General features: G+C 44.3%; 2 protein-coding genes and 1 pseudogene across 2 annotated transcripts; 2 read left to right on the top strand and 1 right to left on the bottom strand.

The window, feature by feature from the left end:
- Positions 1 to 10,461: 10,461 nt before the first annotated feature.
- On the top strand, positions 10,462 to 18,838 carry LOC123724092 (olfactory receptor 11A1-like). The gene is made up of 2 exons (XM_045687013.1): positions 10,462 to 11,392; positions 18,678 to 18,838. Exons 1-2 carry the CDS (start codon positions 10,462 to 10,464, stop codon positions 18,836 to 18,838), a joined length of 1,092 nt encoding a protein of 363 aa, XP_045542969.1.
- A 2,337-nt stretch (positions 18,839 to 21,175) lies between these two features.
- LOC123724091 (olfactory receptor 49-like) lies at positions 21,176 to 36,459 on the top strand (annotated as a pseudogene).
- Positions 36,460 to 57,756: 21,297 nt separating this feature from the next.
- LOC106612925 (olfactory receptor 52K2) lies at positions 57,757 to 59,185 on the bottom strand. Its single transcript, XM_014214592.2, has one exon. It carries the CDS (start codon positions 58,996 to 58,998, stop codon positions 57,979 to 57,981), a length of 1,020 nt encoding a protein of 339 aa, XP_014070067.2. The 5' UTR covers positions 58,999 to 59,185; the 3' UTR covers positions 57,757 to 57,978.
- Between the last annotated feature and the right edge of the window lie 9,745 nt (positions 59,186 to 68,930).

Genomic DNA, 68,930 nt, shown 5'->3' with positions numbered 1-68,930 from the left:
ATGTTTCCCAACGTCCTATTCATCATTTCACAGGACCCATTGCCCATCAGATGGTATGGCGTGGTGTGGGACTTCTGTACGCCTGCAACACTCAATAGCTCGGCGATTAGAGTATTCTCCAAGTTGTCTCCCTGATCTGAGTGTATACGACGAGGTAACCTGTAGACACAGAAGTAGTTGTTACACAACTGATGAGCCACAGACTTAGCAGACTGGTTTGGACACAAGAAGACATGAGCCAATTTGGTGAAGTGGTCAGTAACAACGAGCACATCCAGGGACTTGTTTGTGGAATCTTCTGCAAACCAAAAGTCTATGCACAATAGTTTGAGAGGCTCAGTTGTGATTATACTCTCCAGTGGAGCTTTGGCCACCGGATCAGGAGTCTTCTTCATGACGCATCTCCTGCAGCACCACACATACTCCTTGACATCCCTCTCCAGACCATGTCTTGTCAGGTACATCGTCCTCTGTTGTCCCTGGTGGCCAGCTTCATCATGAACACGCTTTAACACTATGTCTCTCATGGCGACTGGGACCACATACAGGTATGTTTTCCTCTTTGTAACCATGTTTTTTGAAACGCGATACAATACACCCATCTTTTTGGTCAACTTGTCCCAACTTCTGTGAAGACGCAGAATCTCGACAAACACGTGAGGACGCTCTCTCCGTGACGGTCTTCGTCCCCGCTCCAGAAAGAAGATCACTCTGTTCATCACGTCATCGTCACGCTGCTTACTCATCAGTTAGTCTTGTGGCAGGACATCGACATCGGATTGCTCTGATCGTATCACAGCCTGTGGAAGCTGTGGCAACAGCAGTGCATGGGAACACACATCCCCACCCAGCGCCTGTTTGAGTGAAGAACAGCAGCAACTACCTGTCTTTATAAAGCACCAGATGGGGTGGCAACAGCAGACTGGCAGCTAATGACTAACTCATTGGTGTTAGAGGCTTTGTCAAAGGGATGAGTGGACCAGCGAAACACATCTTGCACTCGGTCTGTGCGCACAGCATTAGCTTCGGCTAGTAATGTCTCGTACGGAAACCTCGTCAGGCGGTGGAGTGCACTGGGTCGTATGAAGTGCTCTCTGCTCAGGGCATCTGCAACGACATTTTTGGGACCAGCGATGTACTTGATGTCAAACTCGTACGGTGCCAGCCTGGCAACCCATCTCTCAAATCAAATCAAATCAAATGTATTTATATAGCCCTTCGTACATCAGCTGATATCTCAAAGTGCTGTACAGAAACCCAGCCTAAAACCCCAAACAGCAAGCAATGCATGTGAAAGAAGCACGGTGGCTAGGAAAAACTCCCTAGGAAAAACTCCCTAGAAAGGCCAAAAACCTAGGAAGAAATCTAGAGAGGAACCAGGCTATGAGGGGTGGCCAGTCCTCTTCTCGCTGTGCAGGGTGGATATTATAACAGAACATGGTCAAGATGTTAAAATGTTCATAAATGACCAGCATGGTCAAATAATAATAATCATAGTAGTTGTCGAGGGTGCAACAAGCACGTCCGGTGAACAGGTCAGGGTTCCATAGCCGCAGGCAGAACAGTTGAAACTGGAGCAGCAGCACGGCCAGGTGGACTGGGGACAGCAAGGAGTCATCATACCAGGTAGTCCTGAGGCATGGTCCTAGGGCTCAGGTCCTCCGAGAGAAAGACAGAAAGAGAGAAAGAGAGAATTAGAGAGAGCATATTTAAATTCACACAGGACACCGGATAAGACAAGAGAAATACTCCAGATGTAACAGACTGACCCTAGCCCCCGACACATAAACTACTGCAGCATAAATACTGGAGGCTGAGACAGGAGGGATCAGAAGACACTGTGGCCCCATCCGATGATACCCCGGACAGGGCCAAACAGGCAGGATATAACCCCACCCACTTTGCCAAAGCACAGCCCCCACACCACTAGAGGGATGTCTCCAACCACCAACTTACCGTCCTAAGACAAGGCCGAGTATAGCCCACAACGATCTCCGCCATGGCACAACCCAAGGGGGGCGCCAACCCAGACAGCAAGACCACGTCAGTGACTCAACACACTCAAGTGACGCACCCCTCCCATGGACGGCATGGAAGAACACCAGTAAGCCAGTGACTCAGCCCCTGCAAAAGGGTTAGAGGCAGAGAATCCCAGTGGAAAGAGGGGAACCGGCAAGGCAGAGACAGCAAGGGCGGTTCGTTGCTCCAGCCTTTCCGTTCACCTTCACACTCCTGGGCCAGACTATACTTAATCATAGGACCTACTGAAGAGATAAGTCTTCAGTAAAGACTTAAAGGTTGAGACTGAGTCTGCGTCTCTCACATTGGTAGGCAGACCATTCCATAAAAATGGAGCTCTATAGGAGAAAGCCCTACCTCCAGCCGTTTGCTTAGAAATTCTAGGGACAATTAGGAGGCCTGCGTCTTGTGACCGTAGCGTACGTGTAGGTATGTACGGCAGGACCAAATCGGAAAGATAGGTAGGAGCAAGCCCATGTAATGCTTTGTAGGTTAGCAGTAAAACCTTGAAATCAGCCCTTGCCTTAACAGGAAGCCAGTGTAGGGAGGCTAGCACTGGAGTAATATGATCAAATTTTTTGGTTCTAGTCAGGATTCTAGCAGCCCTATTTAGCACTAACTGAAGTTTGTTTAGTGCTTTATCCGGGTAGCCGGAAAGTAGAGCATTGCAGTAGTCCAGCCTAGAAGTAACAAAAGCATGGATTAATTTTTCTGCGTCATTTTTGGACAGAAAGTTTCTGATTTTGCAATGTTACGTAGATGGAAAAAAGCTGTCCTTGAAACAGTCTTGATATGTTCTTCAAAAGAGAGATCAGGGTCCAGAGTAACGCCGAGGTCCTTCACAGTTTTATTTGAGACGACTGTACAACCATCCAGATTAATTGTCAGATTCAACAGAAGATCTCTTTGTTTCTTGGGACCTAGAACAAGCATCTCTGTTTTGTCCGAGTTTAAAAGTAGAAAGTTTGCAGCCATCCACTTCTTTATGTCTGAAACACAGGCTTCTAGCGAGGGCAATTTTGGGGCTTCACCATCTTTCATTGAAATGTACAGCTGTGTGTCGTCCGCATAGCAGTGAAATTTATCATTATGTTTTCGAATGACATCCCCAAGAGGTAAAATATATACTGAAAACAATAGTGGTCCTAAAACGGAACCTTGAGGAACACCGAAATGTACAATTGATTTGTCAGAGGACAAACCATTCACAGAGACAAACTGATATCTTTCCGACAGATAAGATCTAAACCAGGCCAGAACTTGTCCATGTAGACCAATTTGGGTTTCCAATCTCTCCAAAAGAATGTGGTGATCGATGGTATCAAAAGCGGCACTAAGATCTAGGAGCACGAGGACAGATGCAGAGCCTCGGTCTGACGTCATTAAAAGGTCATTTACCACCTTCACAAGTGCAGTCTCAGTGCTATGATGGGGTCTAAAACCAGACTGAAGCGTTTCGTATACATTGTTTGTCTTCAGGAAGGCAGTGAGTTGCTGTGCAACAGCTTTTTCTAACATTTTTGAGAGGAATGGAAGATTCGATATAGGCCGATAGTTTTTTATAATTTCTGGGTCAAGATTCTGCTTTTTTACTGCCACTTTTAGTGAGCTTGGTACACATCCGGTGGATAGAGAGACGCTTATTATGTTCAACATAGGAGGGCCAAGCACAGGAAGCAGCTCTTTCAGTAGTTTAGTTGGAATAGGGTCCAGTATGCAGCTTGAGGGTTTGGAGGCCATGATTATTTTCATCATTGTGTCAAGAGATATAGTACTAAAACACTTTAGTATCTCCCTTGATCCTAGGTCCTGGCAGAGTTGTGTAGACTCAGGACAATGGAGCTTTGGAGGAATACCCAGATTTAAAGAGGAGTCCGTAATTTGCTTTCTAATGATCATGATCTTTTCCTCAAAGAAGTTCATAAATGTATTACTGCTGAAGTGAAAGCCATCCTCCATTTGCGAAGGCTGCTTTTTAGTTAGCTTTGCGACAGTATCAAAAAGAAATTTCGGATTGTTCTTATTTTCCTCAATTAAGTTGGAAAAATAGGATGATCGAGCAGCAGTGAGGGCTCTTCGATACTGCACGGTACTGTCTTTCCAAGCTAGTCGGAAGACTTCCAGTTTGGTGTGGCGCCATTTCCGTTCCAATTTTCTGGAAGCTTGCTTCAGAGCTCGTGTATTTTCTGTATACCAGGGAGCTAGTTTCTTATGACAGATGTTTTTCATTTTTAGGGGTGCAACTGCATCTAGGGTATTGCGCACGGTTAAATTGAGTTCCTCGGTTAGGTGGTTAACTGATTTTTGTCCTCTGACGTCCTTGGGTAGGCAGAGGGAGTCTGGAAGGGCATCAAGGAATCTTTGGGTTGTCTGAGAATTTATAGCACGACTTTTAATGCTCCTTGGTTGGGGTCTGAGCAGATTATTTGTTGCGATTGCAAACGCAATGAAATGGTGGTCCGATAATCCAGGATTTTGAGAAGAAACATTAAGATCCACAACATTTATTCCATGGGACAAAACTAGGTCCAGAGTATGACTGTGGCAGTGAGTAGGTCCAGAGACATGTTGGACAAAACCCACTGAGTCGATGATGGCTCCGAAAGCCTTTTGGAGTGGGTCTGTGGACTTTTCCATGTGAATGTTAAAGTCACCAAAAATTAGAATATTATCTGCTATGACTACAAGATCCGATAGGAATTCAGGGAACTCAGTGAGGAACACTGCATATGGCCCAGGAGGCCTGTAAACAGTAGCTATAAAAAGTGAGTGAGTAGGCTGCATAGATTTCATGACTAGAAGCTCAAAAGATGAAAACGTCATTGTTTTTTTTTTTGGAAATTGAAATTTGCCATCGTAAATGTTAGCAACACCTCCGCCTTTGCCGGATGCACGGGGGGTATGGTCACTAGTGTAACCAGGGGGTGAGGCCTCATTTAACACAGTAAATTCATCAGGCATAAGCCATGTTTCAGTCAGGCCAATCACATCAAGATTATGATCAGTGATTAGTTAATTGACTATAACTGCCTTGGAAGTGAGGGATCTAACATTAAGTAACCCAATTTTGAGATGTGAGGTATCACAATCTCTTTCAATAATGGCAGGAATGGAGGAGGTCTTTATACTAGTGAGATTGCTAAAGCAAACACCGCCATTTTTAATTTTGCCCAACCTAGATCGAGGCACAGACACGGTCTCAATGGGGAAAGCTGAGCTGACAGTCAGCGTAGACTGTGCTAGTGGCAGACTCCACTAAGCTGGCAGGCTGGCTAACAGCCTGCTGCCTGGCCTGCACCCTATTTCATTGTGGAGCTAGAGGAGTTAGAGCCCTGTCTATGTTCGTAGATAAGATGAGAGCACCCCTCCAGCTAGGATGGAGTCCGTCACTCCTCAACAGGCCAGGCTTGGTCCTGTTTGTGGGTGAGTCCCAGAAAGAGGGCCAGTTATCTACAAATTCTATCTTTTGGGAGGGTCAGAAAACAGTTTTCAACCAGCGATTGAGTTGTGAGACTCTGCTGTAGAGCTCATCACTCCCCCTAACTGGGAGGGGGCCAGAGACAATTAATCGATGCCGACACATCTTTCTAGCTGATTTACACGCTGAAGCTATGTTGCGCTTGGTGACCTCTGACTGTTTCATCCTAACATCGTTGGTGCCGACGTGGATAACAATATCTCTATACTCGCCAGTTTTAGCTTTAGCCAGCACCGTCTTTAGATTAGCCTTAACGTCGGTAGCCCTGCCCCCTGGTAAACAGTGTATGATCGCTGGATGCTTACAAGCAATGAGCTTTGCTTTTGTCAGGATGTGCAGTGCATTCGGAAAGTATTCAGACCCCTTCACTTTTTTTAAATGTTGTTTTGTTACAGCTTTATTCTAAAATTGATAAGATTGTTTTTTCTCCCTCATCAATCTACACATAACAACCCATATTGACAAAGCAAAAAAAGTTTTGGGGAAATTTTAGCACATTTATAAAATATTTCAGATTTTATTTATCACATTTTCATAAATTGAAGCACCTTTGGCAGCAATTAGATCATGAAGTCTTCTTGGGTATGACACTACAAGCTTGGCACACCTGTATTTGGGGAGTTTCTCCCTCCAACTCTCCCTCACTCACTATGCTTCTTTGCCTCCCACATACCGGGCTTACCTGTAGCTGGATCACCCGAATTAAGGAAACGGTGGTGAAGAGGAAGGAAAAGGGATATCCAAGCTGGACTGAAAAGTGCTTTCTGATAAACATTCGATACTGCAGCGATACGAAAGTAATCACAAGCTCCTGCTCACCCGATCTTGAGTTTATGATGCTGAATTGCCGGCCCCACTATCTGCCGAGAGAATTCACATCTGTTTTCATGACTGCTGTGTACATACCGCCGACACCACGTCAGCACTCAGTGAACTGTACGAGACCATTAGCCAACTTATTTGTATCAGTTGAAGCAGCAGACTCAAAAATTGAAAAACAATTGACCTTGTGAACAAAACAATGTAAATAGCCAATAAACACAAAGACAAAGTCCCTCTTTGTAGACTTTCGAGTAAATTAGATAAACTTTTATGCCTGTGAGCAGTGCAGTGCACAAAGCTTCCCAGCCAGGCTGTGTTGCTGCACGAGATATAGATTCGTATTTCTTTTTGCGATTAGCAGCTATAAAACAAAACGGCAAAAATACTTTGAAAACAGCTACTGCAACATTTTCCTGCTATAAATCACAACTCGAACATATGCTCATACTTCACCTTTTTTCTTCTTGCAAATGTAATGCTAGCACTGTAGAGGCCTGCAAATTGACCACCCACCTACGTGGCTGGTGAAATAAACAGTCTTACCCGCCAATACCTAAATTGACCCGCATTTGGCAGGTGGCGGGTGTTAATTTTATGCCCTGTACGAGACAACGGAACATGCTGGACCATGCTTACACAAACATCCGGGACGTTTAGAGAGCCATCCCCCGCCCCCATTTCGGGCCAGTCAGATCACGTCTCCCTGTTTCTACTCCTCGAAGAAAGAATAGTGTGACGCTGTGAGCGGATTCAATACTCCAGGACTGTTTTGAGAATACGTTCAAGGACTAATCTACACATGAATCATCCGCTAACATTGTGGAATACATTTGACATTTTACAAACACTCTTATAATAACACTCTTATTATATTATTGGAATCAAAATATGACAGCTCAGACACACAACGCATGTGGCAAGGACAACAGGCCATCCCGGACTACAAAGGCAAATCCAGCTGTGAGATGCCCACTGAGTCCTCCCTCCCAGACAAGCTCAACATATTCTATGGTCGCTTTGAGGCCACCAACACCGAGCAATCCAAGAGGTCTCTCTCTGCTCCGGACAACCAGGTGCTTCTGCACTCCGAGGCTGACCTGAGGAAAACGCTTTGTGAGTGAATACTCACAAAGCCTCCGACCCAGATGACATCCCTGGCCACGTCCTCAGAAGCTGGTCATGGCCCACATCAAGGCCAGTAGCCAGACACACTGGACCCATTCCAATTTACCTACCATGACAACAGATCCACGTAAGATGCCATCTCCGTTGCTATTCACCCGGCCTTATCACACCTGGACAAGTGGAACACCTATTTAAGAATGCTGTTCATTGACTATAATTACATTAGATTACATTTTAATCATTTATCAGACGCTCGTTCAGCTTTCAACACCATTGTTCCCTCCAAGCTTGTCACAAAGCTTAGGGCCCTGGGTCTCAAAACCACCCTCTGCAACTGGATCCTGGACTTCCCACAGTTTGTGAGGATTGGCAACAACACCTCGTTCACTCTGACTCTCAATACGGGACCTCCAGGGATGTGTCTTCAGCCCACTGCTGTAGTCCTTGTTCGCCCATGAATGCATGGCGGAGCACAACACCAGCTCCATCATCAAGTTTGCTGACGACAACCCTGTACAACCAGATCTCATAGTTTCACTTCGGAATATGCAGTAATTGGATGAATGTGTAATTAATGAGTAAAAAAATAGACGTGGTTACATGATTAAAACAGAAACAACGCAAAGGGTTAAGTTTAGGTATTCATTCACAGTTGTTAAGGTTAAAGCTATGGTTTGGGGAAAGCCTTAAATAAAAATGGCCATTTCCATTTAGTCATCTTGTAATCTCCCTGCTTGCTAGGGAATTGTGAACTGTTGTGGCATAGTGGTCTTACCAGAATACTCTGGTTCTGGGCTTTGTGAGTTCAATCCCAGTGTTGTACCATTGTTTTGTTGGTGTGCCCCGAGGAAGGCATATATCGACGTCCTCAGGACCTTTTCAAATGTCCAAAATCAAGGTCTGTTTCTAGTGACCAGCCTGAGTAGAAGGCCCGATCACTGACAATGATGAGTCAGCCTAAAGGGAGGATGTCAGAGTTCTGGCAGTGTGGTACCAAAACAACAACCTCTCCTTCAACGTCAGGAAAACTAATTGATTTGATTGTCGACTTTAGGGAGGACACACCCTGATCCACATCGACAGGACTGCAGTGGAAAAAGTCAGCAGCTTCAGGTTCCTCAGCGTCCACATCACTGAGAACCTCACATGGACCGACAACACCACCGCCCTGGTCAAGAAGATGCAACAGCACCTCTACTTTCTCAGGTGGCTGAAGAATTTAGGCATTCCCCCTCGGGTCCTCTCCAAATTCTATTGCAGCACCATCGAGAGCGTCCTGACCCGCTGCATCCCGGCCTGTTATGGAAATTGCTCCGTTTACGACCTCAAAGCCCTTCAGCGGGTACCGGACCTCCAGGCTCATAGACAGTTTTTACCCACAAGCCATCAGACTACTGAACTCTTGAACCGGGACTGATCCCTGGCACAACAACAGTTTTTTCCACTGACTCCCTGTACCTTAACACACACACACACACACACACTCACTCACTCATACAAAGGCTCGAACACACACACACACACACACACACACACACACACACACACACACACACACACACACACACACACACACACACACTCTCCATGACTGCATGACTGCTGCTACTGTACTCCTACTGTATTTATAATACTGCACATTGTCTATTTGCACAATTCCTGTACACATGTGTAAATATCCTACTTTATTTAAATTGAGTGACTTTTTGTAGATATTTTAGCAAAGTGAAAAACCAACTTTTTAAATTGAGCATTTATTTTTTTGGACTCTTTTATTCAGTTAATAACTACTTTCCTATTGTTGTTGCATTGTCGAGAGGTAAACCTGCAAGTAAGCATTTCGTTGTACAGTGTACTCCACGTACATCATGTGTATATACTAAACAAACTTGAACATGAACAGATCTAATGAAAATGGGGATCGACCGTGATTGCATTGTGCATGCCACCGATTCAGGGGGGGGGGGGGGGGATTCTAGCCTTTTTGGGGGGATTTGGTGGTGGAGAGAAATGCTCAGCTTTAAATGTAATATTCTGCAATTCTACACATTTTGTCATGGGGCCTAGAGAAAATATTACAGTTTAAAAGCACATTTTCTGCAATTCTTTACATTTTTTGTCATGACGGCAGAGAGAACGTTTAGCAGCCACTTATGCACTTATTGCCTGAGCACTAACCTAACCACCCACAGGAGGCTGAGCCACACCATGACACTTTTATTCTGGGTGTCATTAGAGTTTGAGTAAACAAACTGCTGTATACTGTTATTTATTTATTTAAAAGGTATAAAAGAACAGTGATGTGACAGTAGTTTATGTGGAATAGCCCACTGAAACAGACCATACCGTATGCCTATGTCTACACCACGGCAGTCTGGAGAAAGATACCTGGTGATCTGGACTTACATCCTTTTTTAGACTTAAATCCTGTTTTTGTTGTTTTAGGTGTTTTTTGAAAAACTTTTTAGATTCAGACAGTAAGGACATCAGAGGGGGAGACAGGCAAGTGGGAGAAAGAGGGAGATAAGTGGACACAGGGATTGATCCATGGTCTCTGGTGGGGAGATGTATATATATGACTTATCCCAGGGAGTTTTACCACTGTATGGGTCTGCACAACAAGCCTTCTGTTTGATTCACACACTATGATTGGAGTGTTTGTAACAGTAAAGTAAAGACTGGTAGCTGAGACATTGCGTCAGTTGTATTTGTTATTCAATATATTCATATTATTTAACTACACTAGGGATTAATTAAGTTTGCTGTATAGACTACTCAATGTCCATTGCAGCCACAGGTAACAATGTTTTTCCATGGGGATGCCTATGGGATTAAACACTTAAAAGAGTAAAATTGTGGCAATAATGCAAAGAGTCTTGGTAATCGATGCAAATCTAAGAATGAAGGATTTATGAGACATCAATAAGAGATTGATAGTTTCACCTGATAGACACTGTTTATCCTTGTCTTGTGAACCAAAAATATCTACAAATATTTCTACAGGTACTATTAGGAAAATGGAGAACTCAACGCAATTCACGTCATTTATGCTAGCTGGATATAGTGACAGTGGACACTTAAAGTACTTCTATTTCATTGTATTAACTGTGTTATACATCTCCATAGTTTTTACGAACACAGTGCTTATTGTGGTTATATGCATGGAGAGAAGCCTTCATGAACCCATGTATCTGTTTCTGTGCAGTTTGTTTGTGAATGAGTTGTATGGTAGCACTGCTTTGTTTCCTGCTCTTATGATTAATTTGGTTTCAGATGCCCATTCAGTTTCCACTGTGTACTGTTACCTCCAGATGTTTTGTTTATACACATATGGATCTATTGAATTCACCAATTTAGCGGTCATGTCCTATGACAGGTACCTTGCTATATGTTATCCACTACAGTATAATGTTGTCATGACACCTAACAGGGTGTGTATTTTAGTTTGTGTAATATGGTTGTACTCTTTTGTAAAATTCATCATAACACTGTCTTTAACTATTCGTTTGAAATTGTGTGGGAACATTATAGACAAAGTGTACTGTGACAACTACCTGGTAGTGAAACTTGCTTGTTTAACTTCAGACACAACAGTTAATAACATCTATGGACTCTACGGTGTTGTTTTGTCTGTCGCCGTCCCTTTAATTACTATTTTGTTTTCTTATATTAAGATTCTGACTGTTTGTTTGAAATCTTCCATTGAGACCAGACAGAAAGCTTTCAGCACCTGTACTCCTCACCTGGCCTCGCTGCTCAACTTCTCTTTCGGCTGTTTCTTAAATCTGCTCCAGAGTAGATTTGATAGGCCTATGAGAAATGTTCCAACTGTACTTCACACTATGTTGTCAGTGTACTTTGCGATGTGCCAGCCACTTTTGAACCCTATTGTGTATGGAGTTAGGATGGCTAAAATCAGACAGGCTTGTAAAAACATACTACCTGTAGGTCTGTACCCTAAAACATAAGGTAAACCTTAGTGTGACCTTTTCTGTCCTGATTGTTAGATTTTTGTGATGTTGACTTGTGTGTTTTGTTACTTATAGTTACAATAATTAATGGGGGTGAGGATGGTGAAAATCAGACATGTAAAACACTTGCTAATTTGTGAAATATTGTCATTTACCTTTTATTCACTTTCTAAATAAATGGAATCGGACTCGTCTGCCTGTCAGGCCTACTGTCCCCCTATGAACCTCCATTAAGTTAAAGCCACGCCAAACAGCTCCATGCCACCAGGACCTGGATACACACAACGGAGGGCCGTTTCTTTTGATCCCAAGCATCATGCCTTTGGGACTCCCTTCCTGACAATCTCAGGGCTGCTCAGAATGTTGGGGCCTTCAAAGTTGGCCTTAAGACTCATCTCTATGAGCATTCCCTTCCTTCTAGATTTTGATTGTTGCTTTCATGGTTTGGTTATATATATATATTTTGTACACTTTTTTTGTTTATCTTTTATTTTATGCACTTTGAGATTATTCTTGTATAATGAAAAGCACTTAAAAAATGTAATACATTATTATTATTACATAAACAAAAAAAACAGAAGTTCATTACTTTGAATTCCTTACTTAAATTAACAGCTGTATCTAAATATGTAACAGTGGATAAACTTAGGAACAGTAAATGTGGAAAAGGTAAACCCACCTTATAGCCCACCTGGCAACATTACATCCATCCTAATAGAAAATAGGCCCTGTACAGTACATACAAGCTTGGGGATTGTTTGGCATTTTGAGAGAGAAATTAAGGGAAATACTGTAACATGAAAACCAACTGTATTCTGTCTGAGATCTGGATGCATGTCATGTTTTCTGAGGGCCAACTGTTCAATGTAACATGATATATGTGTGCCAGCTATCTGACAGATGACTAGCTTTGGTATTCCTCAGAAATGTTGAGTCATACCAGAAAGGCAACTACCTGGGACACAAGAGTAACATGTTGCCTAATTTGAATAGCTTATTCTGTCCTCACAAAATCCAATCATTCATTCATTTTAACAAATATACTGAATATACTGTATTTTGTTTTATTTATAAATCGGAGGACCAGATTTACATTTATGTCATTTAGCAGACGTTTGTGTCCACAGCGACTTACAGTTAGTGCATTCACCTTAACACCGCTAGGTGGGACAACCACATACCCATCTTGTTTTTCCAGGTTCACTGTGAGATATGTTTGACCCACAGAATAAAATAATACAGCAAGGGTAATGATGATGGATTGCATGTATAAAACACATTTGTCATGTACTCTATCCATCCTGTAAAAAGCTGTAAAAAGTTTTGGAGTTCTGTCAATGAAAATGATGTGTGAAACACCAGTAATTTGTTTTACTCCATGCATACTTCACTATGGGGAAAGCAGAAGCCAATAACAAGAGCATAATAAAACATGTTTATTGAGTCATTAGGTACCAGGTCATTAGTCCACTGTATCACCTCGTTCCCTAGGAACCAATTAATGCAGCTATTAACCTGTAGAGACCTGAGGGGCTCCAGGAGAGGCACGGCTGGTTTTGATTGCATCCCAAATTGTACCCTATTCCCTATATATATTCCCTATTCCCTATATTGATCAGAGGCCTCTGGTCAAAGGTAGTGCACTATATAGGGAATAGAGTGCCATTTGGGACACACGACTTCTGTCATCGCCTCTGGGTTGATAGGCTGTGAAAGTGTACTGTAGGCCTAAGGAAGCCCAGAGTGTCAATAACGGTCTCATTTTAACCTGAGCAGGAAAGGCTCTGGGCCTAGTTCTTAGACCATAGCTAGGACTCAGGGTCCTGAGTTATTCCCTGTTTTCCCTGCTTAGATCATCAAATCAAATCAAATGTATTTTTATATAGCCCTTCGTACATCAGCTGATATCTCAAAGTGCTGTACAGAAACCCAGCCTAAAACCCCAAACAGCAAGCAAAGCATGTGAAAGAAGCACGGTGGCTAGGAAAAACTCCCTAGGAAAAACTCCCTAGAATGGCCAAAAACCTAGGAAGAAACCTAGAGAGGAACCAGGCTATGAGGGGTGGCCAGTCCTCTTCTGGCTGTGCAGGGTGGATATTATAACAGAACATGGTCAAGATGTTAAAATGTTCATAAATGACCAGCATGGTCAAATAATAATAATCATAGTAGTTGTCGAGGGTGCAACAAGCACGTCCGGTGAACAGGTCAGGGTTCCATAGCCGCAGGCAGAACAGTTGAAACTGGAGCAGCAGCACGGCCAGGTGGACTGGGGACAGCAAGGAGTCATCATACCAGGTAGTCCTGAGGCATGGTCCTAGGGCTCAGGTCCTCCGAGAGAAAGACAGAAAGAGAGAAAGAGAGAATTAGAGAGAGCATATTTAAATTCACACAGGACACCGGATAAGACAAGAGAAATACTCCAGATGTAACAGACTGACCCTAGCCCCCCGACACATAAACTACTGCAGCATAAATACTGGAGGCTGAGACAGGAGGGATCAGAAGACACTGTGGCCCCATCCGATGATACCCCGGACAGGGCCAAACAGGCAGGATATAACCCCACCCACTTTGCCAAAGCACAGCCCCCACACCACTAGAGGGATGTCTCCAACCACCAACTTACCGTCCTAAGACAAGGCCGAGTATAGCCCACAACGATCTCCGCCATGGCACAACCCAAGGGGGGCGCCAACCCAGACAGGAAGACCACGTCAGTGACTCAACCCACTCAAGTGACGCACCCCTCCCATGGACGGCATGGAAGAACACCAGTAAGCCAGTGACTCAGCCCCTGTAAAAGGGTTAGAGGCAGAGAATCCCAGTGGAAAGAGGGGAACCGGCAAGGCAGAGACAGCAAGGGCGGTTCGTTGCTCCAGCTTTTCCGTTCACCTTCACACTCCTGGGCCAGACTATACTTAATCATAGGACCTACTGAAGAGATAAGTCTTCAGTAAAGACTTAAAGGTTGAGACTGAGTCTGCGTCTCTCACATTGGTAGGCAGACCATTCCATAAAAATGGAGCTCTATAGGAGAAAGCCCTACCTCCAGCCGTTTGCTTAGAAATTCTAGGGACAATTAGGAGGCCTGCATCTTGTGACCGTAGCGTACGTGTAGGTATGTACGGCAGGACCAAATCGGAAAGATAGGTAGGAGCAAGCCCATGTAATGCTTTGTAGGTTAGCAGTAAAACCTTGAAATCAGCCCTTGCCTTAACAGGAAGCCAGTGTAGGGAGGCTAGCACTGGAGTAATATGATCAAATTTTTTGGTTCTAGTCAGGATTCTAGCAGCCGTATTTAGCACTAACTGAAGTTTGTTTAGTGCTTTATCCGGGTAGCCGGAAAGTAGAGCATTGCAGTAGTCCAGCCTAGAAGTAACAAAAGCATGGATTAATTTTTCTGCGTCATTTTTGGACAGAAAGTTTCTGATTTTTTTTTGCAATGTTACGTAGATGGAAAAAAGCTGTCCTTGAAACAGTCTTGATATGTTCTTCAAAAGAGAGATCAGGGTCCAGAGTAACGCCGAGGTCCTTCACAGTTTTATTTGAGACGACTGTACAACCATCCAGATTAATTGTCAGATTCAACAGAAGATCTCTTTGTTTCTTGGGACCTAGAACAAGCATCTCTGTTTTGTCCGAGTTTAAAAGTAGAACGTTTGCAGCCATCCACTTCCTAATGTCTGAAACACAGGCTTCTAGCGAGGGCAATTTTGGGGCTTCACCATCTTTCATTGAAATGTACAGCTGTGTGTCGTCCGCATAGCAGTGAAATTTAACATTATGTTTTCGAATGACATCCCCAAGAGGTAAAATATATACTGAAAACAATAGTGGTCCTAAAACGGAACCTTGAGGAACACCGAAATTTACAATTGATTTGTCAGAGGACAAACCATTCACAGAGACAAACTGATATCTTTCCGACAGATAAGATCTAAACCAGGCCAGAACTTGTCCATGTAGACCAATTTGGGTTTCCAATCTCTCCAAAAGAATGTGGTGATCGATGGTATCAAAAGCGGCACTAAGATCTAGGAGCACGAGGACAGATGCAGAGCCTCGGTCTGACGTCATTAAAAGGTCATTTACCACCTTCACAAGTGCAGTCTCAGTGCTATGATGGGGTCTAAAACCAGACTGAAGCGTTTCGTATACATTGTTTGTCTTCAGGAAGGCAGTGAGTTGCTGTGCAACAGCTTTTTCTAAAATTTTTGAGAGGAATGGAAGATTCGATATAGGCCGAAAGTTTTTTATAATTTCTGGATCAAGATTCGGCTTTTTCAAGAGAGGCTTTATTACTGCCACTTTTAGTGAGCTTGGTACACATCCGGTGGATAGAGAGACGTTTATTATGTTCAACATAGGAGGGCCAAGCACAGGAAGCAGCTCTTTCAGTAGTTTAGTTGGAATAGGGTCCAGTATGCAGCTTGAGGGTTTGGAGGCCATGATTATTTTCATCATTGTGTCAAGAGATATAGTACTAAAACACTTTAGTATCTCCCTTGATCCTAGGTCCTGGCAGAGTTGTGTAGACTCAGGACAATGGAGCTTTGGAGGAATACCCAGATTTAAAGAGGAGTCTGTAATTTGCTTTCTAATGATCATGATCTTTTCCTCAAAGAAGTTCATAAATTTATTACTGCTGAAGTGAAAGCCATCCTCCATTTGCGAAGGCTGCTTTTTAGTTAGCTTTGCGACAGTATTAAAAATAAATTTCGGATTGTTCTTATTTTCCTCAATTAAGTTGGAAAAATAGGATGATCGAGCAGCAGTGAGGGCTCTTCGATACTGCACGGTACTGTCTTTCCAAGCTAGTCGGAAGACTTCCAGTTTGGTGTGGCGCCATTTCCGTTCCAATTTTCTGGAAGCTTGCTTCAGAGCTCGTGTATTTTCTGTATACCAGGGAGCTAGTTTCTTATGACAGATGTTTTAAATTTTTAGTGGTGCAACCGCATCTAGGGTATTGCGCAAGGTTAAATTGAGTTCCTCGGTTAGGTGGTTAACTGATTTTTGTCCTCTGACGTCCTTGGGTAGGCAGAGGGAGTCTGGAAGGGCATCAAGGAATCTTTGGGTTGTCTGAGAATTTATAGCACGACTTTTAATGCTCCTTGGTTGGGGTCTGAGCAGATTATTTGTTGCGATTGCAAACGCAATAAAATGGTGGTCCGATAATCCAGGATTTTGAGGAAAAACATTAAGATCCACAACATTTATTCCATGGGACAAAACTAGGTCCAGAGTATGACTGTGGCAGTAAGTAGGTCCAGAGACATGTTGGACAAAACCCACTGAGTCGATGATGGCTCTGAAAGCCTTTTGGAGTGGGTCTGTGGACTTTTCCATGTGAATGTTAAAGTCACCAAAAATTTGAATATTATCTGCTATGACTACAAGATCCGATAGGAATTCAGGGAACTCAGTGAGGAACACTGCATATGGCCCAGGAGGCCAGTAAACAGTAGCTATAAAAAGTGAGTGAGTAGGCTGCATAGATTTCATGACTAGAAGCTCAAAAGACGAAAACGTCATTGTTTTTTTTTTTTGTAAATTGAAATTTGCCATCGTAAATGTTAGCAACACCTCCGCCTTTGCCGGATGCACGAGGGGTATGGTCACTAGTGTAACCAGGGGGTGAGGCCTCATTTAACACAGTAAATTCATCAGGCTTAAGCCATGTTTCAGTCAGGTCAATCACATCAAGATTATTATCAGTGATTAGTTCATTGACTATAACTGCCTTGGAAGTGAGGGATCTAACATTAAGTAACCCAATTTTGAGATGTGAGGTATCACAATCTCTTTCAATAATGGCAGGAATGGAGGAGGTCTTTATACTAGTGAGACTGCTAAAGCGAACACCGCCATTTTTAATTTTGCCCAACCTAGATCGAGGCACAGGCACGGTCTCAATGGGGAAAGCTGAGCTGACTACGCTGACTGTGCTAGTGGCAGACTCCACTAAGCTGGCAGGCTGGCTAACAGCCTGCTGCCTGGCCTGCACCCTATTTCATTGTGGAGCTAGAGGAGTTAGAGCCCTGTCTATGTTTGTAGATAAGATGAGAGCACCCCTCCAGCTAGGATGGAGTCCGTCACTCCTCAACAGGCCAGGCTTGGTCCTGTTTGTGGGTGAGTCCCACAAACATATGGTCAACGTGTCAATAACAGTCCTCATTTTTACCTGAGCAGGAAAGGCTCTGGGTCTAGTTCTTAGACCATAGCTAGGACTCAGGGTCCTGAGTTATTCCGTTTTCCCTGGTTAGATCATATGGTCAGGAAAACTATAGTGCCCTAATACGTATATAGCCTGGGTACCGGTCTGTTTGTGCTAACATTCCACCCCTTGTCATTCCATACATGACAAGGAGTTGGAATGATAGCACAAATAGATCTGGGGCCAGGCTACCAACGATGACATCCCCTCAGACTGTTGTGTTGCCTCCCTCATTCTAACTGAAGCTAACAAGGTAGTCCCTCAACAATACCAAGATACCTGCCAGTGGTTGGGAACAAGAATACGTGACGGATTTTCCATGAAAGTGTATTTTAGTCCAGGACTAAACTTAATCTGGGTCCAGGAAACCGTCCATTTGTCAGAGGCTTTGGATTGGTTTCAATTAACTTTTTCTTTACTTTACATGGTGCACAATACATGGCACCCAAACGTCTGCTTAACAGATAATGAGAGAGCTGATAGCATTGCTTGCCCAGCCAAATGGTGATGTTACATACTTCTTCTACATTGTAGAGTACCAGACTAGAGGGTCCCCACACATACATTGTTTTAACAGGATCTTAGACCACTAACACAGCCTGTTCATAACATTAAGGATGTGTATTCTTCTGATGTGCTGTACTACCCTACCAAACTACTATTTTTCTTTAGGAATGTCACTCTGGCTATGTGTAATAGTGTTGCTTCCGTGCTTCAACCTGGGCTTTAACCATGGAGTATCTGAACACATCGTCAACCGAAATGGACTGTCCTGGGTGTATTCTTTAGTCATCAACTCCATCATTATCTCCCTGAGTTTACGACTGCAATTTTATGGTAACGTTCCAGACAGATTGTATTGTGACAACTACTTGCCTGTTCAAATATTACACAAAAATATAATATGGGGTCTTGTAACTGTGCTTTCTTTGGCTATTTCCTCGAAATATGTTAAGTATTTTACAGAAAGCATTTACCACCTGTACACCACATATAGCCTCTATGCTGAACTTCTTCTTTGGCTGGTTATTTGTGACTCTACAAGGCAGATATGATACTGCACATCTTCCACCTATACTTCACACTATTTTATTTGTTTATTTTCTGATATGTCCACCACTTTTCAATCCTATTATGTACGGCATTAGGATCGTTAAAATCAGGCAGGCTTGTAAAAAGGTACGAGGCCTTAACCCTATAACATAACATGATTGTTTATTTTTGTAATATTGAATGATGTGTTTTTTAAGTTGTTATAATTGACTATACAAATATGTGGCCCAAAGATAATTCTAAAAAAGCATGAAGTTTGTAATGTATTGTCACTGAGAATGTTTTATGTCATATTAGGTATCTGATCTTTATAATTCGCCAATTAAGTATGATGTTCCTCCTTGCCTAGGCCTTCAGAAGGTGGGTGGCAGGTGGTCTAGAGGTTAAGAGCGTTGGGCCGGTAACCAAAAGGTCGCTGATTCGAGCCGGTAGGGTGGAAAGTTGTGCAACTGACTTGGTATCCCCTTTCCCTGCCATTCAACTGTATTAGAGCAGGATTGTGGAATGAACCAACATAATTTTGATCTGCAGTGGGTGGAACCGTATATAAAAAAACAAGTAACGTGTTTAGGCACAGTACTGAGAGAGCAAGAGCAAATAATCAGTGGCAAGTGCAAGCTGTAATCTTACCATGCTAGTTGCTAGTGTGTGTTGTAGTAGTGTGACATTGGCAACGACGGCTGCTGCAGCAGGTCTTTCCATTTTCGCTATTTTTATTAACTTTTGAAATATACAATCCACCTGCAGAGAAGCTGCTCAACATTTGCATTACATTTTAGTCATCTAGCAGATGCTCCCATCCAGAGCGACCACGGTCAAGCGCCCAGCTCAGGGGAACATCGACAGATCCCCCTGCCAGCTAACTCAGGGAACTGAACCAGCAACCTCATGGCCACTGGTTCAGTGCCCTTCCCTCCCAACCACCAACCTTCCTTTTTAGTGTCTTTTTTTATTTTTATATTTTTACCGTCACTTCACTCATCTCCAGTTCCAGATTCCAACTCTCGGTTTCCTTCATCCCATCCCACCTATCTCTGCTGGCCATCCCCTTCAGATTTCAACGCATTAAGTGATGCTATGTTGTCTGTTCATTTCTAGATTTTTTAAGTTTGATTCAACGTAGGCTATTGAAAGATTTTTGTTCCCTCTGAAGGCCTTGGTTCGATCATCACAGTTCAAACTAAGATTTTATGACATTGTGTCATGGTTCCTCTGGATGTTTTGTCTCGTTCCCGTTTTTTCCCGGGGACTTCACTTGATGGTAGCAAAGAAATGTTATCCATGTATACCCAGGGCATGTATATCCTAGTTTCATTACAGACCACTTGTTACTGTTGCCAAGCCCATCAAGTCCCTGATTTGTAAACCCCTGGTCCAGTCACAGCCCTTTGTCTTTTGACAATGTTAGGGACATCCCCCCCATACACAGTGCATACACAGTTCTTTTACCATACACTGTTTTCATCTCACATATTTGACATAGATGATTACATTGATTACATTGTGCATGTTCGTTTATACAGTAATTATTATTCAAGCATGTCCTCACCTGGGATTTGAACTCACAACATTCCGATTATCATGCTATGCCACCTTGTCTATGTCAATGATTGATTTCACTTGTATTCCTACACTTTGCACTTCAAAGTAAATGTTAGGTCTGTTAAAAATACACTCAAGAAAGACTATTATACTTATCGTAGTGATTCAGGAGTACGACTAAAACAGACAACTATACTGAAAAGCCAAACTCAAATAGTTGAAATAAGTAAATTAACTCAATGATGAGAGAATAGTCAGATTAACTGATAACTAAAATAACAGTGCAGATGGCACTATTTTGCTAAGTGCAGAGATGTATTATAGGTAATGAACATGTATGGGACTTCAGAAATTCTACATATTGTGGTGCGGCAAAAAAAACAACAATATACCCCCAAATCCAGAGGTTGTGAGTTCATATCCCAGGTATGAAATAATGACATTTCAGTTCGAAGTGATCATGTCAAATGTGATCATATTGTCGCTGAACAGCGTACCACTTACCTTAAAACCTCCATACCATTTAATTATTTAGTTACCTTGGGACACCTGGGACCATCTTGTGACAAAAACCTCCAGGGGACCATGACACAACATCTTGACCTCTTTAGATGACCATTTTGTGACATTCTGGGGACGTTCAAAAGACTCATGTTTGTTTGCAGGGACGTTCCCTTGAGACCATCCTGCAACGTCCTAATGACTAGTAAAATGAAAGTCTTGAGAACGTCCTAAAAAAAAAAATACGGAGAATGAAAAGCCATCTATATTGGTGAGTACAGCTATGGGAAATGTATCACTGTAACATGAACAGGTCATGGTTATCAATTTAGGTTGTCTGTTCTTTGTGATTTCATTGTTTTAAGTTATATTGAAGTTACAGTACTATAGAGGCTTTGCTCTTCTTCTTCAAACATTGACAGCACATCTTTACCAACTCCCAGGACCATGGAAAACTCTACTCACTACGAGGTCTTCAGGCTTGCTGCATACGGTGATATCGGACGATTGAAGTATTTCTACTTTGCTCTAGTAACTGTAATATATTTTGTCATCATTCTTGCCAATGCCTTGCTTATTGGAGTTATCTGCATTGAAAGAAGCCTTCATGAAACCATGTATCTGTTTCTATGTGCTTTGTTTGTTAATCAGTTGTATGGGAGCACTGCTTTGTTTCCTGCTCTCATGTTTTACTTACTCTCTGACACATGATATTTCCCTTTTTTATTGTTATCTCCAGATTGATGTGTTGTACACATATGGTTTAACAGAATATAGTAATTTAGCAGTTATGTCCTATAACAGGTACATGTCTATTTGTTATCCTCTACAGTATAACAATATTATGACACCTAAAATAATCTGTGGCTTAATTATACTGCCCCAAGTATATTCTTTTTTCATCAACTCCATCATTATCCCCCTGAGTTTGTGACTGCAATTTTGTGGTAACGTTCTAGACAGAGTGTATTGTGACAACTACTCAGTTGTCAAGCTTGCCTGTTCAAATACTATGCTGAATAACATATGGGGTCTCGTTGTCACTGCGCTCTCTTTTTCTTGTACTTTATTTCCTACCATATACTCATATGTAAGAATTCTACAAATATGTTTGAAGTCTTCTAAAGAGACGAAACAGAAAGCATTTAACACCAGTATGTCACGCTTGTCGTCGTAGAGATAAAGAGACCAATGCGCAGCGGGTTTCGTGCTCAACATATTTATTTATAAAATAATGTGAACACCACGGAAGAAAACAATAAACAAACTAGCGACATGAAACAGTGAAAGCAGGCTCAACAAAAAGCAGTGCTCTCAAACAACTACCCACGAAAAACAAAGACAAACACACCCTACTATATAGGACTCCCAATCAAAGGCAACTCAACACACCTGCCTTCAATTGAGAGTCCAACCCCAATCAACTAGACATAGAAACACAGACATAGACCAGTGACAAACCCCATAATACATACATCAACTACCCTCTGCCACGTCCTGACCAAACTACAATAACCAAATATACTCTATACTGGTCAGGACGTGACAGTACCCCCCCCCCAAAGGTGCAGACCCCGGAATGCACCTACACAAAACACAGAAAACCCCCAAAACAACCAGAAAAATCCCCTAAACAAAAAGGGAGGGAAGCGAGGGTGGCTGCCGTCAACGACGGCACAGTGCTACACCCACCCTCCCCAACCCACCTATATGGGAGGCGGCTCAGGTGCGGGACGTGGACTCCGCTCCATCCCTGACGTAGTCCACTTAAGTGGCGCCCCTGACCTCGCCGGGCGGGCGATTCTTGCCGCGACCGGCTGGCGGGTGTCTCTGGCTGCGCCCGGCTGGTGGGTGACCCTTGCTGCGCCCGGCTGGCTGATGACCCTTGCTGCGCCCGGCTGGCGGGCGGCGATGGCTGCGCCCGGCTGGCGGGCCACTCTGGCAGATCCGGCACGGTGGGCCACTCTGGCAGATCCGGCACGGCGGGCCACTCTGGCAGATCCGGCACGGCGGGCCACTCTGGCAGATCCGGCACGGCGGGCCACTCTGGCAGATCCGGCACGGCGGGCCACTCTGGCAGATCCGGCACGGCGGGCCACTCTGGCAGATCCGGCACGGCGGGCCACTCTGGCAGATCCGGCACGGCGGGCCACTCTGGCAGCTCCGGACAGACGGGCCACTCCGGCAGCTCCGGGCAGTGATCAAGACAAAGGAGATGAATGTGGACTACAAGAATAGGAGGACAGAGCATGCCCCCATTCTCATCGACAGGGCTTATCAGTTATGTCCTATGACAGGTACATTTGTATTTGTTATCCTCTACAGTATAACAATATTATGACACCTAAAAGAGTTTGTGGCTTAATTCAGCTGTCCTGGTTGTATTCTTTTTTCCTCAATGCCATCGTTATCTCTCTGAGTTTGCGACTGCAATTTTGTGGTAATGTTCTAGACAGACTGTATTGTGACAACTACTTGATAGTCAAGCTTGCCTGTTCAAATACTATGCTGAATAACATATGGGGTCTTGGTTCCACTGTGCTTTCTTTTTCTTGTTCTATATGTCCTACCATATAAATAAAATTCTACAAATTCGTTTAGTCTTCAAAAGAGACAAAACAGAAAGCATTTAACACCTGTATGCCACATATAGCCTCTTTGCTGAACTTCTCCTCTGGCTGCTTATTTGTGATTCTGCAAGGCAGATATGATACTGCACATCTTCCACCTATACTTCGCACTATTTTATTAGGTTATTTTCTAATATGTCCACCACTTTTCAATACTATTATGTATGCATTAGGATGGCTAAAATCAGGCAGGCTTGTAAAAAGGTATTGAGGCTTTAACCTAAAACATAACCTGATTGTTATTTTTTTGGTAATAATTAATTGTGTGTTGCTGCTTCTTTTTGCTTATTTTGACTGTACAAATACGTTGTATTTTTGGCATAATTATTTAAGAAATCGTATCTTTTATCATTTATTTTTACTGAGAGTGTTGCTATTTTAGGTATCTGATCTTTAATAATTAACCAATTAAATAAGGCGACCCCCAAGCCTCTGTTCTAAAACCTTCCTGGTTTTCTACAGATGTTTGGGTTTGTTAATAAATAGACTGAGTGAATAGAATAAAATGAGTTGCTACTTGCTCGTTTATCAAATCAACTCAAATTTGATTTGTCACATACACGTGTTTAGCAGATGTTATTTTGTGTGTAGTGAAATGCTTGTGCTTCTAGTTCCGACAGTGCAGTAATATCTAACAAGTAACATCTAACAATTTCACAACAAATACCTAATACACACAAATGTAAGTAAAGTATTGGAATTAAGAATATATAAATATATGGACGAGCAATGTCAGAGCGGCATAGACTGAGATACAGTAGATAGTACACAATACAGTATATACATATGAGATGAGTAATGCAAGATATGTAAACATTATTAAAGTGACATTATTAAAGTGACTAATGTTCCATTTAATAAAGTGGCCAATGATTTCAAGTCTGTGTATGTAGGCTGCAGCCTCTCTGTGCTAGTGACGGCTATTTAACTGTCTGATGTCCTTGAGATTGAAAAACAGATTCTGTCTCTCGGTCCCAGCTATGAAGCACCTGTACTGACTTCGCCTTCTTGATGATAGCTGGGTGAACAGGCAGTGGCTTGGGTGGTTGTTCTTCTTGATTATCTTTTTGGCATTCCTGTGACATTGGGTGCTGTAGATGTCCTGGAGGGCAGGCAGTTTGCCCCTGGTTGTACGTTGAGCAGACCGCACCACCCTCTGGAGAGCCCTGCGGTTGTGGGCGGTGCAGTTGCCGATCCAGGCGGTGATGCAGCCCAACAAGATGCTCTTAATTGTGCATCTATAAAAGTTTGTGAGGGTTTTAGGTGACAGTCCAAATTTCTTCAGCCTTCTTCGCCAAACTGTGTGTGGGTGGACCATTTCAGTTTGTCGGTGGAACTTAAAACGTTCCACCTTCTCCACTGGTGTCCCGTCGATGTGGATCGGGGGGTGCTCCCTCTGCTGTTTCCTGAAGTCCACGACCATCTCCTTTGTTTTGTTGATGTTGAGTGAGAGGTTATTTTCCTGACACTACACTCCCAGAGGCCTCACCTCCTCGCTGTAGGCTGTCTCATCGTTGTTGGTAATCAAGCCTACTACTGTTGTGTCGTCTGCAAACTTGATTGAGTTAGAGGCATGCACCCTTGTGGGGCCCCAGTGTTGAGGATCAGCAAAGTGGAGGTGTTGTTTCCTTTCTTCACCACCTGGGGGCGGTCCGTCAGGAAGTCGAGGACCCAATTGCACAGGGCAGGGTTCAGACCCAGGGCTGATTAGCTTGGAGTGTACTATGGTGTTGAATGCTGAGCTATAGTCAATGAACAGCATTCTTACATATGTAGGTATTCCTCTTGTCCAGATGGGATAGGGCAGTATGCAGGGGTGGTAAGCAAATTGGAGTGGGTCTAGGCTGACAGGTAAGGTGGAGGTGATATGATCCTTGACTAGTCTCTCAAAGCACTTCATGATGACAGAAGTGAGTGATACGGGGCGATAATCATTTAGTTCAGTTACCTTTACATTTTTAGGAACAGGGACAATGGTGGCCATCTTGAAGCATGTGGGGAGAGCAGACTGCGATAGGGAGAGAGCACCCTTAAACAGTTTTCACATTTTGCTGCCCTTAAATTTCAATCGGAAAAAAAAGGTTTCAATTGAGATTTTTGCACACTTATCTACACAACCTAATCCACATTTTCAAAGTGAAAAAAATGATACTTTTTCTGAAATTAATAAAAAACAGAAAACAAAGAAGTCTTGATTGCAAAGGTCTTCACACCTCTTGTAAGTTCAGGAGCAAATACTAAGTTTGAGTCAGCCTTATTTCCATTATGATCACTTTAGTGCATGGAGCAAAAACATGATATAGATACAGATATATTACATAGATACACATTACATACACTACCAGTCAAAGGTTTGGACACACCTACTCATTCAAGGGTTTTTCTTTATTTTCACTATTTTCTACATTGTAGAATAATAGTGAAGACAACAACACTTTGAAATAACACATATGGAATAATGTAGTAACCAAAAAAGTGTTAACTTCTTTGGGATAGGGGGCAGTATTTTCACGGCCGGATAAAAAACGTACCCAATTTAATCTGGTTACTACTCCTGCCCAGAAACTAGAATATGCATATAATTAGTAGATTTGGATAGAAAACACTAACGTTTCTAAAACTGTTTGAATGGTGTCTGTAAGTATAACAGAACTCATATGGCAGGCCAAAACCTGAGAAGATTCCATACAGGAAGTGACCTGTCTGACAATTTGTTCTCCTTCTGTTGCATCTCTATCGAAAATACAGCATCTGTGCTGTAACGTGACATTTTCTAAGGCTTCCATTGACCCTCTAAAGCCACCAGAAAGTGGAATGGGGTGTCTCCTGTCTCTGGGCAAAGAACAGCAGCAGAATTTGTAAGTGGTCAGCCTGGGGACAGTGAGACTGAGATGCGCATTCACGAGACTACTACATTTTTTTCTTTCAGCCTTTGAATGAATACAACGTTGCCCGGTTGGAATATTATCGCTATTTTACGAGAAAAATAGCATAAAAATTTATTTTAAACAGCGTTTGACATGCTTCTAAGTACGGTAATGGAATATTTTGAATTTTTTTGTCACGCGTCACCCTTCGGATACTGACCTGAACGCACGAACAAAACGGAGCTATTTGAATATAACTATGGATTATTTGGAACCAAAACAACATTTGTTGTTGAAGTAGAAGTCCTGGGAGTGCATTCTGACGAAGAACAGCAAAGGTAATCCAATTTTTCTAATAGTAATTCTGAGTTTAGTGAGCCCCAATCTTGGTGTGTGTCAAAATAGCTAGCCGTGATGGCCGAGCTATCTACTCAGAATATTGCAAAATGGGCTTTCGCCGAAAGCTATTTTAAAATCTGACACCGCGATTGCATAAAGGAGTTCTATATCTATAATTCTTAAAATAATTGTTATGTATTTTGTGACTGTTTATCATGAGTAATTTAATAAATTCACCGGAAGTTTTGCGGTGGGTATGCTAGTTCTGAACATCACATGCTAAGGTAAAAAGCTGTTTTTTGATATAACTATGAACTTGATTGAACAAAACATGCATGTATTGTATAACACAATGTCCTAGGAGTGTCATCTGATGAAGATCATCAAAGGTTAGTGCTGCATTTAGCTGTGGTTTTGGATTTTGTGACATATATGCTTGCTTTGAAAATGGCTGTGTGATTATTTTTGGCAGGGTACTCTCCTAACAATCTAATGTTTTGCTTTCGCTGTAAAGCCTTTTTGAAATCGGACAATGTGGTTAGAGTAATGAGAGTCTTATCTTTAAAATGGTGTAAAATAGTTGATTGTTTGAGAAAATTGAATTGTGGTATTTTAGTTGGTTTTGTATTTCGTGCCGTGCGATGCCATTGTCTGTTGGCTAGGGGTTCCGCAGGCGGAATGGGATTCCGCTAGCGGAACGTCTGTCCTCAACAGGTTAAACAAATGAAAATGTATTTTATATTTGAGATTCTTCAAAGTAGCCACCCTTTGCCTTGATGACAGCTTTGCACACACTTCGCATTCTCTCAACCAGCTTCATGAGTTAGTCACCTTTTCCATGATGCAGGGAAAGTTGGTTATCTGAAAGCCATTTACTGATATTGGATAACTCTGCACTAAGGATCTCTTCCACTGAGGCTTTGTTCTTATGGGACACCAGTAGAGCAGAATCATCAGCATACAAAAACTATTTACATTTGTTGAATGAGGTCCTTATGCTTGCAAAAATAGTGGTTCTCATGATTTAAAAATAACTCCCCGTATCTGTCAGATCCCTCAGTTGGATAGTACATTTCAAACAATGATTAAACCTCAGAACCAGCAATGAACCAGCTTTATGAGCATGTCTGGGACACAATTTTAGATAGACATAAACTGAACAAAAATATAAACGCAACATGCAATAATTTTAAAGATTTTACTGAGTTACAGTTCATGTAAGCTTACAGTTCAGTCAATTGAAGTTCAGTCAATTGAAATAAATTCATTTGATCCTCATCTATGGATTTCACATGACTGGGAATACAGATATGCATCTGTTAGTCAAAGATACCTTAAGAAAGGGTAGGGGCATGAATCAGAATGCCAGTCAGTATCTGGTGTGACCACCATTTGCATCATGCAGTGTGACACATCTCCTTTGTATAGAGTTGATCAGGCTGTGGAATGCTGTCCCACTCATCTTCAATGGCTGTGTGAATTTGCTGGATATTGGCATGAACTGGAACATGCTGTCATACATGTCGATCAAGAGCACCCCAAGCATGCTCAATGGCTGACATGTCTGGTGAGTATGCATGCCATGGAAGAACTGGGACATTTTCAGCACCCAGGACTTGTACAGTGCATTTAGAAAGTACTCAGACATCTTGACCTTTTCCACATTTTGTTACATTACAGCCTTATGCATGGGGCCATGCATTATCATGCTGAAACAGGTGATGTCGGCGGATGAATGGCACAACAATGGGCTTCAGGATTTTGTCACGGTATCTCTATGCATTCAAATTGCCATCGATAAAATGCAGTTGTGTACATTGTCCATAGCTTATGCCTGCCCATACGCACTGCACAACACGTCACTTCCTGTTGAACATGGAATGAGGGAGAGCTCAGTTTGTTGTTTTGGAAAGTTTTGAAAGTCTATTGAAAAAGTTTAGTTACTAGATAGTTACCATTTGAGTTTGGATCCTACGACGCGGTTGGCATCAGTTGCTGGGACCTCTACTATCTGTCTTGGTGTAGCAGCTAGCCTATCTGCTATCTAGCTGCCTATCAAGCTAGAGTGGTTTTGTTGAGGGCTTGAACACAGCCCGCGACGCAGTTAGATATTGTGGCAGGGACCGCAGATTGTCCCTGGCTTGTGGCTGTCTAGATCCCTGTGTTTGTTATTGTTGTTTCCAATCTTTCCTACATAAGGGACGCCGTTGGCATTACCCATATGGTTGATGAGGATCTCCATATTGCAAATGTATGGCCCCTTACTAGACGTCCGCGAGTGTTATTAAAATAGGCCGACGGCCTCAAGTCGTGCCCCAAGGCCAGATCTTCCGGGAAGTCATCAAATAAAGTCTTTCTGACATTTGGTTTCTGTTTTATAAAATGTGACATTTCTGGAAAATTATTACAAATGGACAAAACATCACCAAACAGACATGGCCGTCTCTCCTAAACGGAAAATACTTCGAAGGCGAAACTTGGTGAGCACAGGTTTGGCCAAATGGGCTTTTAGACCCACAAACAAGATGGCGTCGAGGCCTCAAGGCGTTTTGAGTTAACCTGTTAGGGCTAGGGGGCAGTATTGACACGGCTGGATAAAAAACGTACCCGATTTAATCTGGTTACTACTCCTGCCCAGTAACTAGAATATGCATATAATTATTGGCTTTGGATAGAAAACACTCCAAAGTTTCTAAAACTGTTTGAATGGTGTCTGTGAGTATAACAGAACTCAAATGGAAGGTCAAAACCTGAGAGATTCCTTTACAGGAAGTGGCCTGTCTGACCATTTATTGTCTTTCTTTGACATCTCATTGAATTACAAAGGATCTCTGCGGTAACGTGACACTTCCCACGGCTCCAATAGGCTCTCAGAGCCCGGGAAAAACCTGAATGTCGTCATTCCAGCCCCAGGCTGAAACACATTATCGCCTTTCTCAAGTGGCCGATCATGGGACTGTGGGCTTAGGCGCGTGCACTGGCCGCCCCCGTCTTTGTGTTTTTTCCTCTGTTTACCGAAAAGGAGATTCCCGGTCGGAATATTATCGCTTTTTTACGAGATAAATTGCATAAAAATTGATTTTAAACAGCGGTTGACATGCTTCGAAGTACGGTAATGGAATATTTAGAATTTTTTTGTCACGAATTGCGCCATGCGCACGACCCTGATTTACCATTTCGGATAGTTTCTGGACGCATTCGAACAAAACGCCGCTATTTGGATATAACGATGGATTATTTGGGACCAAACCAACATTTGTTATTGAAGTAGAAGTCCTGGGAGTGCATTCTGACGAAGACAACAAAGGTAATAACATTTCTGTTATAGTAAATCTGATTTTGGTGAAGGCTAAACTTGCCGGGTGTCTAAATAGCTAGCCCGTGATGGCTGGGCTATGTACTTAGAATATTGCAAAATGTGCTTTCACCAAAAAGCTATTTTAAAATCGGACATATCGAGTGCATAGAGGAGTTCTGTATCTATAATTCTTAAAATAATTGTTATGCTTTTTGTGAACGTTTATCGTGAGTAATTTAGTAAATTGTTAGTAAATTCCCCAGAAGTTTGCGGGGGGTATGCTAGTTCTGAACGTCACATTCTAATGTAAAAAGCTGTTTTTTGATATAAATATGAACTTGATTGAACAAAACATGCATGTATTGTATAACATAATGTCCTAGGGTTGTCATCTGATGAAGATCATCAAAGGTTAGTGCTGCATTTAGCTGTCTTCTGGGTTTTTGTGACATTATATGCTAGCTTGAAAAATGGGTGTCTGATTATTTCTGGCTGGGTACTCTGCTGACATAATCTAATGTTTTGCTTTCGTTGTAAAGCCTTTTTGAAATCGGACAGTGTGGTTAGATTAACGAGAGTCTTGTCTTTAAATAGCTGTAAAATAGTCATATGTTTGAGAAATTGAAGTAATAGGATTTTTAAGGTATTTGAAAATCGCGCCACTGGATTACACTGGCTGTTACGTAGGTGGGACGATTACGTCCCGCCTAGCCCATAGAGTTTAAGGCCCATTTTCTGGGATTAAAGGTCAAAAACGGTAATATAGCGCTAATTTGTCCACTTCACGTCAAAGTACATAAACCTACGGTGTAAGGAAAAAAAGAACCAGCCATTTATCTATCGTACTTTAAGAGAAATATTTCACTGTCTTATTGGTGATGAAAAAAACCCCACATTTCTTTAACCAAAAATTTTATAGATCCAGTTGTGGCGTGTTCAGACGAATCCGTTAATGCAACCGCTGTGTCAGATTTAAAAAAAGCTTTACAGCGAAAGCACACCATGCGATAATCTGAGTACAGCTCTCAGCCACCAAAACAAGCCATACAGATACCTGCCATGTTGTGGAGTCAACAAAAGTCAGAAATAGCGTTATAAATATTCACTTACCTTTGAGGATCTTCATTGGAATGCACTCCCAGGAATCCCAGTTCCACAATAAATGTTTGTTTTGTCCAAATACCTCCTTTTTCTTTGCACGTTTAGTTCACTAATCCAAATGCACAAAGCGCAGGCACTAAGTCCAGACAAAAAGTCAAAAATGTTCCATTAAAGTTCATAGAAACATGTCAAACGATGTATATAATCAATCTTTAGGATGTTTTATCATAAATCTTCAATAATTTTCCAACCGGACAATTCCGTTCTCATTAGAAAGGAAAGGGAACAGAGCTCGCGCTCACGGCCGCGCGCGATAAACAACTAAAGGAACGATTTGTCTAGTGCAGTGTTAGCTAGCTAGCTACTTAGTTGTCTTTGTCATAGCTTGATAATTGTGTAGTCTAGTAATTACCGAGGTAAGCTAGCCAGCTATTTCCGTCCCCCGCGACGCCATTTTTCCTAACCCAGCCAACTATTACCGACGAGCAGCATTGTAGAAACGAAATACATTACAAGGAACGTCTTGATTAGTGTTATGTTAGCTAGCTAGCTACAAAGTTGCTTTGTATCATGACAAGGTGTAGTACTGAAACTATCGAGGATACCTAGCCAGCTACACGTTCAAAGTCAACAACGCAGCCACTGCTAGCTAGCCTACTCCACCAGCCAGCAGTACTGTATCATTTTAGTCAATAAGATTTTTGCAACGTAAGCTTAACTTTCTGAACATTCGAGACGTGTAGTCCACTTGTCATTCCAATCTCCTTTGCATTAGCGTAGCCTCTTCTGTAGCTTGTCTACTATGTGTCTGTCTATCCCTGTTCTCTCCCCTCTGCACAGGCCATACAAACGCTCCACACCGCGTGGCCGCTGCCACTCTAACCTGGTGGTCCCAGCGCGCACGACCCACGTGGAGTTCCAGGTCTCCGGCAGCCTCTGGAACTGCCGGTCTGCGGCCAACAAGGCTGAGTTCATCTCAGCCTATGCTACCCTCCAGTCCCTAGACTTCCTGGCGCTGACAGAAACATGGATTACCACAAATAACACTGCTACTCCTACTGCTCTCTCCTCGTCTGACTACGTGTTCTCGCATACCCCTAGAGCATCGAGCCAGCGGGGTGGTGGCACTGGAATCCTCATCTCTCCCAAGTGGACATTCTCTCTTTCTCCCCTGACCCATCTGTCTATCTCCTCATTTGAATTCCATGCTGTCACAGTTACCAGCCCTTTCAAGCTTAACATCCTTATCATTTATCGCCCTCCAGGTTCCCTTGGAGAGTTCATCAATGAGCTTGACGCCTTGATAAGTTCCTTTCCTGAGGATGACTCACCTCTCACAGTTCTGGGTGACTTTAACCTCCCCACGTCTACCTTTGACTCATTCCTCTCTGCCTCCTTCTTTCCACTCCTCTCCTCTTTCGACCTCACCCTCTCACCTTCCCCCCCTACTCACAAGGCTTGACCTCATCTTTACTAGATGCTGTTCTTCCACTAATCTCATTGCAACTCCCCTCCAAGTCTCCGACCACTACCTTGTATCCTTTTCCCTCTCGCTCTCATCCAACACTTCTCACTCTGCCACCAACTCGGATGGTATTGCGCCGTCCCAACCTTCGCTCTCTCTCTCCCGCTACTCTCTCAAATCAAATCAAATTTATTTTTATATAGCCCTTCGTACATCAGCTGATATTCTCAAAGTGCTGTACAGAAACCCAGCCTAAAACCCCAAACAGCAAGCAAAGCATGTGAAAGAAGCACGGTGGCTAGGAAAAACTCCCTAGGAAAAACTCCCTAGAAAGGCCAAAAACCTAGGAAGAAACCTAGAGAGGAACCAGGCTATGAGGGGTGGCCAGTCCTCTTCTGGCTGTGCAGGGTGGATATTAAAACAGAACATGGTCAAAATGTTAAAATGTTAAAATGTTCATAAATGACCAGCATGGTCAAATAATAATAATCATAGTAGTTGTCGAGGGTGCAACAAGCACGTCCGGTGAACAGGTCAGGGTTCCATAGCCGCAGGCAGAACAGTTGAAACTGGAGCAGCAGCACGGCCAGGTGGACTGGGGACAGCAAGGAGTCATCATACCAGGTAGTCCTGAGGCATGGTCCTCCTCTTCCATCCTATCATCTCTTCCCTCTGCTCAAACCTTCTCCAACCTATCTCCTGATTCTGCCTCCTCAACCCTCCTCTCCTCCCTCTCTGCATCCTTTCATTTCCTCTGTCCCCTATCCTCCAGGCCGGCTCGGTCCTCCCCTCCTGCTCCGTGGCTCGACGACTCACTGCGAGCTCACAGAACAGGGCTCCGGGCAGCCGAGCGGAAATGGAGGAAAACTCGCCTCCCCTGCGGACCTGGCATCCTTTCACTCCCTCCTCTCTACATTTTCCTCTTCTGTCTCTGCTGCTAAAGCCACTTTCTACCACTCTAAACTCCAAGCATCTGCCTCTAACCCTAGGAAGCTCTTTGCTACCTTCTCCTCCCTCCTGAATCCTCCCCCCCTCCTCCCTCTCTGCTGATGACTTCGTCAACCATTTTGAAAAGAAGGTTGACGACATCCGATCCTCGTTTGCTAAGTCAAACAACACCGCTGGTCCTGCTCACACTGCCCTACCCTGTGCTTTGACCTCTTTCTCCCCTCTCTCTCCAGATGAAATCTCGCGTCTTGTGACGGCCGGCCGCCCAACAACCTGCCCACTTGACCCTATCCCCTCCTCTCTTCTCCAGACCATTTCCGGAGACCTTCTCCCCTACCTCACCTCGCTCATCAACTCATCGTTGACCGCTGGCTACGTCCCTTCCGTCTTCAAGAGAGCGAGAGTTGCACCCCTTCTGAAAAAACCTACACTCGATCACTCCGATGTCAACAACTACAGACCAGTATCCCTTCTCTCCTTTCTCTCCAAAACTCTTGAACGTGCCGTCCTTGGCCAGCTCTCTTGCTATCTCTCTCAGAATGACCTTCTTGATCCTAATCAGTCAGGTTTCAAGACTGGGCATTCAACTGAGACTGCTCTTCTCTGTGTCACGGAGGCTCTCCGCACTGCTAAAGCTAACTCTCTCTCCTCTGCTCTCATCCTTCTAGACCTATCTGCTGCCTTTGATACCGTGAACCATCAGATCCTCCTCTCCACCCTCTCCGAGCTGGGCATCTCCGGCGCGGCCCACGCTTGGATTGCGTCCTACCTGACAGGTCGCTCCTATCAGGTGGCGTGGCGAGAATCTGTCTCCGCACCACGTGCTCTCACCACTGGTGTCCCCCAGGGCTCTGTTCTAGGCCCACTCCTATTCTCGCTATACACCAAGTCACTTGGCTCTGTCATATCCTCACATGGTCTCTCATATCATTGCTATGCAGATGACACACAATTAATCTTCTCCTTTCCCCCTTCTGACAACCAGGTGGCGAATCGCATCTCTGCATGTCTGGCAGACATATCAGTGTGGATGACGGATCACCACCTCAAGCTGAACCTCGGCAAGACGGAGCTGCTCTTCCTCCCGGGGAAGGACTGCCCGTTCCATGATCTCGCCATCACGGTTGACAACTCCCTTGTGTCCTCCTCCCAGAGTGCTAAGAGCCTCGGCGTGACCCTGGACAACACCCTGTCGTTCTCCACTAACATCAAGGCGATGACCCGATCCTGTAGGTTCATGCTCTACAACATTCGCAGAGTACGACCCTGCCTCACACAGGAAGCGGCGCAGGTCCTAATCCAGGTACTTGTCATCTCCCGTCTAGATTACTGCAACTCGTTGTTGGCTGGGCTCCCTGCCTGTGCCATTAAACCCCTACAACTCATCCAGAACGCCGCAGCCCGTCTGGTGTTCAACCTTCCCAAGTTCTCTCACGTCACCCCGCTCCTCCGCTCTGTCCACTGGCTTCCAGTCGAAGCTCGCATCCGCTACAAGACCATGGTGCTTGCCTACGGAGCTGTGAGGGGAACGGCACCTCCGTACCTTCAGGCTCTGATCAGGCCCTACACCCAAACAAGGGCACTGCGTTCATCCACCTCTGGCCTGCTCGCCTCCCTACCTCTGAGGAAGCACAGTTCCCGCTCAGCCCAGTCAAAAGTGTTCGCTGCTCTGGCACCCCAATGGTGGAACAAGCTCCCTCACGACGCCAGGACAGCGGAGTCAATCACCACCTTCCGGAGACACCTGAAACCCCACCTCTTTAAGGAATACCTGGGATAGGATAAAGTAATCCTTCTAACCCCCCCGTAAAATATTTAGATGCACTATTGTAAAGTGGTTGTTCCACTGGATATTATAAGGTGAATGCACCAATTTGTAAGTCGCTCTGGATAAGAGCGTCTGCTAAATGACTTAAATGAAAATGTTAAATGGAAAGGCTTTCAGCTGAGCCACTTACTGTGAGTGGTCTTATTCTCTCCCCTTTCACAATAGAAGCCTGAAACAACTTTCTAAAGACTATTGACATCTAGTGGAAGCCTTAGGAAGTGCAATCTGACCCCATTTACACTGGATATTGGATAGGCAATCACTTGAAAATCTACAAACCTCAGATTTCCCACTTCCTGGTTGGATTTTTCTCAGGTTTTCGCCTGCCATATGAGTTCTGTTATACTCACAGGCATCATTCAAACAGAAATAGAAACGTCAGAGTGTTTTCTATCCAAATCTACTAATTATATGCATATCCTAGCTGGGCCTAAGTAACAGGCAATTTACTCCGGGCACGCTTTCATCCAAACTTCCCAATGTTGCCCCCTATCCCAATGAAGTTAAACGGCATGATCATTACACAGATGCACCTTGTGATGGGGACAATAAAGGCCACTCTAAAATGTGATGTTTTGTCACACAACACCATGCCACAGATGTCTAAAGCTGAGGGAGTATGCAGTTTACGTGCTGACTGCAGGAATGTCCACCAGGGATTTTGTGTTCATTTATATGCATATCCTAGCTTCTGGGCCCGAGTAGCAGGCAGTTTACTCTGGGCGTGCTTTTCATCCGGACGTGAAAATACTGTCCCCTAGCCCAAAGAGGTTTTAACATAATAGTTCTCTTAATGTAAATAAAGGAACTTTCCAGATTAACCTTTTCTGAACTAGGGAAAGAGCGTAGACTGCCTCAGTTCCCAGACTTAACCCTGGGGTTTGTTCTGCCCCAATGTCAGAGGTTAATCTCTAAACTAAATGTTTAACCTTTCAGGGGGTCGTCTTTCTCTTGCAGAGTAATGACGACATACAGGTGAGTCTACATTCACATTGTCTCTGAGTCTGATGGTGTATTCCCAGACTGAGGTGCAACAGCACCGAGAGTAGGCACTCTGACTGGTTCAGTTGAGTCTGGAGTCTTTTCCAAATGTGTAGGTTGCTGCAGTGGATGATCAGGTGATGGCTCGTAATCATGGTAGGTCTCCAGTAGCTGATCTGGGTTTGTCACTTGACATGAGTCATCTTGGAGGTTGGTTCCTGGCAACAATTGATCCACTTGTCTCCTCTCCGGTGTGTGAACTGTGTAGGACTAAGGGCCTGTTTGTGCGACCACTGTTACTGGTATCCACTTTGGACCTTTGCAGTAGTTCCGAATAAGAACTCTCTCAGAAGCTTCTGTCTTTTGATTTGCCCCGTCTCTCCACCTGGGCTCTCTGTTGTGTCTGTACAACCTGTTTAGTCTTTGGAGGTCTCAAGAGATCGAGTCGCGTCAAAGCTTTCTTTTCATCATGGCTGATGCGGGTGCCACTTTGGTTGTGGCATGGGGGGTTGGGTTCTGTAGGTCCCTTGTGATGATTATAAAGCTTGCGTCATCTTTCATCAAGGCTGTTTGTTGCCGGGTGATACGGTGCTGACCCGATCTGAATTCAATTTGCTTCAACTCTTCAAACACCAGTTGGGGGCCATTATCGCTAACAAGTTGCGTTTGCAATCCGAAACGACTGAAGATTGAACGTGGCTCTTCGATGGTTCTCTCCACTGAGGTGCTCTTCATCACTGTGACCTCAGGCCATTTGCCGTGTGTGTCAACTACGACTAAGAACATACGATCCTCCAGTGGGCCAGCATAGTCTTTGTGGACTCGCTGCCAAGGCTTCTCTCGGAGGTCCTATGGGTGTAGTGGCACTAGCTGAGGCATGTTACTCATCTTTTGACATGCAGAACATGACTTGGCCTGGTCTTCAATAGCTGTATCCAAACCTGGCCACCAAAAAGTAGCTGTGTGCAATCTCCTTCATTTGTACCATACCACAGTGCACCTGCCTTCTCAGTGGTGGCGTTATGATGACTCGAAAGCCCCATAGTAAGCATCCAGAATGAACTGTTAACTCGTTTCTCCTCGCCAGGTAAGGCTGTCCGACAGCTCTCCTCCTTTCCCACAAGTGACAATGTCCACTGGATCAGTGTGGGTGAACTTTTTCACTTGGCCTGACGTAACTGGGGCGTTGTTAACTTTGTTGAAGTAGAAGATTTCAGCCTGGGAGCACTCAGTGTGTACGACAGGTAAGGGAAGCCTTGAGAGGCCGTCTGCTATGCAGTGCTGCTCAGACCTTCTGTACTTGATGTCGTACTAGTTAGCAGATAACAGTAAGGCACATCGCTGCATGACGGAACGTCGGTGTGGGGACAAAAGATGGAGGAGAGGGGTCCATAGTCCGTCAGCAGTATGAATCGTTATCCAAACAGAAACTGATGGAATTTCTTAACTCCGAACACGATGGCGAGTGCTTCACGCACGATCTGTGCATAATTGCGGCTTTACTTAAGGTCCGTGATGCGAAAGCAATTTGCCTTTCTTCACCTGATGGCATGATGTGTGAGCACCAGCACCAGCACCATAAGGCAATGCGTGACATTCCAACTGTGATGGCAAGTTGGGGTTGAAGGGGGTCAAGGCCTCTGACTGAGCTAAGGCTGTTTTCACTTTCTTGAAGGCCTCCTCATATCTGTCTATACACTTCCACTGTTTGATTTTGTTCAGAAGTTCATGCAGTAGCTTTCACATGTTAGCTTGGTTCGGCTCAAACTTTGCGTAGTACATCAGTAAGATGTAAGAATGATCTAACAATGATCTCAGCTGACTCACGTTCTGTGGGTGAGGAGCTTCCGCAACGGCCATCACCTTTGATGGTGTCTTGTGGAGCCCGAACTGTCGATGTCATAGCCCAGGTACTCAGTCCTTCCGGACTCTCAGACCGTACACCTCCAGTCTCTGTAGTGTAGCGTCCAGGTTTCTTAGGTGCTCCTGCTCATCTTTGCTGTTGATGAGTAGATCTTTGAGGTAACATTGGATCCTGGTGAGCCCGCTCAGTGTCTGGTCCATAGCAGGTATATCTCACTGGTCATCCCCAAAGCCAACACCTCATTTGGCCGCCTTTCCTTCCAGTTTTCTGCTGCCAGTGACTGGAACGAATTGCAAAAATTGCTGAAGCTGGAGACTTACATTTCCCTCACTAACCTTAAACATCAGCTATCTGAGCAGCTAACCAATCGCTGCAGCTGTACATAGCCCATCTGTAAATAGCCCACCCAATCTATCTACCTCATCCCTCATATTGTTTTTATTTACTTTGCTGCTCTTTTGCACACCAGTATCATCATCATCTGCTCCTCTATCACTCTAGTGTTAATCTGCTAAATTGTAATTACTTTGCTACTATGGCCTATTTATTGCCGTACCTTCTAATGCCATTTGCACGCACTGTATATAGACGTTCTTTTTCTCTATTTTGTTATTGACTGTACGCTTGTTTATTCCATGTAACTCTGTGTTGTTGTTTCTGTTGCACTGCTTTGCTTTATCTTGGCCAGGTCGCAGTTGTAAATGAGAACTTGTTCTCAACTAGCTTACCTGGTTAAACAAAGGTGAAATAAAAAAATAAATAAATAGCTCTCTGAAACAAGGCCGGAGACGAGGTGATTCTAAAAGGAATCTTCCGTTACCTGTACAGTCCTTTGTGAGTCACTATGTTCAACGGTTCTTGTGACTCTTTGACAACATGCATCTGTAAATAGGCCTGACATACTGTAATTCTATCTTACAGAATTTCTGTCCTCCAGCTAAACCAGAAAAGAGGTCCTCAATGAGGGGTAGTGAAACTTTTTCAGCAGTCAAGACGGGGTTAACGTGACTTTGAAATCGCTGAGTGATCCATATTTTTTCATGACTGGAACGACAGGTGTAGCCCATTCACTAACATTCACTGGATCCAATACTCCACTCTCTACTAGTCTGTTTAGCTCAGTTTTATCTTTTTGGTTTAATAGCCGTATGGGACAGGTCTAGCTTTGAAGCATTTTGGCTTGCTGTCTGGTTTCACAGTCAATTGAACTGTTTTGTCCTTCATACTGCCAAGTTCTCCATTGAACACATCCACGTGTTTCCTCAATATCCCTTGTAGGTTTGAGTCCTCTTTTTCAATCATGTGAACTTCCTGACAGTTTAGTTTGATATTTTCCAGCCATGTGCGTCCTAGACAAGCTGGATGGTTGCCTTTCATTTTTATTTATTTATTTCACCTTTATTTAACTAGGTAGGCAAGATGAGAACAAGTTCTCATTTACAACTGCCAGCCAAGATAAAGAAAAGCAGTTCGACACCTATAACAACACAGAGTTACACATGGAGTAAAACAAACATACAGTAGAAAAATAAGTCTATATACAATGTGAGCAAATGAGGTGAGATAAGGGAGGTAAAGGCAATAAATAGGCCATGGTGGCAAAGTAAATACAATATAGCAATTAAAACACTGGAATGGTAGATTTGACAGTAGATGAGTGTGCAAAGTAGAAATACAGGGGTGCAAAGGAGCAAAATAAATAAATACAGTAGGGGAAGGGGTAGTTGTTTGGGCTATTTATAGATGGGCTATGTACAGGTGCAGTGATCTGTGAGATGCTCTGACAGCTGGTGCTTAAAGCTAGTGAGGGAGATAAGTGTTTCCAGTTTCAGAGATTTTTGTAGTTCGTTCCAGTCATTGGCAGCAGAGAACTGGAAGGAGAGGCGGCCAAAGGAGGAATTGGCTTTGGGGGTGACACGTGAGATATACCTGCTGGAACGCGTGCTACGGGTGGTAGATGTTGTAGAGTGGTAGCTTTACCTTCTGTTTGTTGAACTCCAATGTAACAATCACACTCCCCTCACTGGAACAGTCTCACCAGTGTATGTTTTCAATGTCATCTTTGTAGGCTGTGGTGTGAGGTGATATAGTTTCTCCTTGTATACAGCCTCAGACAGAAAAGATATGGGTGCTCCAGTGTCCACTTGCATCCATATTGCTTTTCATCCAGTAGCGGTGTCACCCAGTATCTGTGTTCATTGTCTGAAATGGACGAAACATGCAAAGATTCTTCCCCTTCAGACAGGGTATCACTTTGTTCATCCTCTGTGTGCTCCATTTTATGCACTTTATTTTTGCACTTCCCGAAGTCGCTTTTCCTTTGTTGTGTTTTTTACGTTCGATGTGACCCTTTTTCCCACAACTTCTGCAGTCTAAGTCTTTGCACCAACACTCCTCTGCTGACCTGGTTTCCCACAGCGATAGCATGACTTGCCACCTACTGACTTGTTTTTTTAAATCCGTAGACACCTTATATAAGGACGCACTTAGCTGCTGTGCATCTTTATTTGCCATGTCCATTGACATACTAACTTCTATTGCGTTCTGCAGTGTTAAATTTCTCTCAGTCAAAAGGCGTTTCTGAATTGCCTCGCTGCGCATGACACACACTAACCTATCACATATAATGTCACTCAGTGATCGCCCAAATTCACATTGTTCAGAGAACTGTTTCAATACAGCCACAAACTCTGAAACTGTGAGATTGACCCCCCCCTCTTGATTTCTCTTGTGAAACCTGAATCTCTCTGTGATGATCAGTGGTTTGGGAGAATAATATTATTTTTAAGTCCTTTTAAGGTAGCCACAATTTCATCATATGATTTATCACCAGGTTTTTCAGGCATTACTAGGCTGCGCAGTAGATTTAATGTTTTTCCTCCCATAACAGTCAAAAATGTTGGCACAGCTACTTCTGCTTTAATTCCATTTGCCAACACAAAATACTCAAAACAATCTGTGTAAGAACTCCATTGTTCCACAGATTCATCAAATGTTCCTATATCTCCAACCAGTGCAGACATTTTCAGTTTATTATTTTTCTTTCTCACACTTTTTAGACAGTCCGTTAATCCCTGTCCTTTTTCTTCTTTTCATTCACAGCGATTCCACCTTCTCCCGCAGCTGTCACATCCTGACCAGTAAAAGGGGTTGTTTGTTATTGTAGTGTGGTCAGGGGTGGCAGGGGGTGTTTGTTTAGTGTGTTTTCGTGTATAGTCGGAGCACCTTACAGGACTGTTTTCTTCGTTTGTTTTGTGTGTTTTGTTTTGTTTTTCTTCAATAAAAGGAAGATGAGCATTCACATACCCACTGCGTTTTGGTCTACATACAACGACTATTGTGACAGAACAACCCACCAACTAAGGACCAAGCAGCGGAGGAAGGAGCAGCAGGAAAAGTATAATGAGTCATGGACCTGGGAGGAGATGCTGGATGGGGCAGGACCATGGCACCAGGTTGGGGAGTACTGGCGCCCGAAGGAGGAGCTGGAGGCAGCAAAGGCTGAGCGTCGGAGGTACGAGGCAATATATCCTCCATTTCAGGAGGTGAGGAGGCAGCCCCCAAAACATTTTTTGGGGGGGCACACGGGGAGTTGGAGTAAGTCAGGCAATAGGCCTGAACCAACTCCTCGTGCTTATTATGGGGAGCGTTTGGCGGTGAGAGCACCAAGCTAAGCAGAAGTGCGCACGGTCTCGCCCATCCTCATGCACAGTCCGGTACGAGCGATACCAGCCCCCCGCAAGTGCCGTGCTAGAGTGGGCATCCAGCCAGGGAGAAGTGTCCCTGCTCAATACATCTGGCCACCAGTGTGTCTCCTAGGCCCAGGCTACCCTGCGCCTGCTCTACGCACGGCAGCCATCAGGCCTCAGCACAGCCCAGTTCGCCGCACTCCGCCCATGCCGAGCTACAGTAACAATCCAGCCAGGACGGGTTGTGCAGGCTGTGCGCTCCAGACCTCCAGTGCGTAGTCAAGGCCCAGTGTATCCAGTTCCTGCTCCTCGCACTAGCCCTGTGGTGCATGTTACTGTTCTGGCGCCTCCAAAGCCAGCCCCACGCACCAGGCCTTCAGTGCGCCTGCCCAGTCCAGTACGTCCTGTTCCTGCTCCTCGCACTAGCCCTGTGGTGCGTGTTACTGTTCTGGCGCCTCCAAAGCCAGCCCCACGCACCAGGCCTTTAGTGCACCTGCCCAGTCCAGTACGTCCTGTTCCTGCTCCTCGCACTAGCCTTGTGGTGCGTGTCACTAGTCTGGCGTCTCTAAAGCCAGCCCCACGCATCAGGCCTTCAGTGCGCAGTCCCCGTCCAGAGCTTCCGGCGACAGTTCCCCGTCCAGAGCTTCCGACGACAGTTCCCGTCCAGAGCTTCCGACGACAGTTCCCCGTCCAGAGCTTCCGACGACAGTTCCCCGTCCAGAGCTTCCAGCGACAGTTCCCCGTCCAGTGCTTCTGGCGATGTCCTACAGTCCAGAGCCTGCAGAGACAGTCCGGAGCCTGCAGAGACGGCCCACAGTCCGGAGCCTGCAGAGACGGCCCACAGTCCGGAGCCTGCAGAGACGGCCCACAGTCTGGAGTCTGCAGAGACGCTCCTCAGCCCTGAGTCTCCAGCGACGCTCCTCAGCCCTGAGTCTCCAGCGATGCGCCTCAGCCCGAGGTCTCCAGCGATGCGCCTCAGCCCGAGGTCTCCAGCGATGCGCCTCAGCCCGAGGTCTCCAGCGATGCGCCTCAGCCCGAGGTCTCCAGCAACGCGCCTCAGCCCGAGGTCTCCAGCGATGCGCCTCAGCCCGAGGTCTCCAGCGACGCACCTTAGCCCAGAGCCTTTAGCAGTGGTCTACAGCCATGAGCCTTCAAGGGGGGTGGGCAGGTTAGGATGAGGTCTAAAGCCGGAGCCTGAGCCACCTCCGTAGTTGGAGGATTGGGGAGGGGGGGTGTAGCACGGGAGCCGTCGGTGACGGTAGCCACCCTCCCTTTAGTTTGGGGTTATTTTTGTGGGGTTTTGTGTTTCGGTGCATCCGGGGTCTGCACCTTTGGGGGGGGGGGGTACTGTCATGTCCTGACCAGTAAAAGGGGTTGTTTGTTATTGTAGTGTGGTCAGGGCGTGGCAGGGTGTGTTTGTTTAGTGTGTTTCCGTGTATAGTCTGAACACCTTACAGGACTGTTTTCATCGTTTGTTTTGTGTAAGTGTTTTGTTTGGTTTTTCTTCAATAAAAGGAAGATGAGCATTCACATACCCGCTGCGTTTTGGTCTACATACAACGACGATTGTGACAGCAGCAGAACACTTTTCGTCTCCTTCAGGGGTAGCATCACTCTTGAATAGCTTGCTCCACGTTTTCTTTGTGTCTTTCTACAGCAAAAACCCCCTAATTAAACTCAAACTTTCTACCGAAAATAATGAACACAAAAATATATACACTGCACTCTTTGAAATAGGTAGTTAGCAAGCCAGGCCAAGGACTCCTCAGAGAAACCAATACTCCTTATCCGACCCACAAGAATGGAATGGTCTACCGTATCAAAAGCTTTGGCCAAGTCAATAAAAATAGCAGCACAACATTGCTTAGACTCAAGGGCAATATTGACATAATTTATGACCTTTAAGTTTGCATTGACACATCCATAACCTGAGCAGAAACCAGATTACATACCAGAGAGAATATTATAGACATCAAGAAACCAGTCAGTTGATTATTGACACGTTTTTCCAACACTTGTGATAAAAAGTGCAAGATAGAAATTGGCGTCTAACAGTTAGGACCAGCTTGATCTCCCCCTATAAATAAAGGACACACCGTGACTCCCTTCCAAGCAATGGGAACCTCCCCAGAGAGGAGAGACAAGTTAAAAATGTGAGATATGCTCGACAATGATATGGGCAGAAACCTTAAAGAAGAAAGGATCTAAACAATCTGATCCAGATGTTTTTTGGGGGTCAAGTTTAAGGAGCTCCTTTAGCACCTCAGACTCAGTGACTGCCTTCAGGGAGAAACTGTGTAGCGGGGCAGGGGAAAAAGAGGGAGGAGTGTCTGTGCTAGTCAAATTTGAAAGGCTGGGAGATAAGGAAATGTTGGACAGTTAATAAGGCAAGGCTGAGTCAAATAGGAATCCTGACTTAATGAAGTGTTGATTAACTGTTATGGCTAGGGGGCAGTATTTTCACGGCCGGATAAAAAACGTACCCGATTTAATCTGATTATTACTCCTGCCCAGAAACTAGAATATGCATATAATTATTGGCTTTGGATAGAAATCACCCTAAAGTTTCTAAAACTGTTTGAATGGTGTCTGTGAGTATAACAGAACTCATATGGCAGGCAAAGACCTGAGAAGATTCCATGCAGGAAGTGGCCTGTCTGACAAGTTGTTGTTCTTCTTGCCTCTGTTTATTGAAGACTGAGGATCTTTGCTGTAACGTGACACTTCCTAAGGCTCCCATAGGCTCTCAGAGCCCTGGAAAAAGCTGAACGATATCGAGGCAGGCCCAGACTGAAACACATTATCGCTTTTGACAAGTGGCCGATCAGAGGACAATAGGCTTTGGCGCGTGCCCGAGTCGACCCCATGCTTTATTTTCTTTCGTCTGTTTACCTAATTGCAGATTCCCGGTCGGAATATTATCGCTTTTTTACGAGAAAAATGGCATAAAAATTGATTTTAAACAGCGGTTGACATGCTTCGAAGTACGGTAATGAAATATTTAGAAATGTTTTGTCACGAAATGCGTCGTGCGCGTGACCCTTATTTACACTTCGGATAGTGTCTTGAACGCACGAACAAAACGCTGCTGTTTGGACATAACTATGGATTATTTTGGACCAAACCAACATTTGTTATTGAAGTAGAAGTCCTGGGAGTGCATTCTGACGAAGAACACCAAAGGTAATCAAACTTTTCTAATAGTAAATCGGAGTTTGGTGAAGGCTAAACTTGCTGGGTGTCTAAATAGCTAGCCCTGTGATGCCGGCCTATCTACTTAGAATATTGCAAAATGTGCTTTCACCGAAAAGCTATTTTAAAATCGGACATATCGAGTGCATAGAGGAGTTCTGTATCTATAATTCTTAAAATAATTGTTATGCTTTTTGTGAACGTTTATTGTGAGTAATTTAGTAAATTGTTAGTAAATTCGCCGGAAGTTTGCGGGGGGTATGCTAGTTCTGAACATCACATGCTAATGTAAAAAGCTGGTTTTTGATATAAATATGAACTTGATTGAACAAAACATGCATGTATTGTATAACATAATGTCCTAAGTCAAACGACACCGCTGGTCCTGCTCACACTGCTCTACCTTGTGCTTTGACCTCTTTCTCCCCTCTCTCTCCAGATGAAATCTTGCGTCTTGTGACAGCCAGCCGCCCAACAACCTGCCCGCTTGACCCTATCCCCTCCTCTCTTCTCCAGACCATTTCCGGAGACCTTCTCCCTTACCTCACCTCGCTCATCAACTCATCCTTGACCGCTGGCTACGTCCCTTCCGTCTTCAAGAGAGCGAGAGTTGCACCCCTTCTGAAAAAACCTACACTCGATCCCTCCGATGTCAACAACTACAGACCAGTATCCCTTCTTTCTTTTCTCTCCAAAACTCTTGAACGTGCCGTCCTTGGCCAGCTCTCCTGCAATCTCTCTCAGAATGACCTTCTTGATCCAAATCAGTCAGGTTTCAAGACTGGTCATTCAACTGAGACTGCTGTTCTCTGTGTCACCGAGGCTCTCCACACTGCTAAAGCTAACTCTCTCTCCTCTGCTCTCATCCTTCTAGACCTATCTGCTGCCTTTGATACTGTGAACCATCAGATCCTCCTCTCCACCCTCTCCGAGTTCGGCATCTCTGGCGCGGCCCACGCTTGGATTGCGTCCTACCTGACAGGTCGCTCCTACCAGGTGGCGTGGCGAGAATCTGTCTCCGCACCACGTGCTCTCACCACTGGTGTCCCCCAGGGCTCTGTTCTAGGCCCTCTCCTATTCTCGCTATACACCAAGTCACTTGGCTCTGTCATATCCTCACATGGTCTCTCCTATCATTGCTATGCAGACGACACACAATTAATCTTCTCCTTTCCCCCTTCTGATAACCAGGTGGCGAATCGCATCTCTGCATGTCTGGCAGACATATCAGTGTGGATGACGGATCACCACCTCAAGCTGAACCTCGGCAAGACGGTGCTGCTCTTCCTCCTGGGGAAGGACTGCCCGTTCCATGATCTCGCCATCACGGTTGACAACTCCATTGTGTCCTCCTCCCAGAGTGCTAAGAACCTTGGCGTGACCCTGGACAACACCCTGTCGTTCTCCACTAACATCAAGGCGGTGACCCGATCCTGTAGGTTCATGCTCTACAACATTCGCAGAGTACGACCCTGCCTCACACAGGAAGCGGCGCAGGTCCTAATCCAGGCACTTGTCATCTCCCGTCTGGATTACTGCAACTCGCTGTTGGCTGGGCTCCCTGCCTGTGCCATTAAACCCCTACAACTCATCCAGAACGCCGCAGCCCGTCTGGTGTTCAACCTTCCCAAGTTCTCTCACGTCACCCCGCTCCTCCGCTCTCTCCACTGGCTTCCAGTTGAAGCTCGCATCCGCTACAAGACCATGGTGCTTGCCTACGGAGCTGTGCGGGGAACGGCACCTCCGTACCTTCAGGCTCTGATCAGGCCCTACACCCAAACAAGGGCACTGTGTTCATCCACCTCTGGCCTGCTCGCCTCCCTACCTCTGAGGAAGCACAGTTCCCGCTCAGCCCAGTCAAAACTGTTCGCTGCTCTGGCACCCCTATGGTGGAACAAGCTCCCTCACGATGCCAGGACAGCGGAGTCAATCACCACCTTCCGGAGACACCTGAAACCCCACCTCTTTAAGGAAAACCTAGATTAGGATAAAGTAATCCTTCTACCCCCCCCCCCTTAAAAGATTTAGATGCACTATTGTAAAGTGGTTGTTCCACTGGATATCATAAGGTGAATGCACCAATTTGTAAGTCGCTCTGGATAAGTCTGCTAACTGACTTAAATGTAAATGTAAAAAGATATATGATCTTATTATTCGCATCTCAGAGCCATTTGCTTGGCTAGTTATAGCCTAATGTTATCTAGCTAACATTGGAAATGGTTGGTTAGCTACCTGCAGATTCATGCAAGGTATTAACATCATTAGTTGGGATTATGGTTCATTGTTTAGCTAGCTAGCAACATATCTTAACAAAAGACTCCACTATGCAAGTAACCATTTCAGGTGCATTTGTAAATTCAATCTGACCATCTACTCCGATTTCAGAACACTCTCGTCAATGTGCCAGAGAGCAGAATAACTCAAGTCCAGTAACTCAAGTTATTTTTTTTCATCCGACCTAGAATACCTCACAATCAAATGCAGACTGTATTATTTCCCAAGAGAATTCTCTTCGGTTAGTCACAGCTGTGTATATCCTCCCTCAAGCCGATACCACGAAGGCCCTCAAATAAATTCACTGGACTTTATGCATACTGGAAACCACATATCCTGAGGCTGCATTTATTGTAGCTGGGGATTTTAACAAAGCAAATTTGAGAAAAAGGCTGCCGAAGTTCTATCAACACATTGACTGAAGTACTCGTGCTGCTAAAACACTCGACCACTGCTACACCAGCTTCAAGGATGCCTACATGGCCCTCCCCCGCTCTCCTTTCGGCAAATCTGATTGAGACTCCATTTTGCTCCTCCTTTTCTATAGGCAGAAAATCAAACAGGAAGTACCTGTGCTAAGGGCTATTCAACGCTGGTCTGACCAATCGGAATCCACGCTTCAAGATTGTTTTGATCACATAGACTGGGATATGTTCCGGCTAGCCGAAAATAACAATGACGAATACACTGATATAGTGACTGAGTTTATAGGAGATGTTGTACCCATTGTGACTATTAAAACCTACCCTAACCAGAAACTGTGGATAGTTGGCAGCATTCGCTCAAAACTGAAAGCGCGAACCACCACATTTAACTATGGCAAGGTGACTGGGAATATGGCAGAATACAAACAGTGTAGTTATTCCCTCCGCAAGGCAATCAAACAGGCAAAATGTCAGTATAGTGTGGAAGGACCACCAGAGGGCAGGCTGGGCTCATGGATAGTAGCCCAACTAGGCATGTGAGTCAAGGGGACCTGAGGCAATTCAGCACAGCTGACGGTACTAATGACCTATTATCTTTTCTCTACAAGAGAGAGTAGGGAAACAGCAAGAAGGGGGGGAAAAAACTATCTCTGGAGGATGGCTACCGAGAGAGAGGAGCTAACCACGAAGAACCATTAAGACGGTGACAAACCCGTGACTTTTGGTGTAGTTTAAAGATAATCGTATTGTGTTCCTGTTTCATCTGGAGAAGAAGATGTATGTTTTTATTTGGGAGATTTTCATGAATTATGTTGGAGTGTTTGTATTGACCCAAATCCCTCAATAGAGAACTGTGTTCAATCAAGAAAACCTACTCCTGACTCGTTTATTACATCTTTCTGCTTTAGAGTGACGCCAAATTACTTGGTCCGCTCACAATAGAGACAAAGTGGAGTTGCAATTCAATGGCTCAGACACGAGATGTATGTGGCAGGGTCTACAGACAATCACGGACTAGAAAAGGAAAAGTAGCCATGTCGCAGACAACAACGTCTTCCTTCTGGACAAGCTAAACATCTTCTTCGCCCGCTTTGAGGATAACACAGTGCCACCGACGTGGCCCACTACCAAGGACTGTGGGCTCTCCTTCTCCGTGGCCGACGTGAGTAAGACATTCAAGCGTGTTAACCCTCGTAATGCTGCCGGCCCAGATGTCATCTCTAGCCGCGTCCTCAGAGCATGCGCAGACCAGCTGGCTGGTGTGTTTACGGACATATTCAATCTCTCCCTATCCCAGTCTGCTGTTCCCACATGCTTCAAGATGGCCACCATTATTCCTGTACCCAAGAAAGGAAAGGTAACTGAACTAAATTACTATGGCCCCGTAGCACTCACTTCTGTCATCATGAAGTGCTTTGAGAGAATAGTCAAGGATCATATCACCTCTACCTTACCTGTAACCCTAGGCCCACTTCAATTTGCTTACCGCCCCAGTAGATCCACAGAAGATGCAATGACCATCACACTGCACACTGCCCTATCCCATCTGGACAAGAGGAATACCTATGTAAGAATGCTGTTCATTGATTATAGCTCAGCGTTCAACACCATGGTACCCTCCAAGCTCATCATTAAGCTCGAGGCCCTGGGTCTGAACCTCACCCTGTGCAATTGGGTCCTGGACTTCCTGATGGGCCACCCCCAGGTGTTGAAGGTAGTAAACAACACCTCCACTGATCCTCAAAACTGGGGCCCCACAAGGGTGCGTGCTCAGCCCCCTACTGTACTCCCTGTTCACCCATGACTGCTTGGCCATTCATGCCTTCATCTGAATCATCAAGTTTGGAGACGACACAACAGTGGTAGGCTTGATTACTAACAATGATGAGACAGCCTACAGGGAGCAGGTGAGGGCTTTGGGACTGTGGTGCCAGGAAAATAACCTCTCATTCAACGTCAACAAAACAAAGAGGATGAAAGCTTCAAGTTCCTCGGCGTACATATCACTGACAAACTGAAATGGTCCACTCACACAGACAGTGTGGTGAAGAAGGTGCAACAGCGCCTCTTCAACCTCAGGAGGCTGAAGAAATTTGGCTTGGCACCCAAAACCCTCAGAAACTTTTACAGATGCACAATTGAGAGCATCCTGTAGGGCTGTATCACTTCATGGTATGGCAACTGCACTGTCCGCAACTGCAGGGCTCTCCAGAGTGTGGTGCGGTCTGCCCAACCCATCACCGGGGGCAAACACCTGCCCTCCAGGACACCCGATGTCACAGGAAGGCCAAAAAGATCATCAAGGACAACAACCACCAGTGTATCTTAGTCTATGCCGCACTGACATTGCTCATCCATATATTTATATATTCTTAATTCCATTCCTTTACTTAGATTTGTGTGCATTGGATACATGTTGTGAAATAGTTAAATATTACTTGTTAGTGCACTGTCGGAGCTAGAAACACAAGCATTTCGCTACACCCGCAATAACATCTGCTAAACATGTGTATGTGACCAACACAATTTGATTTGATTTGAATTTATGAACTCTCAACACCCATTGAATGTGGCCGGTGTCAGTAAATGTCGGCAAGAAAGCGTAATTAAATTGTTGCCAACAGCACAGTTACAGTCACCAACGCTCTGGGCAACATGAAAACAGCCTATCCAGCTCTGCTAGGGTGAGTAAAATGGTCAGAGTGGGGTGTTCTCTCATTTGTATCAAGAAGTAGTTTACCAGCTAGTCAATGTTAGCCAATTAGCTTGACTGCCATTGTGAGGTCAGACGACTAGGATCAACCCTACTCATCGGCCAGAGCGAAACGCTCTGAATTTAGAAACGGACAATCTGACAACACAGTTGCAGTCACCAAAGCTCTGAATAACATAAAAACAGCTTAACCAGCTCAGCTATGGTGAGTAATTTTCAGTGAGCTGTTCTCTCATTTGTGTCTGGAAGTAGCCAGTTAGCTTGGGTGATTGACTGCTGTGATCAACCCTTAAAGAGATGGGTCGGGCTTAAGCTTAAGAGGGTGTGAACGATGCTGAATGGGTGTAGACAAAGAAGAGCTCTCCAACTGGTACCAAAACATTCAAAGACCATTTTCTCAAAAGTGAGGTTACAAGTTTATCAACCTTCAAAGCAGAATTACTTTCCCATTGTTCCTCAAATGCAGTGTATGATCTACCATTTTGTAGCTCTGTGTCTCTGCTTTTATCCAATGTAAAAAACACAATTTCAAACTGAATCAAGTCGGTCACATTTATCCAGTATCTCCCAAAAAGGGTTCCCCACAAATGCTAAAAAAAAGAAAAAATACTATTACCCTGCGAGTGTTTATGCAACTTTTCACTGCTTCAGAGTGATTGGAGCAACTACAGGAAACCTGGGACAAAATATCCCTGACGAGACCTCATTTTGTTACATTCCCCAAAAAACAAAATTCATCACTTAACATAAAAAAGGGACTAACAAATGAGTCACTGACAACCAAAACGAAACTAGGTGGGGTTCTGAAAGGCATCCATGCGGGTGCCTACTGAGTCCTGGCCAAGGAAACTTGAGTAGGGTCTAAACTAGGTTCGCCATTGGTGTTGGCTAATGGGGATCCTAATAAAATCTATCTAAACATACACCCACTATAGATGCCCACTAGATTTATCTGAGAAGACAAACTAAAAGAAAACCCACACCACCTTAGGTTAGGTAGAGAAAGTAAACATGGAGCAAACCAAACAGAAAAGACACGATAAGAGGCTTTGTTTAACCCAAGCTTAAAGGGAGAGCTAAACATCGGTCTAGCTCTTCCAACATATTTCACACCACTAGGAGCATTGGCTCTGCCAGCACAGGTGAAACTAACCAGGCGACAGGTGCAACACATCCTGGCCAACAAGGACGACTCCAATCAGTGCACATCCACACCCAAAAAGAAACCAACCTCGAAATCGAAATCCGAAGCCTGTAACAATTACCATGCTTACATGCGCACCAATATCCCATTATTAATCGGGATACTCAAGTATTCTGTTTTTGATGTTTTTGATGCATATAGACATATCCTGTTTATAATTACCTGAAACAAGTTGTATCCCGGTTATGAGAAACCCGGATAAGATGCCTGGGATATACTGATCTAAGATGTGATACTGTGGCATGTAAACATCTTATCCCGTTTACTGTTGTTTTTGCAGTCTGCGCAGGTTCAGTTAAGCATATCATGGTTGTGCAATGTTTTCATCTGATTGTCAAATAAATCACTTACTATTTACTACTGGCTACTTTCACCCATAATTTAGATGTCACGTTCTGACCAGTAAAGGGGTTATTTGTTATTGTAGTTTGGTCAGGACGTGGCAGGGGGGTATTTATTTTATGTGGTTCGGGGTGTGTGTTTATGTGGAAGGGTGTTTGGTTAGTGTTTTCTGGGGTTTTTGGGCTATGTTCTATGTTAGTATATTTCTATGTTCTAGTCTAGTCTTTTTAGTTCTATGTTTAGTTTATTGATTTGGCCTTCAATTGGAGGCAGCGTTCCTCGTTGCCTCTGATTGAAGGTCCTATATAGAGGGGTGTGTTTTGTTTGGGTTTTGTGGGAAGTTGTGATTGCATAGCTGTGTTTAGCCTGTAATCCTGTTCGTTCGATCGTTTTCTTGTTTTGTTACATGTTCTATAAAGTTAAGATGAGCACTCAACCCGCTGCATTTTGGTCCACTACCTACGACGACCGTTACAGAACTTCCCACCACAAACAGACCAAGCAGCGGGGAAAGGAGCAGCAGGTGGACTATCGGGAGTTTTGGACTTGGGAGGAGATATTAGCTGGAGAAGGACCATGGAGAGAGGCTGAAGAGGACCGGGAACGCTACAGGGGAACACGGCTGGCAAGGAAGCCGGAGAGGCAGCCCCAATATATTTTTTTGGGGGGGCACACGGGTAGTTTGGCTGGGCCAAGGGTGAGCCCTAAGCCAACTCCCCGTGCTTATTATGGGGAGCGTGTGGTGAAGAGTGCCGGTGTATGCGGAAGTGCGCACGATCTTGCCCATGCGCACGCACAGTCCAGTGCAAGTGATCCAAGCCCCTCGCAAGTGCCGTGCTAGAGTGGGCATCCAGCCTGGAAGGAGAATGCCTGCGCAGCGCATCTGGCCACCAGTGCACCTCCTAGGCCCAGGCTATCCTACGCCTGCTCTACGCACGGCAACCATCAGGCCTCTGCACAGCCCAGTTCGCCCTGTGCCAGCACTCCGCTCGTACAGGGATACTATGACCATCCAGCCCGGACGGGTTGTGCAGGAGGTGCGCTCCAGACCTCCAGTGCTTACCCATGGTCCAGTGTATCCTGTTCCCGCTCCACGCACTAGCCCTGAGGTGCGTGTTTTCAGTCTGGCACATCCTATGCCAGCACCACGCACCAGGCTTCCAGTGCGTCAGCCCAGTCCAACTCGTCCTCTTCCTGCTCCTCGCACTAGCCTTGAGGTGCGTGTATCCAGTCTGGCATCTCCAGTACCAGCCCCAAGCACCAGGCCTCCAGTGCGTCAGCCCAGTCCAACTCGTCCTGTTCCTGCTCCTCGCACTAGCCTTGGGGTGCGTGTCTCCAGTCTGGTACCTCCACTACCAGCCCCACGCATCAGGCTTTCAGTGCGCAGTCCCCGTCCAGATCTTTCGACGACAGTACCCCGTCCAGAGCTTCCGACGACAGTACCCCGTCCAGAGCTTCCGGCAACAGTACCCCGTCCAGAGTGTCCGGTGACAGTGCCACGTCTAGAGATGGCCCACAGTCCGGAACCAAGAGAGACGGCCCACAGTCCGGAACCGAGAGAGACGGCCCACAGTCCGGAACCGAGTCAGAAGGTCCACCGTCCGGAACCGAGTCAGACGGTCCACCGTCCGGAACCGAGTCAGACGGTCCACCGTCCGGAACCAAGTGAGACGGCCTACAGTCCGGAACCGAGTGAGAAGGCCTACAGTCCGGAACCGAGTGAGACGGCCTACAGTCCGGAACCGAGTGAGACGGCCTACAGTCAGGAACCGAGTGAGACGGCCCACAGTTCAGAGCCGAGAGAGTCGACCTACAGTCCGGAACCGAGTGAGACGGCCTACAGTCAGGAACCGAGAGAGACGGCCCACAGTTCAGAGCCGAGAGAGTCGGCCCACAGTCCGGAACCGAGTGAGACGGCCCACAGTCCGGAACCGAGTGAGACGGCCTACAGTCAGGAACCGAGAGAGACGGCCCACAGTTCAGAGCCGAGAGAGTCGGCCTACAGTCCGGAATCGGCGCAGCGAGAGTCGGCCTACAGTCCGGAATCGGCGCAGCGAGAGTCGGCCTACAGTCCGGAATCGGCGCAGCGAGAGTCGGCCTACAGTCCGGAATCGGCGCAGCGAGAGTCGGCCTACAGTCCGGAATCGGCGCAGCGAGAGTCGGCCTACAGTCCGGAATCGGCGCAGCGAGAGTCGGCCTACAGTCCGGAATCGGCGCAGCGAGAGTCGCCCTACAGTCCGGAATCGGCGCAGCGAGAGTCGGCCTACAGTCCGTAATCGGCGCAGCGAGAGTCGGCCTACAGTCCGTAATCGGCGCAGCGAGAGTCGGCCTACAGTCCGGAATCGGCGCAGCGAGAGTCGCCCGACCGTCCGGAATCGGCGCAGCCAGAGTCGCCCTTCAGCCAGAGGTCTCCAGCGACATGCATCAGCCTGAGGTCTCCAGCGACGCACATCAGCCCGAGGTCTTCAGCGATGCGCCATAGCACAGAGACTTCGGGAGGGGTAACATTAAATATGTATTCAGCGGGGGTGGACAGGTTAGGTGGGGGACTAAGGCCAGAGCCTGAGCCACCTCCACAGTAGGAGGATTGGGGAGGGGGGGTGTAGCACGGGAACCATCGGTGACGGCAGCCACCCTCCCTTCAGTTTGGGGGGTTTATTTTGTGTTTATTTTTTTTGTGTGAGGTGCATCCGGGGTCTGCACCTTTTTTTTTGGGGTGGGGGGTACTGTCACGTTCTGACCAGTAAAGGGGTTATTTGTTATTGTAGTTTGGTCAGGACGTGGCAGGGGGGTATTTATTTTATGTGGTTCGGGGTGTGTGTTTATATAGAGGGGTGTTTGGTTAGTGTTTTCCGGGGCTTTTGGGCTATGTTCTATGTTAGTATATTTCTATGTTCTAGTCTAGTCTTTTTAGTTCTATGTTTAGTTTATTGATTTGGCCTTCAATTGGAGACAGCGGTTCCTTGTTGCCTCTGATTGAAGGTCCTATATAGAGGGGTGTGTTTTGTTTGGGTTTTGTGGGAAGTTGTGATTGCATAGCTGTGTTTAGCCTGTAATCCTGTTCGTTCGATCGTTTTCTTGTTTTGTTTTGTTACGTGTTCAATAAAGTTAAGATGAGCACTCAACCCGCTGCATTTTGGTCCACTACCTACGACGACCGTTACATTAGACAAGTTTCTGCTTATAATTTCTGACGTTTGGTAGGCCATTTCTTTCTATCAACTACAGTTAAATACATTCAGCTTCTCTTCTTTAATAACTTTTTGCCCCAGAAGACTAAATAAAGTAGTGCTCACCAGAATGTCTTACATCGATAGAATGAGTGCATTAGTAATCTACATTGAACATAAATATGTAACGTTTCTGGATATTGGCAGGAACTGGAACACGCTGTTGTACACGTCGATCCAGAGTATCCCAAACAGGTTCAATGTGTGACATGTTGGGTGAGTATGCAGGCCATTGACCAACTGGGACATTTTCAGCTCCCAGGAATTCTGTACAGATCCTTACAACATGGGGCCGTGCATTATCATGCTGAAACATGAGGTGATGGCACGGATGAATGGCAAGACAATGGGCCTCAGGTATTCGTCATGGTAACTCTGTGCATTCAAATTGAGCTGATGTGAAATGGTCTGATGTGATTGGTGAAAAGACCAATTAGTCGAAAAAAAGATCAGAAATGGGTTCCTGCTTGAACACAGCCATGTAGTCATCTTGTTACCCTGACCAATTAATGTCCCAGTGCAGTCAAAAAAGTGATTTTCCTGTGTTTTATATATATTCCCACACTATGAGGTTGGAATAATACTGTTAAATTGTACAAATTATGATAATGCCCTTTTAGAATAAGAGCTGTTTGAAAATGCTAGAGGCGTCACTACAGACACCCTGGTTTGAATCCAGGCTGTATCACAACTGGCTGTGTTTGGGAATCCCATAGGGCGGTGCACAATTGGCACAGTATCGTCCGGGTTTGCCGGTGTAGGCCGTCATTGTAAATAAGAATTTGTTCTGAAGTGAAAATAGATGTTTATAGGCCTACTGTATATATCCTGTTCTTATATTTGACGTAAGAAGACATTTCCAGTTATGTGGATAATTGTTATCTTAGGCCTACTACTGATTCAAGTTCATTTCCACCTATTGTTGAAGCACTAACTTTAACATTGATCTTGTGTCTAATCCTCTGACTGATTAAAAGTCATGTTTGTCTTTGTGGAGATTTACTACAAACATCAAGCCCCCATAAAACATTGCCTTCCTCTCTCATAGGCCTGAAAGTTCAGACATACAGTACATTTTTCCCATTGACATAATATTGAGGCAAAACATTGTGAAGTTCAACATTTATTTTTCAAGTTAGAATTCTATGCATACTCCCCTGATCAAAGCATCCAGCCCATTCACAATACTAAGCACTTCATATGTGACACAGTAAGGCCCAATCAATATAATGATCATAAACATGCCTATTTAAGTTACAATTTAATGATGAACTTTTCCCAAAACAGGGGAATTAGCTTTCCTTTGTCCTCCTCACTGTTTGCACTAGAGACATGTGTACCACCTATGCTTCACTGTTTTCTAATATGCCCATCAATTTTCAATAATATTATGTATGGAGTGAGGCTGGCCAAAATAAGACAGGCTTGTAAAAACATACTAGGTCTGTACCCTAAAATAAGAAACTTCCTGACTGTTTCATTGTGCTATTGAATTAAGTGGCTATTTGCTTATAGTTGTAATCACTGACTGTACACATGGCAATGGACTTTCACTGTTGCTCAAAGACTATTAAAATTTTGCATCAGTTGGCATTGTATTTAACCTTTACATGTTTCTTGCCATATCATCTTCATACTCAGACACAGTAACAGCACAAAGGCAGTAATTCAATCAATTTCAGATAAAGTAGAATCACACTGTGGTTCACTTAGAATGTTATGCTGTACCAGAGGAGTTCTTCATGTTAACACTGATACACCCCACAAACATTTCCTCTCAGGGACATTATCATGGGCTATTGGTGTGAAACAACACCTGTGCTTAAATGACAGTCTGCACATATCTTGAAGAATTAAGCAGAAACAGACTGGCCAGGCAGTTAGGGCAAATGCCAGATGGGCTGGACAATCTTTAGCTCAGTGGCCGGTCTAAAAAGTTTGTTAGCATAGAGAACTCCTGTGGCCAAAAGCCACTAGAGTAGTAACTGGCTTGGACTTCTTATGGGTTAAGGAAGGATCACATAATTCCATAAAGGTCACCATGAGGGATCAGCCAATGAATCATACTTGTGGGCAAACTGCAGGTGGCAGTAAATCACCAACTTTATACCTGTTCAAACAACACTCTCAAAGTGGCATCATGCAACCTTTCAGATTGTTTGCCAACTCATAGAAGTAGTAGAAGAAGAAAATTGACAACTTCAAAATGGAGATGGCCTCAATGGCGCTGCCCGTACTCTCACAGACACACTGATGTGATGTCTATGTTTGTAACACAAACTGAGGTGTCTTTAGATTAAGTGTATTTGAGTGGGGAATTGGGCTGATCTTCATTTTACATGAAGCAATTTAAAGAATGCATTGGAATTATTTTCAATTACATAAACAATAAATATTGCAATAATAGTTGTATTTATTTTAGGATGACTAAATTAATCAACTGTTTGATCAAGAAAATGCATACATTCCTTTTTTTTACAGGAAATGATTTGTTTATTTTACTTTCTAATTCACATTTCTTCAAAATATCAAAAGGATCTACTACATCCGTCATGTCTAGAAGAATACTTTACTGCCCATTTGTGGAAACAGAACCCTATTGCATCCTTACATCCTTTTTCTCTTTCTCCAACCCCCCTGAAACACACGTACTGACATGCCAAAGTAGAAGGACATCAGGTCAGCGACACAGCAGCATCCCTTATTTGACTTTCCTACATTAAAATAGACTTAACAAAATGCATAATAATTCACAAAAATAAAATGCAATACAAAGGAGAAACAAGTGATTAGGTTGATGATAAAAACATTCAGTTCTGGCGGCTCACATTCTGTCATAAGTTCTTGTGAGACCTGGGATTCAAACCGGCAACCCTTGCCCTGCTGCTGTACCATCTAAAGTCATAATTGGTACCAGTTTAGGTTCCGATTTTAGATGAGGAAAATTAAGAGAGTTAGGAAAGATTCTTGTTCTTATTATTTTTGTAATACATGTTCTGATCTCCTTGGTCCTAATACCATATATGATAGGGTGTACCAGTGGTGGGAAAAGAATGAAATGCACTGATATTAATACATTAACCTCCTTGCTAACTGTGCTGTGCCTGTTGTAAATAACAGAAAAAAGGATGGCTGTAGAGAAGTTGATGAAAGTGATCAAGTGTGGAGCGCAAGTATTAAGAGCCTTCTTTCGTGATTCCTTTGAGACTTTCAAGCAAACAAGTAATATTTTGATGTATGAGAGCACAACTAACACAAAAGGTAAAACCACTAGACTTGCTATCACACATATACCATACAGGTTACTCAGTGCACTTTCAACACAGGAGAGTTTAACAACTGCTAAGTTATCACAAAATAGCTTATTGATGTTGTAGCTGCACACAGGGAGCCTAGAAGTGATAAACATTTGAAAAGCAAGCATGGTTATGGGAAAAAGATATACCAATGCTAACAACATCTTCACTTTAGAAGGGGTCATAATGCTATGATATTGCAATGGCTTACAAATGGAGACAAACCTGTCATAAGCCATCACTGCTAGAATAACGTAAGCACACAATGCATATACACTGCTGAAAAACACCTGCAATAAACAACCTTTTTGAGAGATGTCCTTTATGTCATTGACAAGATTGTCCATGATCTTCGGACAGACGGATAAACACCCAATCAGTCCATTCACCGCCAAGTTGAACAGAAATATGTACATGGGCTTGTGTAAGCGTGATTCTAAGTAGATGACAAGCATGAGACTGATGTTGGAAAATATTGTAATGAAGAAAAGCAAAAATGTTAAGAAAAAAGCTGTGTAGTTGACTGGGCCTGGAGGTCCATACGCAGTAAAAAATATAGTGCTATGTAAGATAGTTTGGTTCATATTTCCTGAGTAAAAGACAATTATAATCAGCAGTTATCAGACATCATTTTACATATAATATAACGCATTAATAAAATAAACGTTTCAAAAGTGTGCAAATGTCAAAATAGTTACCTTCAGGTTAGTACACTAGAGTTGGTGTGAGGGGTTGACAGAATAAATTTGATGAAGATGAGAACATTCTAAAATGAACAGTCTTCCAAGTAAGATGTTGGCTGGCATGATACATTTTAGCCTTTTTTATACCTTCCCCATAACATAATTGACATGAGTATTTTTAGTATTTTCCAAATTAAAGCAATGTCTTAGATAGATGTCACCCAATGGCATTAATTAAGGATGTATTTGTATCACTTCATTTGAGATCAGGGAGGTGTTGTGTTTGTTTGACTGTATTCCAATTATTTTGGTTCACTTAAAAGGGGCAATCTTGCTAATACATTTTCAAACTTAAAAAAAATTATATACACCCATTGATTCTTGAAAAATATAACTTATGAATGCCTCATGGGCTTAGTTAACTGTCTTACCCCATAAGAACCCAAAATATATGCTTGTTTCACTCCATTGTTTATAAACAATACAACTGAAAACAAACACTGTATAGACTCAAAACATGGTTAAAACTCTGATTTTGAAATCATGGATGGTCAGTCCTTGCATCTATGAATTTGGACGATATATACCACCGCCAACAACAGGTTGACTTTATTAGGGGTCATGATGGTGTGGTACTTCAAGGGCTTACAATTAGAGTCATACCGGTCATAGGCCATGACTGTTAGAATCAGATATGCATAGACTCTACTGAAAGACACTTGGATTAAACAGCCATGCGAGATATCTTGGATTCCCATGAGGTATCTCATGATCTTTGGACAGACTGAAGAACTTTCAATTACAGCCAAGTGGAACAAAAACATGTAGACTTGTTTCAATGTAGATGACCATAAGAAACAGGTTAAGAGAAAAAGTTTAGTCATACATCACAAACAGAAATATACAGTTGAAGTCAGAAGTTTACATACCCCTTAGCCGAATACATTTAAACTCAGTTTTTCACAATTCCTGACATTTAATCCCAGTAAAAAGTCCCTGTCAATTAGGATCACCACTTTATTTTAAGAATGTGAAATGTCAGAATAATAGTAGAGAGAATGATTTATTTCAGCTTTCATTTCTTTCATCACATTCCCAGTGGGTCAGAAGTTTGCATACACTCAATTAGTATTTGGTAGCATTGCCTTTAAATTGTTCAACTTGGGTCAAACGTTTCAGGTAGCCTTCCACAAGCTTCCCACAATAAGTTGGGTGAATTTTGGCCCATTCCTCCTGACAGAGCTGGTGTAACTTAGTCAGGTTTGTAGGCCTCCTTGCTCACACTTGCTTTTTCACTTCTGCCCACAAATGTTATATGGGATTGAGGTCAGGGCTTTGTGATGGCCACTCCAATACCTTGACTTTGTTGTCCTTAAGCCATTTTGCCACAACTTTGAAAGTATGCTTGGGGTCATTGTTCATTTGGAAGACCCATTTGCGACCAAGCTTTAACCTGTTGGGGGTAGGGGGCAGTATTTACACGGCCGGATAAAAAACGTACCCGATTTAATCTGGTTATTACTACTGCCCAGAAACTAGAATATGCATATAATTATTGGCTTTGGATAGAAAACACCCTAAAGTTTCTAAAACTGTTTGAATGGTGTCTGTGAGTATAACAGAACTCATTTGGCAGGCAAAAACCTGAGAAGATTCTGAACAGGAAGTGGCCTGTCTGACAAGTTCTTGTTCATCTTGGCTCTTTTTATTGAAGACTGAGGATCTTTGCTGTAACGTGACACTTCCTACGGCTCCCATAGGCTCTCAGAACCCGGGAAAAAGCTGAATGATATCGAGGCAGCCCCTGGCTGAAACACATTATCGCCTTTGGCAAGTGGCCGATCAAAGGACAATGGGCTTAGGCGCGTGCACGAGTCGACCCCATGCTTTATTTTCTTTCGTCTTTTTACCTAAACGCAGATTCCTGGTCGGAATATTATCGCTTTTTTACGAGAAAAATGGCATAAAAATTGATTTTAAACAGCGGTTGACATGCTTCGAAGTACGGTAATGGGATATTTAGAATTTTTTTGTCACGAAATGTGTCACGGATAGTGTCTTGAACAAAAAGCCGCTATTTGGATAAAACTATGGATTATTTTGAACCAAACCAACATTTGCTGCATTTAGCTGTCTTCTGGGTTTATGTGACATTATATGCTAGCTTGAAAAATGGGTGTCTGATTATTTCTGGCTGGGTACTCTGCTGACATAATCTAATGTTTTGCTTTCGTTGTAAAGCCTTTTTGAAATCGGGCAGTGTGGTTAGATTAACGAGAGTCTTGTCTTTAAAATGGTGTAAAATAGTCATATGTTTGAGAAATTGAAGTAATAGCATTTCTAAGGTATTTGAATAACGCGCCACAGGATTCCACTGGCTGTTACGTAGGTGGGACGATTTCGTCCCGCCGACCCTAGAGAGGTTAACTTCCTGACTGATGTCTTGGGATGTTGCTTCAATATATCCACATAATTTTCCTACCTCATGATAGTGCACCAGTCCCTCATGCAGCAAAGCACCCCCACACCATGACGCTGCCACCCCCGTGCTTCATGGTTGGGATGGTGTTCTTCGGCTTGCAAGCGTCCCCCTTTGTCCTCCAAACATAACGATGGCCAAACAGTTCAATTTTTGTTTCATCAGACCAGAGGACATTTCTCCAAAAAGTACGACCTTTGTCCCCATGTGCAGTTGCAAACCGTAGTCTGGCTTTTTTATGGCGGTTTTGGAGCAGTGTCTTCTTCCTTGCTGAGCGGCCTTTCAGGTTATGTCGATATAGGACTCGTTTTACTGTGGATATAGATACTTCTGTACCCGTTTCCTCCAGCATCTTCACAAGGTCCTTTGCTGTTGTTCTGGGATTATTTGCACTTTTCGCACCAAAGTACGTTCCTCTCTAGGAGACAGAACACGTCTCCTTCCTGAGCGGTATGACGGCTGCGTGGTCCCACGGTGTTTATACTTGCGTACTATTGTTTGTACAGATGAACGTGGTACCTTCAGGCATTTGGAAATTGCTCCCAAGGATGAACCAGACTTGTGGAGGTCTACACTTTTTTTTCTGAGGTCTTGGCTGATGTCTTTTGATTTTCCCATGATGTCAAGCAAAGAGGCACTGAGTTTGAAGGTAGGCCTTGAAATACATCCACAGGTACACCTCCAATTGATTCAAATTATGTCAATTAGCCTATCAGAAGCTTCTAAAGCCATGACATCATTTTCAGGAATTTCCCAAGCTGTTTAAAGGCACAGTAAACTTAGTGTATGTAAAGTTCTGACCCACTAGAATTGTGATACAGTGAATTATAAGTGAAATAATCTGTCTGTAAACAATTGCTGGAAAAATGACTTGTGTCATGCACAAAGTAGATGTCCTAACCGATTTGCCAAAACTATAGTTTGTTAACAAGAAATTTGTGGAGTGGGTGACAAACGAGTTTTAATAACTCCAACCTAAGTGTATGTAAACTACCGACTTCCACTTGGTTCACAGGATGACAGAATGTACACAAGATCAGTTGGATAAGAAAGCAGTCTGGAGTTAATCAGACATACGTTTCATGAGGTGAAGATTATTGCAGATGATTTTGAGCTTTAGTGTTACATCTGCAAAGAATGTTGTCAATAGTTTCCTTATTTTAGATGTCAATAACATTCAGTGTGGTTATTCTTAAGGATATCTATGATATCGACAACACATTTCAAGTTGATAAGCAACTATTTACAGTGGTTTAAATGGACACGTAAAATCTGATATTTGATATGTCAATAACTCAGCCTATCCCAAACTTAGCCTATTCTCAAACTAAGTATAGACATGGTGTCATTTTGTACGTTTTATAAGCATATTTTAGCATAGCCTTGTGAAGTAGGGGTACTGAGGGTGCTGCAGCGCCCCCTGAAAAGCAAAAAAATATATATACAGTACCAGTCAAAAGTTTGGACACACCTACTCATTCAAGGGTTTTTCTTTATTTTTACTATTTTCTACATTGTAGAATAATAGTGAAGACATCAAAACTATGAAATAACACATATAGAATCATATAGTAACCAAATCAAAATATATTTTATATTCTTCAAAGTAGTCACCCTTTTCCTTGATTACAGCTTTGCACACTCTTGCCATTCTCTCAACCAACGTCATGAGGAATGCTTTTCCAACAGTCTTGAAGTAGTCTTAAAGCAGGAGATGAGGAGCGCTCGGGAGTTTGCACTGGATTTTAGAACTCTGGCGGCTGGTGCAGGATGGAATGAGCGGGCCCTGATCGATCACTATAGGTGTGGTTTGCGAGAGGACGTTCGTAGGGAGCTAGCCTGCAGGGACACCACCCTCCACCTGGACCAGCTGGTGGACTTATCTATCCAATTGGATAACCTGCTGGCCTCCTGCGGACGTCCGGATCGGGGTCCGTTGGTTCCATCCTCCAGTCCCTTAGACCCAACACCGATGGAGTTGGGCAGGGGCTGGTACTAGGGAGACCGGAGGGGAAACCGTTCCATGCACCAGAGGTGACCGCAGAGGACACACTGCTGGTCGGTGCTGGGGAGGTTTTCCAGGTAGTCGAGGTGGTAGGCGGAACACTAGTGGTTCATCTCAGGTGAGTAGGCACACGACTCACCCAGACCCCCCTGTTGCTCACATGTGGCTATCTATAAGCTTTCCGGGGTTTTCCCCGCATTCCCAGCATAAGGCGCTAGTAGATTCAGGCGCAGCTGGGAACTTTATAGATCGGTCTTTGGCCAATAGATTAGGGATTCCTATTTTTCCCGTTAGTGAGGTCACGATTCCCATTGCTATGGTGACGCAGGAGAGTCATGAAGAGAGTATTAGTCTCTTTCTGATTGACGCTCCTGCGTTTCCCGTGGTGTTGGGGCTTCCCTGGTTGGCTTCTCATGATCCTATTATTTCGTGGCAACAGAGGGTTCTCAAGGGATGGTCCTATCAGTGTTCAGGGAGGTGTTTAGGTGTTTCCCTAGGTGCCACTACGGTGGAAAGTCCAAACCATGTTTCCACCATGCACATTCCTCCCGAATATGCCGATTTGGCAATCGCCTTCTGTAAAAGGAAGGCGACTCAATTACCACCCCATCGACCAGAGGATTGTGCGATAAATCTCCTGGAGGGTGCTGCACTTCCCAGGAGTCACGTGTATCCTCTGTCACAGGAGGAGACGGCGGCTATGGAAACATATGTCGCTGAATCTCTGGGACAGGGATACATTCGGCCCTCCATTTCACCTGTTTCCTCAAGCTTCTTTTTTGTGAAGAAGAAGGATGGAGGTTTACGCCCGTGCATGGACTATCGAGGTTTGAACCAGATTACTGTGAAATACAGTTACCCACTACCTCTGATCGCCAGTATGACAAAGTCATTGCTCGGGGCGCACTTCTTCACAAAATTGGACCTCAGGAGCGCGTACAACCTGGTGCGTATCAGGGGAGGGGATGAGTGGAAGACGGCATTTAGCACTACATCTGGGCACTATGAGTACCTCGTCATGCCGTATGGGTTAACCTCTCTGGGCTAGGCGGGACGAATTCGTCCCACCTACGTAACAGCCACTTGAAGCCTGTGGCGCGATTTTCAAAACCTTAAAAATCCTATTACTTCAATTTCTCAAACATATGACTATTTTACAGCTATTTAAAGACAAGACTCTCGTTAATCTAACCACACTGTCCGATTTCAAAAAGGCTTTACAACGAAAGCAAAACATTAGATTGTCAGCAGAGTACCAAGCCAGAAATAATCAGACACCCATTTTTCAAGCTAGCATATAATGTCACAAAAACCCAGAAGACAGCTAAATGCAGCACTAACCTTTGATGATCTTCATCAGATGACAACCCTAGGACATTATGTTATACAATACATGCATGTTTTGTTCAATCAAGTTCATATTTATATCAAAAACCAGCTTTTACATTAGCATGTGACGTTCAGAACTAGCATACCCCCCGCAAACTTTCGGGGGAATTCGCTTACATTTTACTAAATTACTCACGATAAACGTTCACAAAAAGCATAACAATTATTTTAAGAATTATAGATACAGACCTCCTCTATGCACTCGATATGTCCGATTTTGAAATAGCTTTTTGGTGAAAGCACATTTTGCAATATTCTAAGTACATAGCCCAGGCATCACGGGCTAGCTATTTAGACACCCGGCAAGTTTAGCACTCACCATAATCATATTTACTATTATAAAAGTTTGATTACCTTTTGTTGTCTTCGTCAGAATGCACTCCCAGGACTGCTACTTCAATAACAAATGTTGGTTTGGTCCAAAATAATCCATCGTTATATCCGAATAGCGGCGTTTTGTTCGTGCGTTCCAGACACTATCCGAAATGGTAAAGAAGGGTCGTGCGCATGGCGCAATTCGTGACAAAAAATTCTAAATATTCCATTACCGTACTTCGAAGCATGTCAACCTCTGTTTAAAATCAATTTTTATGCCATTTTTCTCGGAGAAAAGCGATAATATTCTGACCGGGAATCTCCTTTTCGGCAAACAGAGGGAAAAAAAATCACAAAGACGGGGGCGGTCAGGTCACGCGCCTAAGCCCAGAGTCCCTTGATCGGCCACTTGAGAAAGGCGATAATGTGTTTCAGCCTGGGGCTGGGATGACGACATTCAGGTTTTTCCCGGGCTCTGAGCGCCTATGGACGACGTAGGAAGTGTCACGTTAGAGCAGAGATCCTTTGTAAAAGATAGAGATGGAAAAGAAGTTCAAGAAATGGTCAGACAGGCCACTTCCTGTAAAGGAATCTCTCAGGTTTTGACCTGCCATTTGAGTTCTGTTATACTCACAGACACCATTCAAACAGTTTTAGAAACTTTAGGGTGTTTTCTATCCATATGTAATATGCATATTCTAGTTACTGGGTAGGAGTGGTAACCAGATTAAATCGGGTATGTTTTTTATCCAGCCGTGTCAATACTGCCCCCTAGCCCTAACAGGTTAAAGGAATTCCTACATACAGTATTCTGAGCAGTTGCTGGCTGCTTTTCCTTCACTCTGTGGTCTAACTCATCCCAAACCATCTCAATTAGGTTGAGGTCGGGTGATTGTGGAGGCCAAGTCATCTGATAGAGCACTCCATCACTCTACTTCAAATAGCCCTTACACAGCCTGGAGGTGTGTTGGGTCATTGTCCTATTGAAAAACAAACTATATTCCCACTAAGCGCAAACCAGATGGGATGGCGTATCACTGCAGAATGCTGCCGTAGCCATGCTGGTTAAATGTGCTTTGAATTCTAAATAAATCACAGACCGTTTCACCAGCAAAGCACCCCCACACCATCACACCTCCTCCCCCATGCTTCACAGTGGGAACCACACGTGGAGATGATCTGTTCACCTACTCTGCGTCTCACAAAGACACGGCGGTTGGAACCAAAAAGTTCAACTTTGTACTCGTCAGACCAAAGGACAGATTTCCACCAGTCTAATGTCCATTGCTCGTGTTTCTTGGCCCAAGCAAGTCAAATCAAATGTTATTTGTCACATGTGCCCGAATATAAATGCTTACTTACAAGCCCTTAACCAGCAATGTTTTAAGAAAAATGAGTGTTGAGTAAAAAATAATAAAAACAGAAAATAAAAGTAAAAAAAATACAAATAATTAAATGGCAGCAGTAAAATGACAATAGCGAGGCTATATACAGGGGGTACTGGTACAGAGTCAATGTGCAGGAGCACCGGTTAGTCGAGTTAATTAAGTAATATGTACATGTAGGTAGAGTTAAAGTGACAATGCATAGATAATAGAGAGTAGCAGCAGTGTAAAATAGGTGTCTAGGTAGCCCTTTGATTAGCTGTTCAGGAATCTTATGGTTTGGGGGTAGAAGCTGTGAAGAAGCCTTTTGGAGCTGGACTTGGCGCTCCGGTACCGCTTCCCGTGCGGTAGCAGAGAGAACTGTCTATGACTAGGGTGGCTGGAGCCTTTTATAATTCTTAGGGCCTTCCTCTGACACCGCCTGGTATATAGGTCCTGGATGGTAGGAAGCTTGGCCCAAGTGATGTACTGGGCCGTACACACTACCTTTTGAAGTGCCTTGCGGTCGGAGGTCAAGCAGTTGCCATACCAGGCAGTGATGTAACCTGTCAGGATGCTCTCGATGGTGCAGCTGAAGAACCTTTTGAGGATCTGAGGACACATGCCAAATCTTTTCAGTCTCCTGAGGGGGAATAGGTTTTGTCGTGCCCTTTTCACAAGTGTCTTGGTGTGCTTGGACCATCTAACTTTATTGGTGATGTGGACACCTAGGAATCGGAAGCTCTCAACCTATTCCACTACAGCCCCGCCGATGAGAATGGGGGCATACTCGGTCCTCCTTTTCTTGTAGTCCATAATCATCTCCTTTGTCTTGATCACGTTGAGAGAGAGGTTGTTGTCCTGGCACCACACGGCCAGGTCTCTGACCTCCTCCCTATAGGCTGTCTCGTTGTTGTAGGTTATCAGGTCTACTACCATTGTGTCATCGGCAAACTTGATGATGGTGTTGGAGTCGTGCCTGGCCGAGCAGTCATGAGTGAACAAGGAGTACAGGAGGGGACTGAGCACGCACCCCTGAGGGACCCCTGTGTTGAGGATCAGAGTGGCGGATCAGGCATATCAGGAAGTCCAGGATCCAGTTGCAGAGGGAGGTGTTTAGTCCCAGGGTCCTTAGCTTAGTGATGAGCTTTGAGGGCACTATGGTGTTGAATGCTGAGCTGTAGTCAGTGAATAGCATTCTCACATAGGTGTTCCTTTTGTCCAGATGGGAAAGGGCAGTGTGGAGTGCAATAGAGATTACATCATCTGTGTATCTGTTAGAGCAGTATGCAAATTGAAGTGGGTCTAGGGTTTCTAGGATAATGGTGTTGATGTGAGCCATGACCAGTCTTTCAAAGCATTTCATGGCTATGGAAGTGAGTGCTATGGGTCGGTAGTCATTTAGGCAGGTCACCTTAGTGTTCTTGGGCACAGGGACTATGGTGGTCTTCTTGATACATGTTGGTATTACAGACTCAGACAGGGAGAGGTTGAAAATGTCAGTGGAGACACTTGCCAGTTGGTCAGCGCATGCTCGGAGTACACGTCCTGGTAATCCGTCTGGCCCTGTGGCCTTGTGAATGTTGACCTGTTTAAAGGTCTTACTCACATCGGATGCGGAGAGCATGATCACACAGTTGTCCGGAACAGCTGATGCTCTCATGCATGTTTCAGTGTTACTTGCCTCGAAGCGAGCATATAAGTAATTTAGCTCGTCTGGTAGGCTCGTGTCACTGGCCAGCTCTTGGCTGTGCTTCCCTATGTAGTCTGTAATAGTTTGCAAGCCCTGCCACATCCGAGGAACGTCGGAGCCGGCTTAGTACAATTCCATCTTAGTCCTGTATTGACACTTTGCTTGTTTGATGGATCGTTGTCCAGGTTAGAGTCCTGCTCCTTGAAAACTGCAGCTCTACCCTTTAACCTCTATGGGCTAGGTGGGACGCAAGCGTCCCACCCGTGGTGCACTCCATCAACAGCAGGTGCATTTCAAGAGCGGCAAATTTGAATCCAAATAAATGTCAAAATTCAAATTTTTCAAACATACAACTATTTTACACCCTTTGAAAGATAAACATCTCCTTAATCTAACCACGTTTTACGATTTCAAAAAGGTTTTACGGCGAAAGCATAAATTTAGAGTATGTTAGGACAGTACATTTACAAGAGTTGTGTGTAATGTTTTGTCAATTCAAAGACAGGGTCATCAAAACCATAAAACCAGCTAAAATGATGCACTAACCTTTTACAATCTCCATCAGATGACACTCCTAGGACATTATGT

Source organism: Salmo salar, chromosome ssa09 (assembly GCF_905237065.1).
Source record: "Salmo salar chromosome ssa09, Ssal_v3.1, whole genome shotgun sequence".
Classification (NCBI taxonomy): domain Eukaryota; kingdom Metazoa; phylum Chordata; class Actinopteri; order Salmoniformes; family Salmonidae; genus Salmo; species Salmo salar.
Note: the sequence above shows the minus strand (reverse complement) of the source record. Positions and strands in the feature narration are given on the sequence as shown.

What these genes read in the sequence shown, in the direction of transcription:
- LOC123724092 (XM_045687013.1), top strand. Translation starts at nt 10,462, where the DNA reads ATGGAGAACTCAACGCAATTCACGTCATTTATGCTAGCTGGATATAGT. An exon ending in TAAAAACATACTACCTGTAG is followed by an intron (nt 11,393 to 18,677) that starts GTCTGTACCCTA and finishes TGACTCTACAAG; the next exon opens with GCAGATATGATACTGCACAT.
- LOC106612925 (XM_014214592.2), bottom strand. Translation starts at nt 58,998, where the DNA reads ATGAACCAAACTATCTTACATAGCACTATATTTTTTACTGCGTATGGA.